This window comes from Gossypium arboreum, chromosome 10 (genome assembly GCF_025698485.1).
Source record: "Gossypium arboreum isolate Shixiya-1 chromosome 10, ASM2569848v2, whole genome shotgun sequence".
In the NCBI taxonomy this organism is placed as follows: Eukaryota; Viridiplantae; Streptophyta; class Magnoliopsida; order Malvales; family Malvaceae; genus Gossypium; species Gossypium arboreum.
In genome coordinates this window covers 17,627,664-17,699,752 of record NC_069079.1, presented here as the reverse complement: position 1 = coordinate 17,699,752, position 72,089 = coordinate 17,627,664, and the positions used below count along the sequence as shown (strand labels likewise).

The 72,089-nt window shown below is 36.0% G+C and overlaps 2 protein-coding genes across 2 annotated transcripts; one reads left to right on the top strand and one right to left on the bottom strand.

The window, feature by feature from the left end:
• Positions 1 to 37,808: 37,808 nt before the first annotated feature.
• On the top strand, positions 37,809 to 42,371 carry LOC108488304 (protein DETOXIFICATION 27-like). Its single transcript, XM_053020242.1, has 8 exons — positions 37,809 to 38,087; positions 38,258 to 38,799; positions 38,932 to 39,018; positions 39,116 to 39,172; positions 40,866 to 41,104; positions 41,197 to 41,315; positions 42,065 to 42,154; positions 42,233 to 42,371. The coding sequence occupies exons 1-8, from the start codon at positions 37,809 to 37,811 to the stop codon at positions 42,275 to 42,277; spliced, it is 1,458 nt and encodes a 485-aa protein (XP_052876202.1). The 3' UTR covers positions 42,278 to 42,371.
• Positions 42,372 to 47,737: 5,366 nt separating this feature from the next.
• On the bottom strand, positions 47,738 to 49,184 carry LOC108488380 (putative clathrin assembly protein At4g40080). The gene is made up of 2 exons (XM_017792661.2): positions 48,583 to 49,184; positions 47,738 to 48,489 (listed from the first exon to the last, which is right to left on the bottom strand). Exons 1-2 carry the CDS (start codon positions 49,014 to 49,016, stop codon positions 47,844 to 47,846), a joined length of 1,080 nt encoding a protein of 359 aa, XP_017648150.1. The 5' UTR covers positions 49,017 to 49,184; the 3' UTR covers positions 47,738 to 47,843.
• Positions 49,185 to 72,089: the final 22,905 nt, after the last annotated feature.

Sequence of the window (72,089 nt, the reverse complement as noted above, 5' to 3'; positions counted from 1 at the left end):
GATATCAATGAACTTCTATGAAATGGTTTCACGGGATTCACCAATTGTCTTGATCGTGGGATATCATTGAGAAATAGGAATCCATGTTATCAAAAGATTTCTGCGATTATTTCTAGTATGGAATGAGTCAATCATCCACTTTGGTATCTTATTGACCAAAATGGTGATATTGTTCCTCCATTGATCAAGAATTTCGGTTTTGAGAAGTATTATGAACGATTTGAAGACCTATTGATTCTAACAACCGATTGCAAAGTTGATCATTCGGACCTTTCAATTCATAGATGTGGATCTCGCACCTATGAATGGGGATATTCCCAAACTCACAAAGAAAAAAGGAAGTGAGTTAGACAAAAGAGAAGCAACTTGGACAAAAGAGAAGTAACTTGGACAAAAAGAAACGAAGTGACTTAGACAAATCTTTTTGTCGATAACCTCGCACCAATCAATCGAATATTGATTAATACGTAATCGATCGAACACTACTTGAAAACGGCTCTTTTCGCTCAGAACGAAATGTTCCAAATGCTCCGGAAATTCTTGCTCCCATTGGACCATTTGTATCTATATGCATTAGATCCCGATTCATGGATCTCTCGGTCCGAGAAATCAAAATAAGAGGATCGAACCATTTCTTCCGACTCTTTTTCAAATTCAATAAATGTTGGTTGATCGATATTTCATTATAGTTCTATGATTCGAGTATCATTTCCTATTTGATCCCTTTGAATTCCATATTTGAAGTTGCGATCGATCGATTCTTTTTAATGAATCGATTCAATACATTTCTTATGTACCCATAGGTGCTATATTGATTTGAATCGATTTCGGATCAATCTATCTTGATTGATCGCCTCCATTATGTTGTTGCTAGCAAATACCACTATTTTGGTTTTGGATCTTCCAAATCATTCCTGCAGGAGATCCGGACCCATTTTTTCGATCCTTCGATAAAAGATTCATTTTCTTCATAAAAATAGGAGGTAGAGCCGATAAAGATTTCTTTTCGATTCATCCTCAAGTTGAATACCTCATTCAAGAATTGTTTTGATCCAATCCGTAGGAATCAATAGAAAAGGCAAATCCTTATAATACACCGATCCGCTCGGTTATTGATAGAGTGAATAGATCGCCATTTCTTGAAATCTCTTCCGATTCAAAATCGTGGTGTAACGTGTATCCCTCCCTGCTCGGTCATGGAATAGATGAAATAAATCAAAAATGGATTTTGTTCAAGAATGAAATCTTATTGAATCGCCTATTCATCCCGGAACCATATCACATCCCGGATCCGATGAAATAGGATGAATTGAGACGGTATTTTGTAAATACGTAATTATCTTGAATATATTAACTATTTCTTTATTTTCCGATCGCTGGAAGGGACAAAAGAAACATCTTGTTCTTTCTTCAACAATTTCGATCTCTAGTGGACCTCTCAAGAGGGTTCGAACCTGCATGAAGTTCGACCATCTATCGAGAAAAAGAACGAATGGATCTTGTAGGATTCCCAAGAAATTCTTCGATTTCTTCCTAAAGCAGATGATTATTCATCCGCTTCTCACGTTCCGTGAATAGCCGGACATTGAGGAATATCCAAAAGGCACTTAAGGAATCGGTCCGATTCTATCTCCATTCGCTCCGTTTGAAAAAGGAAGGATCCCAAAGAATCGATCTTTCTTTAGTTGTTGAATCTCTCTTTGATTGATCAATGTGTGATATTCGAATCCTCATTACTAATGGAATTGAAACGATCTCCGGATTGATCGGAAGATCCTTTCAATTGGCGAGAACTGTTATTTGAACAAAACTAGATCTTGTGGAATCATATTGAATATTTGACGATACATTTCGTACCTTGCTAAAAAATCGATCCTGTTTACCAACCATACATTGTCTAACCAAATCCAATTCTCTCGATATGTTCCTCAAAAAATCCGATTCGTGTGGATTCTTCCCCCAACTAACGAAGAGATCTTGGTGGAATTGCCACATATGAAATTGAGCATAATTTTGCAAAGAAATAGCCCGCTTGCCTCTCGAGAAGAGATGGGAAACATGCTCAATATCATTTGATTGAATAGTTGACCCACTCCTTGTTGTTTGAAGAAACCCTCCACTTCAATTGGTATTTTTCACTAAAAGCAAACATGAGATAACAAATCCATTTTCACTAAGATTTGAATAGTCATCCCGAGTTCAAGTTGATTATGTTTAGCCTCTTACTGGAGAAAGACGATCAAACAATTCCCAATCATGGTCCTTGCGGATCGAATCATCCATATAATATACAAAAGAAACTCCAGATATTTGATATCTTTCTTTGAATGAGATCTCAATTCCAATGACGGTTTCATTAGATATCTTACAACTAGAATCCTCTTTTTCCGATCCAGTTCCTCCACCACCGCGAACCCGGTTAGATTCGGGCATGATACACTTTTTAGTTATTGGGAGAACCCAAGTACTCTCTTTCGGATCCAGAAACAGCTCTCAGAGATCTTTTTCCTTTTGGAAGATACAGAGCGAAACAATCAACCTATTGATAGTGGAATACCCAAAAGATTCTTCCAATGTATCATTTCGGGTCCAATGGAATTCATAGGTATAGGAAGAAGCCCCATCAAATAGAGATTTTTTCTTTCGACCATATTTCGATTGTTAATACGATATATAAGGACCGCTACTACAAATAGTACTACACCCTTGATCGTGAAATATCGATTGCTTGTTGAACCCTGTGAATTGCGTGAAAGTAGGATACTCCAAATTCGGGGGTCCAAGAGTTTTATAAAACGTTCTTGGTGGAAAAAAATGTGAATGAAAGATCCCACTGAATTGAATTGGGTCCATGAATCTAAGAATCTCTACAGCAGGTTCATCTTGAGGAAGTACGGTACGTCTAAGGTTAAGGTCTGAAGCCGATGTTCATTGGCCTTCCGCGCCTATGATTCCTTGAATTCCTCGCCAATTTGAGGTCAAGCGGCTTAACTCTTTTTCTCTTTCCTTTTGTGCCTTTAGCTGCGAACTACACTGTATGGTGGGTCTGTCCTTCCACCTGATACCATTCATTTCTGCTTGATTGCTAGCCTCTGGGGAACTCGGATCCATACTCAATGAGATGGATGTAGCTTCCAATTTCCTAGATCTAGATGTGGAAGTGAAGTACTACTTTCGGAGTTTCGATATCCTTTCTCCTCCTTCGAGACCATTCTCTTCAGTCAGGGCGGGATTCTTCATCTCTTTTTCAAATCCCTATCTTCGGCGATGCCTGCTTGATCCCTCCCTCTATTTCAATCTCGTATTTGGTCATTTCCTGCTTTCATGAGATCTCTCAAAGGATCTTCTTCTTTTTTAGACTTTATGTTAACCGGATTCTCTTCCCCTGGGGTGTACTTGACCTGCTTGCATTCATTCCTTCTCGTTCCGCTCCGTTGCCTATTGGGAAAGCGGTCATGAGGAAGAAGGGGAAGACAAGAATGGTTGTTCATTGTTCGACCGTCCAATCCGATACTCGTATTTACTGGCCAGTTCGAGCATTTCCTCTGACCGGACTGCATTGAATCTACTCGACGGTTCCGGAACGAGCAGTAAAGGCAGAATCCCGCGGAAGAGGAAAACTATCCATGGTGTGACCTCTCTGCGGCCGGCACTCGACTCTGGCTCCCACCGAGGGAGCTGCTGTCGGATATCCAGATCGTACGCTAAGGTTTGATCCATTCCGTGGTAGAAAGGTAAAGAGATAGGAGAGTGAGGCTAGCTTTGGGCATCCCCTAAGCCCTGATGTGCCTACAACGACACTTTTAGACCTTTGTTGATGTACATGAATTGTTTTTCCAGCTGGTGGAGCTAAGACAAGAGGCCTTTAGAAAGCAGAGCTATTACCGCTGCCCACCCAAAAGAGCACGAAAAGCTGTGCCTACTTCCTGCCTGAAACCCCCAAAAGAGCAAAGCTGACTAAGATCGGCGGGCTTGGTTTTCATCACAAACGAAGGTTGCATACAAGTAAAGTACAGAGAAAAGGAACGAGGGCAAGCTTTGCTGTACTGGGACTTAGGAGAAAGAGAGAGAAAGCAGCTCCTCTTCCTCTTTTCATCCATTCATCTCTTATCTTATTCCTTAATTCATTTTCTTCTTTACTAGAAAGTTTTTCTCCTTCATAGACTATCTCGCTGTACCGAGAGATGAGCAAACCATAGGGACTGAGCTTAAAAGAGTCAAGGCTTACCGGACATTGAAAAAAAGGACGACTGGTTCGCCTAGAACAGGAGTGGGTCGCCAAAAGGAGTAGACAAACTAAGTGAAAAGTCTGTTGAAGACCAGATGCCCTAACGCCATAACAATTATATGTAACAGCACGGCTAGAAAGAATAAATTAAATTGACCAAAAACAAGGACATGACGGAATCACCGACCCGAAAGAGATGTATCGAAGCTCTCAAGCGGCCCGGCCTATGCCGAGAGGGTTACAGCGGGCAATCATTAATACGCCTTGGGGAAAGTCATGCACCTGGCCGAGACGGATAAAAGAAAGATTCTCTCACCGAAAACAAGTAAACGAAATAATTACTAGTGCCCGATCGAAATGTCACGTAAGGTACTGCCGCTCCCGGAAGAGCTAATTCGGATAGTGAGGGAAGAAAGAGAAAGGAGTGGCTGTAATTCGAAAACGGCAAAGAGTGCTTACTCATTCAGCAGTCCTCGGCAAAAGAAGGAAGGGTCCCGGCTGGAAAGTCAAAAAGAGATCAAGATGGGAACATCTCACTAAGCAGTGAGGCATGATCTTACCAAGTCCGTAGCTTTCTCACTCATGCTTCACACAAAATCGAGATGAAAGAAGATCAGACGTTGCGCTGAATCTCCGTATCGTCTTGTCCTACTCTACTTTACTTTTACTAGGCATTGATTCCCATCTCGGTCAATCAATTGGCCCTCCTAGGCGAGGAGGAGCAGCTAACTACTTTCTACATAGCACACGTTCAGGATAGGGGACTTTAGCAAGTACTGCTGTGATCTTTGCCCTTAGCCTAGCAGTAGGAGGATTCTCTATTACCGCTTTCATGTGACCACGAATGACTCTTGTTCTCAGACCGGGAATCCTATCTTCCTATATGGCGATAATCCTTCTAACTCTTTTCAAGTCAATAATGTGTAAACCGATGCCATAGCCTTACCACATCGCAATAGGAGCTGCTATTGAATCTGGTGAAGTAAGGGCTAGGCTGCATCTCCTTGGGCCTCGGTAACAGTTATTCATTCTTCTTCTTTTTGCTCCTATTGTGAAGAGCTTTTTCAACCTCCCCGAGGGGAACCGAACTACTTTTAGAGTGGGGTTACGCCCTTTCCTACAGCCCTTGCTAAAACAAAACCACCAAGAGCTCCTATCCCGGCAGTTCTGACCTTCTTTACCTTATTACTTATCTTATTCCTTACCTTGGATAAGATGAGAAGATCGCAGTCTCTTCTTCCTTGCTTAGGTCTGCTCAGTACAGTATGAGCAAGAAAAAACTGTACTGATTAGCAAGCAGGAAAACTGTACCAAGAATCTTACTCGATCGAGTTCCCTTCTTTTCTCCCTGGGAGCCTACTCCAGTGCCCCAGTAGTTTCTTATAGAGTCCCTGTCCAATTTGTTTGAAAGAAGTATCTTTCTTTAAACTGTCCCTGCTCCTAATGATAAACTGTTTTCCACGAGAGATTCTTTCTTCTTCACTTCTGAACTGATTCTCTCTAAGCCAGCTCGTTTCAGGTGCTTTCATTCGCCCTTATCTTCCTGGTAAGTCTAGTCTACCTCTTCCCTATCTGACTAGAAAACCTTTGCAGTAGAGTAAAGCGCTCGGGCAAGGAAGTTTGAAAGCTGTCCCTTCCCTTAGGGAAGCTAGTTTCTTGCCATCCCATCCAATTTTCTTTCTAGGTCTTCTTCTTTCGAAGTTTCCGTGGATGCAGTTTCTTTCCCTGGGAATGTTAAGAAAGGGGAAGGATAAAAGGCCTTCTCGCTGCTTGTCAAAATGGAACGTTTTGCATTCTTTTGATCTGTCGGCGGAAATAGATAGATTTCTTTACCACTTGCCTAGTATTTTACTGCTTTCCTTTCAAAAGGACTATCCATCTTATGAAAGGGAATACCTCTATTTGAAGTTGTGTATGGGAATCGAAGGGATTAGAACAGAACTAAGCTAGCCACTCCTAGATAGGGAAAGGAAAGGTAGGAGCACGCCAAGAGGCAAGTAGACCGAGACGACAGAGCGGAAGACTTGTAGCGAGTAAGGAGAGAGAGAGGAAGAGAGGGTAGGACGTAGTTCCTGGGATTGCTTTTGTGTGGGATGGTCAGATTGCTCTGCAACTCGGTTCTACCCCTGTCTTTGCTTTGGAAAGGTTCTTGAATGTTAGATTCCCTTTTTCTTTTTGGAAGATATGGTTGCTTCCAAGCCCACCTTCCGCTTGTTAATAGTAGACTAATGGGAGAGAGCCGTAGATGAAAGCCTCTTCCTTAGCGGCCTCCTTCTGCTTCCGCTTCTTATTCTTAATCTGTATGGCTGCTTTGGAGTGACATTAGGCACGTAGGGATATGACTGCCAGTCCAGTTTTGGCCATTTCTATGTATCCAGCCCTGAAGAAAGTCGATATGTGGATGATTTTCAATCAAAGAGGGAAGAAATTTATCTTAGGCCACGGGAACGAGATAGAAGAAGAGCTGCTTTAACGGCCCGCTAAGGAAGAAGAAATTGGCTTCCTTCATTTTAAGATAAAGATTGCATTTCACTTTCACTTTCTATATCCATTTTGAATGGGTAAAAAAAAAAGCAAGAGCTTATCATCACCAGCAGAAAGAGACAGAGACCTTTTCTCTTTCGAAAAGGGACTGAGATGCACCCTTCGTGCCTCATACCCCTGAGGAAGGGAAGTTCGTTACTTGCTTGAAAGGAAGCAGTACTCTCGAGTGGGTACCTCTTGAAAAGGGCCGTCAAAAGGATAGACTGAATTCAAATAAGCCTTCACTTTCAATCCGTTGAAATGTATGGGTTAGGATGACCAGCTTTCGTACAAGAGTTTACCTAGAAAAAACCTGACTGTGAGACCGACTCGGCAAAGAGAGAGGAAAGTCAACCAAGTGTTCAATCTATTAAATAGACTATTTTTCTTTCATTAAAGTTTACAGATAAGTAAGATATTGAAAGGGGCAGAACGCTTTCTAAGCTAGACTTTCTCCTTACGTCCTTCGGGGTGTGGAGAGGATAAATCTCCACATCTTTTGCGATTGGAAAGTGTATTGGAATCAGATTGAAAATCTCAGTAGGGCGACTCCTAATACGATTCTACCGGGATCAGGAGAATCAAATCACACAAAAAGAAGATGAAATAGCTGCTTATTCTCTTCTCTTGCAGGGGCTGTCGTTTCGGGATTGATGGATACCTGCAAGAACCCCTATTCTCTATTTTATTAGTCTCTTTATTTCCAACTCTTTTCCACATCCTTAATAAGGCACCGAGCTACGAGGCTCAAACATTGAACACAACTAGACAGCACTAATGCCGGTGGTGGTGGGATAGATAGTGAACAAGTTCCTTTATTCCACTTAAAAAGAGGCTTTGGTAATAGGCAAAAAGGCTACTTTCAACTTCAAGTTAGATTTGAACAACATAGAAGGACTGCAGCCTCGCTTCCAACCGCATCTCATTTAACGCCATTGTCACTGAACACTACGCCAATATCGATGCAGCCTTCCTGAACCATCAAGAGCGGATAGACGTTTACCAACAAAGACCAACAGCTTCTTCTAGGGATGACTATTCCGCTGCGGTAATTGCAAACAGAACAGAAAGGGAGCACCGCTTACTCAAGCACTAGTACCGTCTAAGCATCCCACAGCTGATGAAATAGTACCGGCAACTGCTTGAGCTGATACGCAAACAAGACCTGAAAGAACGGTTACGCTTACACCAACAGCGGATAGGCAAACAACGGATATGACTAAAAGACTTGCAGCGGCAACAATCACTCTAACTCCAGATATGGAGACATTAGCCCCTAATGGAACACTTACAAAATTTGATGCACCGCTTCCTCCTATAAGACCGCTAATGCCGCATCTAAGATCACGAGATGGCATGAGCTTCTTCAGTCCCACAGCTCTCTTCTATATTTTCCTTTTTTTTATAAGGGAATTGGCTGCCATCATTCATTCCTATCCCATCCTTAGGTCAATCAACGTAATCCCGAACAGCTGATTCTCAAGCAGGAAGCAGTCCCGTCCTTAGGCTATTTGCCTTGTTAGGACAGCCAGAAAGAAATCCCCTCTTCCGCTTAAGGAACAGAGAACAGTTGAGAATGGTCTGTTCACATGAAAAAATCGTCTCTTTGACACTTGTACTATATCTAACGTATTCTAGCCTTCGTCGAAAACAAGCCCAAGGAATTATCCTCTCCGTTCTGATAAGCAAGCCTGGGGCAATAAAGGAAATGAATCTAAACGTAATAAGGCCTATCTTTGCCTTTAGAGAAGTGTTATACCGTTACTCTAGCATCCATCCCAGAAAGTGCCTAGAACACTTTTCTTTAGTTAACAATAGCTTCGAATATGATATTGATACTTGACTCTATACGCCTACGAACTTACTTTAAACTTTAGGCTAAATACTATACTTTACTATACGATCACCAAAAAGAAGCGTTTTATATAGTCGTGAAATCTTGCAAGTCACTTTTCGCCTGGGACCAAACGCCCAATTCCACTTTTTGCATCTCATATAGTGTCAAATCTTACTTTTCTGTTTTCCTTCCTAGCCGATGAATTGAATGAGATTTTTCATACTTATATAGACATAAAAGCTTACTTTGCTCCATCGGCACCAAGCAAGGGAATGGACCTAAAAGCGGTGTCCTCATTGAACTAATAAAAGGAATAAAACCACCATAGAGAGTTTGCTTAGCTTGTAATAAAGCAAACCTAGTTTCATTGATGAAAACAAGAGGAAAAGTTCGGTAATTAGTCTAAGCCGGGCTAGAATCCATATTCCATTATTTAATTAGCGAGTTCTTTTGTAGTAAAATCCTTCTATCCGCCTATCTCGCCATACTCGATAGAGCTCCTGTAGTTCACTCGCTTCCCTAGACAAAGGGAGTAGGTTGAGGTAGAGCAAGCACTAAGTTTAAGTAAGTTCTTTGATCATGAGTGCGGGTGTGGACCAGAAATAAGGATGATTTTTCAATCCAAGAAGGAAAGAAAGAAGGAAAAGCTTTCACATGTAGTCGAGCAAATTCTTTATTCTAGGGCTCGCGATGGTTTAAACCAAGGTGCTCCCAAGCAAAGATTCTCGGGCAAGGCTTTCAATCAAATTTCGCTCAAACGCAGGACGAAGTGGCTTAGTGAGAAGAAGGGACGGCTATTGAAATGGTGAGTTGCGCCACGCCTTCATTACCTACTTTTTCCAATCCTAGCTTACCATACGAGGTGCTTGGGAGACTTTACCTACAATGGCCAAGAACGCCAGCCCAGAGGCAAGATGAACCCTCTTTATGAGGGGGACAAGGAGGAGTCCATTGATTTAACCTTAACCATCGCCTAATGGCTCCACCTTGGCAAATTGGCAACTTTCTAACAGCTTATCCGTCAACTAGTGAGATTTCGAGATGCTAGCACAATTGACCTTGAGGGTAGACATCGAAAAGCCCCGGCTTTTAAGTACTCATCTTACCGAGCCCATAAAGACCCCAAGTGCTTGGGTAAGCAAGTAGTACGTCTTTCCACCAAGAAGATAGGAGAAAGGAAAAGCACAGTCCCTCTTTCGCCTTCCTCGTTCCTCGACCTTCCCGCAGAGTGCTTCCTCGTGGCTCGAACTCACGCAATGCACCAACTCCTCATTTTGGACCGAATGATACCTCTATAGAATCAATTTTGTGGACTAATATGAACTACTCCTCACTTCGCAGACTTTCACGCCACAAGGATTGGAACAAGTAGACATTGGGTAGACCGACGTTCTAGCTAACAACCGAACTAAGAGCCCTTATTACTATTATATTACACACAACTGTAAAGACGCGATAAAGTAAGCCACCCCGGATGGGAGGAAGGATAAGATAGCCAAGACGCCGATAAGATGATGAGGTATCCTTATACTTACGGGCTGGAATGTGCCGCTCCGCTTAGTCGACTGAAAGAGAATCGAAGCATCCTACTTCACTGTAAATGCCGCTACGAATTCCTTCCAACGAGCTAAAGGTCATACTGAGTTCCTTCTCTTTTCCCGCCTGAGACGGGTACTCCTGCCTCTGCCCCCAGTAGCTTCCTCTGTTGCATCCGTTGACGAATCCAAATCTGGATAGTCAGTAGCTCCTCCAGCCTTGTCAGCATATCCTGAGAGAGGTCTCTCGAGAGTGTAGAAGCAACAACTAAATCTAGTAATCCAGCATCAAATATGAAGAAGATTTAGAAACTCCCACCCACGGGGAATACCTGGAGGCTTCTGGGGAATAAAACCCCTAGCACAGCAAGCACTCCAAGAGGCTCGGCAGAGAGAGGGCCTGAAAATGAGGAAAGATTGATGAAAGCTAAATAACTTCATCAAATCTGATAATCCTTCTTTCTACACCTTCTACTTATACATTAACGCTGGAAACTGGATAGAAAGATAGCACAAAAGAACCAAGAACAAGAAGGGTTGGGGTAGGATATACCTTCTGATCCAGATACCTTAGATCTAGCTATGCTTGCTTGCTGACCTGTACTACCTATTCTATTCTTGACACATTAGGATAGGAATAATAGTAAGCTGAGCTCTCACTGTGAGCGCTACCTTAGCACTGTTTTTTTGGCACTCAGAGAAGAGTGGAAATAGTCCTAGATAGGAGAGGGCTTCTCACTAAGACTTTCGACTCACTGCCAAAAGCTCCTTCAGGCAGAGAAGCTAGAAGCCTTCCCGGTGTATGAGGGGAGACTGCGAGAGTTCCAAGCCAACAATCCCTACCTTGATTGTTTTACTTCTTATCTTGAAGGCATATTGGGGTATTCTTTCATGGCCAGGAAGGACAATTAAATTAAATATTTCCTTCGGTGTAGATGTATTCTAAAGTAGCACGAACTAGGAAGAGTCTTGACGTAAGGAATAGAAGGATATTTTTCTGTTCAAACGGAAATATAATATATCAATTCAGCACGCCAATGGGACCCTCCAATAAGTCTATTGGAATTGGCTCTGTATCAATGGAATCTCATCATCTATACATAACGAATTGGTGTGGTATATTCATATCATAACATATGAACAGTAAGAACTAGCATTCTTATTGAGACTCGAACTCATAGGAAAGAAAATAGATTTATGGATGGAATCAAATATGTAGTAGTTACAGACAAAAGTATTCGGTTATTGGTGAAAAATCAATATACTTCTAATGTCGAATCGGGATCAACTAGGATGTAAATAAAGCATTGGGTCGAACTCTTCTTTGGTGTCAAGGTAATAGCTATGAATAGTCATCGACTCCCGGAAAGGGTAGAAGAATGGGACCTACTATGGGACATACAATGCATTACAAAGCGTATGATCATTACGCTTCAACCGGGTTATTCTATTCCACCTCTTAGAACGAAAAGAACTTAAATCAAAATACTTAATAGCATGGCGATACATTTATACAAAACTTCTACCCGGGCACACGCAATGGAGCCGAGACAGTCAAGTGAAATCCAATCCACGAAATAATTTGATCTATGGACAGATCGTTGTGGTAAAGGTCGTAATGCCGGAGGAATCATTACCGCAAGGCATAGGGGGAGGTCATAAGCGTCTATACCGTAAAATTGATTTTCGACGAAATGAAAAAGACATATATGGTAGAATCGTAACCATAGAATACGACCTTAATCGAAATGCATACATTTGTTATGGTAGAATCGTAACCATAGAATACGACCTTAATCGAAATGCATACATTTGTCTCATACACTATGGGGATGGTGAGAAGAGATATATTTTACATCCCGTAGGGGCTATAATTGGATATACCATTGTTTCGCATGAAGTTCCTATAAAATGGGAAATGCCCTACCTTTGAGTGCGGTTTGAACTATTGATTTACGTAATTGAAGGAACCAATTAGGTTTACGAAAAAACCTAAAATCGATCATCGATCCAATTTGAGTACCTCTACAGGATAGACCTCAATGTAAAACCGAAGAGTAACGGCAGAAGTGATTGAGTTCAAGAGTTCCTCATATAAAATTATTGACTCTAGAGATATAGTAATATGGAGAAGACAAAATTGTTTCAAGCACCAACAGAACGTAAGCGCCCTTGTTTCAAAGAGAGGAGGACGGGTTATTCACATTTCATTTGATGGTCGAGGCGAATTGAAAGCTAAGCGTTGGTAATTCTAAAGATTCCCGGGGAAAATAGAGATGTCTCCTACGTTACCCATAATATGTGGAAGTATCGACGTAATTTCATAGAGTCATTCGATCCGAATGCTACATGAAGAACATAAGCCGATGATGAACGGAAGACCTAGGATGTGAAGATCATAACATGAGTGGTTCGACAGATTTGGATTCCTATATATCCACTCATGTGGTACTTCATTGTACAATATATATAAGAATTATACGATAAGAATTATACGAATCCATCTCAGACAGATATCATCATCTACATCCGTAAAGCCGTATGCTTTGGAAGAAGCTTGTACAGATTTGGGAAGGGTTTTGATTGATCGATCAAAAGAAGAATCTACTTCAACCGATATGCCCTTAGGCACGGCCATACATAACATAGAAATCACACTTGTGGACAATTAGCTAGAGCGTGGTGTTTATTCTAAACCGATTGCAAAGGAGGGAAATCGCCACATTAAAATTACCTTCCGGGAGGTCCGCTTGATATCCAAAACCGCCAAAGAACAATCGGACAGTGGGGAATGTTGGGGTGAACCAGAAAAGTTTGGGTAGAGCCGGATCTAAATGTTGGCTAGGTAAGCGTCTGTAGTAAGAGAAGTAGTTATGAACCTCAGAGACCATCCCCATGGGGGTGGTGAAGGAGGGCTCCAATTGGTAGAAAAAACCCGCAACCCTTGGGGTTATCCCGCACTTGGAAGAAGAAGTAGAAAAGGAATAAATATCGTGATAATTTGATTCTTCGTCGACGAGTAAATAGGAGAGATTATTTCTTTCTTCGTCTTTACAAAAACAAAAAAAATATATTTTAAAAGAAAATGGCGCGTTCACTAAAAAAAATCCTTTTGTAGCAAATCATTTATTAAAAAAATCGAAAGGCTTAATACAAAAGCGGAAAAAGAAATAATAATAACTTGGTCCAGAGCATCTACTATTATACCCATTAATGATCGACCATACTATCGCTATCCATAATGGAAAAGAACATTTGCCCATTTATATAACGGATCGTATGGTAGGACATAAATTGGGAGAATTAGACCTACTATAAATTTTCATGACACGAAAAAATGATAATAAATCTGTCGTTAATATTATTATAATAAATTATAATAAAAAATAGAGATTAATTAATGAATTCATTAGTGAGAGGTAAACTTTATGATAAAGATAAAGAAACACAAGAGGAACCCATATACAACTTCGCATTTAAGTATACGCTTTAGGTCAACATATATGTATGTCCGCTCACAAAGCACGAAGAATAATTGATCGATTCGTGGACGTTCCTACGAAGAAACACTTATGATACTAGAACTCATGCCTTATCGAGCATGTTATCCCATTTTAAAATTGGTTTATTCTGCAGCAAGCAAATGCTCGTCACAATAGGGGTTTCAATGAAGCGAGTTTAATCATTAGTCAAGTCGCGAGAAATGAGGGAACTACTCGAAAAGACTAAAACCTCGAGCTCGAGGACGGAGTTATCGATAAAAAGACCCACTTGTCATATAACTATTGCATTGAAAGATCTTGAATTTGAACCACTTGATGATATATGTGCGCCTAAAACCAAAAAACACCGGATGGCTAGGATGGCTAAAAAGGGATAAATAAGAACACAAATATGACATAATATATAGTAGTGGAGGATTATGGGACAAAAATAAATCCACTTGGTTTCAGACTTGGTACAACCCAAAGTCATCATTCTCTTTGGTTTGCACAACCGAAAAAGTATTCCGAGGGTCTACAAGAAGATAAAAAATAAGAGATCAGATCAAGAATTATGTACAAAAAATATGAGACTATCTTCTAGTGTCGAGGAATTGCACGATAGAGATTCAAAAAGATGGATCTAATTCGGGTGATAATCTATATGGGATTTCCTAAATTATTAATTGAAGATAAGCCACGAAAACTCAAGAACTACAGATGAATGTGCAAAAGAACTTAATTGTATGAACCGAAAACTCAACATTGCTATTACAAGAATTGGAAATCCTTATGGGCACCCTAATATTCTTGCCGAATTTATAGCCGGACAATTAAAGAATCGAGTTTCATTTCGAAGGCAATGAAAAGGCTATTGAATTAATCGAGCAAGTGGATACAAAAGGAATTTAAATACAAATTGCAGGTATGATCGACGAAAAAGAAATCGCACGTGTCGAATGGATCCGGAAGGTAGGGTTCCTCTACAAACCATTGGAGCGAAAATTGAGTATTGCTCTTATAATGTTCGAACTATCTATGGGGTATTAGGAATCAAAATTTGGATATTTATAGACGAAGAATAATAAGAATAAGACTCTACTTGTCTTTACGTTCTATTCTGCGATAGAACAAAAATGACAAATTCTTTGATTTTTGATTGAACATAAAAATCAAAAATGAGCGATTCTAAATTCTATAAGGTTAAATAAAATTTGATTGATCATTTGATATAATTGCTATGCTTAGTGTGCGACTCGTTGGGTTTTTAGGCTTAGGATTCAAAAAAATGGGCGGACCACAAGATAAGCTAATAACTATAGCACTAATAACCACTCATCGCTTCGGATTATCTCGATCCAAAGAATCACCAAGATATGATATATTGGTCATATCATTATAGCAACTGAATTTTTTGCATTAAGTAAAAGACAAAACCAATCGATTATGAATAGATCGAAATTGTGAAGCAAAATAAAAAGTATGTGGATAAATAGAAGGATGAGAGAAAGAGAGAAATGAAATAGCAATGAAATGATATAGGATTCCAATATGTAAGGTCTATGAAGCATCTCATAAAGAGCAATGTAATAGAGCATCAATAGAGATTTATCAATAATTAGATGAATATCTGTTCATTAAAGAAAAATCAAGAGCCTTAACTTAAGTCAATAAAGACCGAGAAGGTTGACTCAAGAAGAAATTTTATTTTATTTTATTAAATAAATATTAAATTAAAAATTAAATTAATAAATATTAATAAATTAAGGCTCCATTGGAGAATTCAGACCTAAGCATTAATCGAGAGCGATGGGGATTTACGGAACTCAGAAATGCAGAGGATTCTATTGAAAACGAATCCTAATGATTTATCGGGAGGATGGCGGAACAAACCGTAGAGACCACCGCATTTCTTTTTATTCGATTCTAAGAGGTCATGGGTTAACCCGACAACCGAACTAGAAAAGAGTAAATATTTTCCGCCGAAAATTTGAGTTTAATTTTATTTGATTGTTCAATTTTGTCGATCTGAATCGATATGAATATGATAAAAACAAAATAAAGATTCGTTATGACATTATAACAAAACCAAGATAAGACATTATCTAGAAATAGAATCATGTTTAATTCCTTATACTTATATAGATATCCAATAGATCCAAACAAGATATACAAATTTCTAATAGATCGATAAAATCGCAAAGCAAAGAATCCCAAGATTCAATTATTCATTAACTACCCGTATATCTTAAGATTAAGAATTAAATATTTTTTATTCATTTTTTTTCATGAGGAGTGGATGAGAAGAAACTCTCATGTCCAGCTGTAGTAGAGATGGAATTCATAAACAACAACCATCAACTATAACCCCAAAAGAACCCGATTTCAGTAAACAACATAGAGGAAGAATGAAGGGATATCTTATCGAGGTAATCGGATTTGTTTGGTAGATATGCTCTTCAAGCACTTGAACCCGCTTGGATTACATCTAGACAAATAGAAGCGGGCGCCAAGAATGACACGAAATGTACGCCGTGGTGGAAAAATATGGGTACGATATTTCAGACAAACCCGTTACGGTAAGACCTATGTAAACACGTATGGGTTCGAGGAAAGGATCTCCAGTATTGGGTAGTGTCGTTAAACCGGGCGTAATACTTTATGAAATGAGCGGAGTAGCAGAAAATATAGCCGAAAGGCTATTTCAATAGCGGCGTCAAAAATGCCTATAAAAACTCAATTCATTATTTCAGATAGGAATATAGAACCAAAGGAAAGAAGTCTTGTCTTGGGAATAAAAAACAATTGCGAGTTTTTTTTTGACAAACAATATTTCTTTTTTCTTCGTCCTTTGTTACATTGAAAAAGAGATTTCAAAATGATTCAACCTCGCACCCATTTGAATGTAGCGAGATAACAATGGGGCCCGAGAATTGATGTGTATTGGAGTCATAAGAGCTAGTAATCGCCGATATGCTCATATTGGTGACGTTATTGTTCTTTGTGATCAAGGAAGAAGACCAAATACACTTCTAGAAAGATCGAAGTGATCGAGTCAGAATTGTACGCATCAGTAAAGAACTCAAACGCGACAACGGGATGATAATACGATATGATGACAATCTGCCGTTGTCATTGATCAAGAAGGAAATCCAAAAGGAACTCGAATTTTTGTGCGATCGCCTCGAATTGAGATGCTTAAATTTCACTAAAATAGTTTCATTAGCTCCCGAGGTATTATAAGACGAGACCCAAGTATAGTTAGAGTATTTAGAGTATTTAAATGGCATAGATTAATTAGTAGATTGTGTCTCACGATATACCTTTACTAAGTAAAAAAAAAGACCACGTTGGTTATATCAAAATTCGGAGCAACAAATATTTTAGTTTACCATGGGTAAGGACACTATTGTCGACATAATAACCTCTATACTAAATGTCGATATGAATAGAAAAGGAACGATTCAAATAGGATCTACTAACATCATGAAAACATTGTTAAAATACTTTTACGAGAAGGTTTTATCGATAACGTAAGGAAACATCGAACGCAACAAATATTTTTGGTTTTAACCTACGACATAGACGGAATAGAAAAGGACCACATAGAACTATTTTAAATTTCTGACGGATCATCGACCAGGTCTACTGAATCTATTCTAACTATCAACAAATTCCTAGGATTTTAGGGGGATGGGGATTGTAATTCTTTCTACTTCTCGGGTATAATGACGAACGGGAGGCTCGACTAGAAGGAATCGGTGGAGAAATTTTGTGTTCTATATGGTAATCTGTCCAGATACTAATTGTATCCAAACTCTCCATTTGTGCAAAAAAAAAAAAAAGCACGGGTTGTCTAATAGAACTCCTCCCGCCCTACGGTAGTTGATACGTCAAGGAAGTTTTACGGAATAAAAGAACAAAAAATGGATTCATGAAGGTTTAATTTAATTAGTAAATCACTCCCACTGGATTCCTTTAGATAATGAAGATCGATTTTAGGTTATGTTTCGGAGAGTTTTACCAACGTGGGATAGAGTCAACAAAAGTGAAGTAAGTGCTTATGATTCAACCAGGGGCTAATAATTTATAGACTTCGCAACAAGGATTCGAACGATTAGGTAGTTTTTCAACTTCAAGATTTCTTTTGGGGATCCAATTCAAATTTCAAGAAACTTATTTTCTTCCAATAAGCTTAATTCGGAAAAATTTAAGGAATAACAACTATGAAAATAAGGGCTTCCGTTCAGTAAAATTTGTGAAAATGTCGCCTAATCCGTAGGAGGGACGAATTATCGTAATTTGTTTTAACCCGAGACATAAACAAAGACAAGGATAATCTTTCTATTTTAAAAAGAACTCCGAAAGAAAAGAAACTAATCTTAAAGAAAGCGATAAACAAATAAAAATAGAAGATCTGTTTTGACATGAAATGGATATATCCATATATCTCGACTTATCTTTATGAAATGATAAAATATGGCAAAACCTATACCAAAAGTTGGTTCACGAGGAATGGGCGCAGAGTGCACGGAAAAGTGCACGAGAATACCAAAAGGAGTTATTCATGTTCAAGCAAGTTTCAACAATACCATTGTTATCATTATGTATGTATGGGGTCGGGTAATCTCTTGGTCCTCCGCCGAACTTGTGGATTCAAGGGTACAAGAAGGGGACCTTTTTCTGCTCAAACCGCAAGCGGAAATGCTATTCGAGCAAGAGTAGACCAAGGTATGCAACGAGCGGAAGTTATGATAAAGGGTCCCGGTCTCTAAGAGATGCAAGATTACGAGCTATTCGTAGAAGTGGTATACTATTAAGTTTCAGACGGATGTAACCCTATGCCACATAATGGCTGTAAACCTCCTAAAAAAAGACGTGTAGAAATAAACACTAAAGAGATTTCAAGAGAAATAAATGATTCAATGATCGATCAAATAAAATAATATTACTATGGTTCGAGAGAAAGTAAAAGTCTCTACTTGACTCGGACACGACAAAGGAAGTGTGTTGAATCAAGAATGATAGTAAGCGCCTTTATTATGAACGCTTTATTCTGCTTTCCACTTATGAAAGGCCGCCGACATAATAGGCATTGCGATGCGAAGAGCTTTGCTTGGAGAACTAGAAGGAACATGCATTACACGCAAAATCGAGAAAATACCCACTAATATTCTACCATAGTAGGTATTCAAGAATCACCCATGAAATTTTAATGAATTTGAAAGAAATTGTATTGAGAGGAATTTGTATGGAACTCAGAACGCCTTTATTTGTGCCAAGGGTCCTGATATGTAATCGCTCAAGACATCATCTTACCACCTTCGTGGAAATTGTTGATAATACACAAGATGTAGCCATTTAACCAACCAATTGATTTGTGTATTGGATTACAAATCGAGAGAAATAGAGGATACGGTATAAAACGCCAAAGAACTTTCACGACGGAAGTTATCCTATAGATGTCAGATTCATACATTCGAAATGCGAATCATAGTATTCATTGTTATGGGAATGATAATGAAAACAGAGATACTTTTTCTAGAAATATGGACAAATGGAAGTTTAACTCTAAAGAAGCACTTCATGAAGCTTCTCGTAATTTGATTGATTTATTTATTCCTTTTCTACATATGGAAGAAGAAAACTTACATTTAGAAAACAATCAACACGATGTTACTTTACCTTTTTTCCGTTTCATGATAGATTAGTTAAACTAACAAAAAGAAAAAAGAAATAGCATTGAAATATATTTTATTGACCAATCGAATTGCCTCCCAGATCTATAATTGTCTCAAAAAGTCCAATATACATACATTATTGGACCTTTTGAATAACAAATGAGAAGACCTTATGAAAATTGAACACTTTCGCATAGAAGATGTAAAACAAATATTGGGCATTCTAGAAAAGAAGTAGAAAAGCATTTCAAATTGATTTATCAAAATTTTGAATCCAATGGATTTTGAACCTTCAAAGACAATCCATAGATTCGGACGAGAATTGAATAAATGTATCTAGGAGAATTCACTTTGCCTTTGAAGTGACTACTCCCTAGATACGCACATCATGATATTTTTTTAATTGATTCAATTTAAAAAGACCTAAAGTTAGGGGTTTATCAATCGGTAATGTTGCTCCAATACCCAACCAAAGGGCTACCGCAATACCAATCAAAAAATGGTTGTCGCCATCGACTATTTAAATGGATTTTGGAATTTATTAACATTTTCCAAAAACAGTCATTAATAATCCATGGTCATGAAACCATTAAAAGAACACCCAATAACTTGTTAGGTCTTGTACGAAGTATTTGAAATACAAGAAAGAAATACCATTCGTAATATTTCCAAAGGAGTTGCAAATGGATCCGCGGGTTCACCAATCATTGAAGGTTCTAGAACCGCTAAGCCCACGTTACAAGCAATAGTACCGAGAATTACTACTGGAAAAATATATAAAAGATCATTGCGCCATGCGGGTTCCCCATAATAATTATGACCCATACCTTTAGCTAATTTAGCTCTTAATACAGGATCGTTCAAGTCAGGTTTTTTTGTTATTAGGATAGGTGAATTTTTCTAGATCCATCCCCCAAAGGAACCGGACATGATAATTTTTCATCATCCGGCTCAAGCAAAAGTCAATCGAATCAAATGGATACAAACGGATACCTATAAAATAAATCTATATTCTATATGTTTAAAATAAATCTATATGTTATCCCCACATATATGAATGGTTCCATATGTAAGAAAAAGTTACCCGATTCCATTTTACTTGAGTTGCAATTATACATTCCAAGGAATTTCATTTTTACAGGTAAATGCTCAATACCCAAGTAGGCGTACAAAATTGATCGTGATCAAGTGCTTGAAGAGAGCTGCTTCTAGACCGAGGATACATGCTTCATACTCAGTGATGTTGTTTGTGACAGTTTAGTAAATGAAGATATTTTTACTTTTTTTTTTTATTTATTTTAAAAATTTTTAAAGATGATGATGTCGGAATTCCAATGCAGAAAATATGGAAAGGTTGTAAGCTGGGACAGAGAACATCATTTCACCGAAGGCGAAAGGAAGTACCTGAGCACCAGCACAAAGAGGGGGTTAAGGTAGTGTGAGGTGGGCCAAGAATCCAATAGCCGAGCAAGACTCAGAACAATGGCGACAGAGCAAAGCGCTTAGATAGGGAAGGGACTACCCGCCCCATCCTACTTCAGCTATTTGGAAGGGCTTCGTTGAGCTCAGCCTTCGGTCCAACGGTATTTAGACTCCGGCCGCGAAAACTCTTCTTTCTTACTTAAAGAATTTATGGAATTTCGGGGTTGTTGGAGTCGTCTTTGGGTCTCGGAATCTTCTTCCTTTTTACCATATTATCTACACAAGACTCGTTAGTGGAATCAGGGTAACCTTCGAGGGTCCTAACAGGTGTCACGATCAAGCAAGGGTCGGGCTTTTCAAAAGAAGTACTCCTGAATTACCTATTGCCGTCCGCGTATTTGAAGGTGAAGGGAATGAAACTTTATAAATATAACGACGCCCCGGTTGGCTTCAGGTCCGAGTTTTTTGGACAGCAGGAGCGCAGCGGGGGGCCGCAAGGTCGATTCGGTTTGGACGCTCATCTCGGACAGCTGGTAAGGCTGACGGAGACCGTTTCATAGTCATAAAATTTTTGAACCACGATCACGAGGTTGGGAGAATTCAAGGGATTCGGCTCTTAGGTCCATCAACCTTGCAACACTAATCCCTGGTGGGGTTAGTGTGTATCGTACTGATCCAGAGCGGAAGGAGGAGCATATACTGATCGATCCTACCAGGAAGGCCTGAAGCGAAGGAGAACATGGCGGGAAATGAAACCTACGGCACAGAGAGAGGCCTTTATGATTATCACTGTACTCGAGAAAAATGCAGCAATCAGCCTTTAATTAAGCTAAAATTTCTGAGAGGACCTGGTTAGAACTATTAACCCAGACCAAGGGAATCTTGTTAACTCCTCTAACTCTTACACCCGGAGTCCCCTGTCAGAACTCTTAACCGGACACCTGAGTTAACAACCTGGAGCAAGAACACTATGTAACCCAATGCCTCTAACTCCGAACTCCCTGACTTATGGCTTCGAAACTCCTAGCTTCAGATAACTTCTGGTTAGACACCCTAGGAAATGACCAAAGGAAAGCTCCTACAACCTCTAACTTTTGGACTCAACGAAACTCTAAGTCTCTGGTTAGACAACGTAACCTGGAACCGAAGGCTTGGTGTTAAGTCCTCTAACTATCAACTCATAGCTTCAGGAATAGTTTCAGGTTTATAAACCTTAGCTTAGGAAATGCCTTAGAGAAAAATCCAACAACCTATAATTCCTTAAGACAGGAGTCCCAGACAGATTAGTGATTAGTATTGGATGGATTATCGAGTTATTAATTCACCCGATGGAATCATACGAGCCAGGAAGGTTCACATTGCCGGAAACGAGGCTTTTCTTTACCCTGCTTTTCCCATGTCTCCCGAACACGAACCCAATCGAGATGAAAGTTTATAACCCGGGAAGATCAGAGGGCTTCGGATAGGAACTCATCAGTATGATTCTTTTTTTTTTTAATGACTAGTCTCTTCCCTTTCCTTCAAGTAAATCTAACCGAGCCCAAGCTAACGCCCTCGGTCCCTTAAGAACTTAAGATAAGTGAAAGGTTGCTTTTAGGAGTGATCCGTCACTCTGAAACAAGCCGGTGGTGATCTCATCGTACCCCTCTTTTTCTTTGCTTGACTCTCGAGTAACAGAACTTTTTACCTTTGGACCCTTACCTTCTCCCCGAAACAGCAACCTATCCAGTTATAAAGAATATCTCTTATTGCCCGAGTGAAACTCTCTTTGAGTTGAACAAAGCACGAGTGAATACAGCGGTTGTAGTTAAGAATTTTATACCTGCTTTGAATTTCCATATATACAATACCCTACCTTATATGATATGATAAAAAGAGGAGATTGTTTGCCCGACTATCGCACTTTCAGTGGTACTGAGACTCTACCACTACCCTTTATCAAGCTGGTTTACAATAGTGCGGGAATAGCGGCTAAAAGATTCCCAATTATCTTATAGCATCTTAGAGTAAAGGTAATAAGATCTTTTAGGTAGCTTTTTTTATTACCCAGTGAAGTGCTTCTCAGGCGAGGAACTTTATCTTCTCGCTACGAACTCCATTCCTGCGTTGATTGGTTTCTTTCATACATATTGGCTTCAGGCTCGGTCGGCTCAGAAGTGGAGACAGAATAAAGGATCTCAGGTTATCGCTAAACCCCGATCTGAGCTTCTACGGTTTTGGGGGAATCAGGTGAAAAATCATCAATTCAAACGGATTTCCATTGAAGCTACTATACTATTTTAAAAAGCGGAATCAAATTCAATTCCACCAGTGTGTATGTCAGACAACCTTAATTCTATATGTTCAACACTTTGGGCAAGCGAGCAAGACTTCTCGTGGGAATACCGGCTATCTCCTACTTTAAATAGATAAAATCCACGGAATTCTTTGATGCGGGATTATGTCTAAAAACTTCAGATTGCGATCTCCACGACGATCGTTCTTTTTTTTCATAAGATCTATTCTTGGGCTAGAGCGTTAATATAGCTTTTCTCTTTTTTATATGGGATAGGGCTTTGGAGAACTCCTAGAATGGAATTCCCTTATGTTATATCCTAACTAGTACCGGTCTAACTAAGAGTCATCTGCTAGGCCGACTTCCTCCGAGTAAGCCGGTGCTAAAGAAGAGGACTAAGAAAAGAAAAAATTTATTGGGATAGATGCAATACCAATTAATTTCCGCCAATTGTAGCGGTGAGTGCTAAGTACTTAGATTAATAGTTTGCAGGATTTCTAGAATAGGAATAGGCTTTTTCTTTAGAGTAAGACTCTTTGCTTTGCTTGCTTCTTTCGGCCCATTTCAATGGATGCATGGCCGTATTCGACACCTCTTTCTCTTACGGCTAGTGCGCTATTTCGAGATAGTTGAAAAGGGTGTAGCGATAGAAAGTTTTGAATCAATAATTCCTCAAAAGTCATTGCTAGTACGTTTAATACGATTCTATCGCTATACCTTAGGCCTCAATTAGCCGTCAGAAGGCCGACATATCTTCATCCCGAAAAAGTAGATGCGAATCTAAATCTGCTTGAAAGGTAACTCAATTAGCGATGGACTGTGAACCATTGTCACTCGTTAGGCCTCCCAATATAATTGATTTGAAGGAGCTCCACCACTCTACGTCCACCGTCGTGTAGCCTGCGGATAATTGAATCTGGAACATCCTTCCATCCTCATTCAATCTGATCTACCGGCTCTAAGACCGAAAAAATGGAAGGAATCAGATCAATCTTAGGGCTTTCAGCGCCTCAAGACTCAATAGCAATTCCATCTCGTCTTTCCGGATCAATAGCCCTCAATCCCCATCTTTTCAAAACATGTCTTTTACGGGTGGGTGAAACATCTCCATCCTTTTCGTTCGGTGTCATATCCTACGAATATGCGTCGAAGAACCTTCGTCCTCTTTGTTCCTTCGACATCTTGTACCCGAAGCATTGAAATAGCACATTGCGGACCACCCTGTGGAAATCCTTATACCACTATCAAGCCATGCCGCAATGAGGGTGATGCTACTACCGATACAGAGAAAGACAAGGACTTGATTTCTATCGATGTGAAATCCATTCTATTTTTCTGATGCGCATGTCGTCAATATAATATCCGAATAGCTTCCACTCTGGACTAGCCTCGTCGAGGCGAAAGGTTGTGCTCTTATCGGGAGCCCCCCGGTCACCCAAGGAATTGTCTATCCTTTCTTAGCCTTCTGGCGATGTGAATTCAGTTTGATCCTTACGCCCTTCTTGGCGTCTCCGGACTCTCTTCCAAGATCCCCTTGCCTTTCCTTTCTCATCTCGGCATCGTGGTTCACTCACGAAGGAATAATACCGCTTGGGTGAGGACAACTGGAATCATGCGCATTGCTCCATGTCGGCCTTACGAGTTCAAATGGTTCCCTTTTTCCTCTAAAGCCGAGGGCTAAGTGAAAGCTTTCTATCTCAGCATCTACGTGGACTGAGTGGTTAACTATTATAGTGCATCGAGAAAAATGTATTAATATAAAGAATAAGAAGGTATGAAATCACTTGCTCGCAGAGTAAGGAACTTCTGCCAAAAGCGAAAGAATTTGTGATCCACTTAAACAAATGAAGTAGATCGGCCAATAGCCGTTAGATCCGCTTCCTTTAATGCCCACTGATCCGCCTGAAGGAAGCCTTTTGAGGAAGTTGTTTAGCCTTATAGCTGCCTTAAGGCAGTCGGTTTAAGGCGGAGGTAGTGAGTTCATAAGTAAGCATGAAGCTTGCCTGACTTGACAGGCGAATGGAAAGAATAACATGCGCTTAAGTTAAGGAAAAGCCTTACTCTAACAAGCAAGAAAGAGCTTCACTCAGCAAGAAAAGGCGCCCTAGAAGCTGACGCGTCAGTCCGCTCTTATTGCCCTTATGTGACTTGAACAGGCGTTCGGAGGTTCAGTCAAGCATAGCATAGTGCGGCTTATGGTTCTAGTAGCATAAAAAAGATAAACTTTACTAGAAGACCTAGTCTGATTATAGTAAGTAGTATAGATTAGTTAGATTCGTCGAACAGAAGAAGAGCTTTTACTTATTAATTCTATTATATTAGTAAAGCGTTAGCACCTCTATAGAGCAAGGGTCTGCGTAGACGGCTATGGCCGGAAGAGAGAGGGAATCCCCAACTCGTTGGAAGGCTTAGTGGATCCCTTGTTACTATGTGGGGGAAGTCTTACAAGACAGCCTAGAGCGATCAGGATGTATAGTGGACTCGTTAGGGAAAGAGCATCTTCGAAGCAGCATCGAATTCCATTGATTATGGATCACCTTCTTAAACTGAAAGCTCTCAAGCGACGGGAAAGAGTGCCCTCCGGCTAAGGAGGAATGAACGAAAAAGATGCCCCACTACGAATGTCCACGGGACAAAAAGGGGAACGCAAGACGGAGTTCCTCCGACGCCAGAGCAACGGAATCGATTTCTTCCCTCTCTACTAAAGCCAAGTCTGACTTCCGTCCCGTACGTGTCTTCCCGTTCCTTCTTACTTTTGTCCTACTCGGGCTTCTCGCAATCGTCATAATAGGAATAGGAGCGGGTGTCAAAGGAGCAGGCAATTGCAGAGCCTTCTCTCTTCTCTTGTTAGAAATAAGAATCGGCATAAGGAAAGCTTTAGCATTTTTATAATGGTAGGGGCTGCTGGTACTCGTAAGTCAGCTGGCGAGCCCTCTTATTTAGGCACATCAAACCAATCCCCCTTCCCGAGATGACGCTAAGGTAGTTGGAAAGGAAGTTGGCAAGGATCGTTCGCTAGAATGAGCTTGAATAGGGCTTCTTACCGCCCTTCACTATCAATCAGCTAGAGATATGCTGCTCTAAAGACATTAGGGGAGTTTACTTTGTTCATTCGAAGGGGGATGAAGGTCGCAAGGTGGGATTGACCAACAGGAGAGATTATATGGGCTATTTGCCTTAACTGAATCAGTGGTATCAGCTACTCAATGAGAGGAGACATTCGGGCGTTCTAACTCCCGTTCTAACGCTTAATCCGTTACAGCAACTGAAAAGATAGAAGAATTAAATGCGCATACAAGCTCGCTTTAGGTGAGAACTCAAGCCATTCTACTTCGGGACAATGGGAAACTAGTCTCATGGCTGCATGCTCTTCTTCCCGATCCCGATTTCCGAGTTATATTGCCAGGATGGGAGCTGCAGTTCAAATACCTCTTATGAGTGGAGCTCCTTGTTCTATTTGAGTAGCTTGGTTTGGTAAGCTGTTACCCCCAGTCCTAGGGTAAGCAAGCTCAATTACAGTACTACTTCCAGCGATCCACTTTCCTTTCCTGGTGGGGTCAGAACCTTTGAGCGTGTGATATGATCACAAGATTCAATTGAGTCCTCCTTATGAAGCATGCTTATCAGAGGTAGCATCTTGTCTAGTAAGAGTAAGTGATTGCCCTGGTAAGTCACATACCCCAGCTTATGTTATCCATAAACCGAGTAGAAGTATAACTGGAAGTCCCCCCATTCTTTGCCTCAGCCTGGGAAGCGTGAAAAAAGATCATTCATCCCTAAATCTCGCACTCAATCGAAAGCAGGTTTCCATACAGGGGTTCCCTACGAGGGTTCTGAGAGCTTGGGTGGGGCACTAGTTAGTTAGTTAGGTTAGTTAGCCATTCGTCATAATTTGGCAAAGACCTATTATCCATGGGAAAGCACCCCCCTATGCTTATGCATAGGAAATTTATAGTTATACGTAGTATCCCCCTTCCCTTGGGTTGGGTAATCCCGGGTAATCCCAGGTAGCTCCATAGGTTATCCCACTCGCTGGAACTAGTGCTGCAACAGTTTAACGCTCCGATTTCTCCTCAAAGACTACCTAGGGCTTGGGGCTTCTCGGTATCCTTGCTTCTAGGGACCCATTTGTCTTTGTCCCTCCTGTTGAGGACCCTAAGGGAGATCCCTCATCCAGGTTGCCCTTGCCTTTGGGTGGACTACAGAGGCCAGTCTTCAAAGCCTGAAGGGGTAGGATTTCCTTTTCACATTTCATTTTCCCATGACTACCAACCTTGCAGACCCTGATGAAACCACGGTCTTACCTTTGTAACTGTTGGTCCTTTAAGGACCCAGATTCAAACCTTCTTTCTTGATGGAAAAAGCTTCCCAACGTGATACAGAAGGTCGCGGTCGCAGAGAATACTCGAAGAAGTTAAATGAAAGAAAGGACTCACTAAATCGGCGAAAGGGAGCCTCATTCAGAAGCCTGGCCTGGAGAGCATGATCGCGAGGACAAGCCAGTAGAATCTTAGAACGATTAATTCTCTCTGTCCTTTTATTAGGTATAGGGATCAGTCGTTATTCCATCTGTGCTGGTCTATGGGTTGGGCTAGTTATTCCAGAACCTAAAGTTGAAACAAGGAGGAATTTCCCTGGGTAATAAACCTTCAACGAAGAAGGACTGAGACCCCGAAGGTAGTAATGGAAAGAAGTTTTAACTCAGGAATCTCCCTTTTTCTTTTTAGCCGCTAAGGGGTTACGTTAGGTTAATAGAATAGGAATGAAAAATCGGTACAGTAAGAGCTCTATCCTATGCTAGACCAGATCAAATTGAGGAGCGAAGGGCCTTCTTCATGCAAGCTGTACCTTTGGCTATTGATTCGCTAATAAAGAGTACCTTTATCCCACTGAATATTGTTCATTCGCTACTTACAGAAATAGGGCTACTCTAGGTAAGCTAATGAGATAGTTCGAAAAGGCCATATCTTACTTAAAGGGTAATTGACGTTCTTTGGCCATATCTTATAGGGTAATTGAGTCTTTGAGGTTCAGTGCAGAAGTCTAGTTCTTTACCTTGCCTAGATAGGCTTCTCAACCAGATCTTTTCAACCAGAGTGGGAAAGTGCTTTCCTCTTCCAATTGGGCAAAGTACAGGTGGGGTCGGAAAATAAGATTTTTGCTATAAAACTTTGATGTCCAATGTACCCCTATCCAGAGAGCCAAACCCAACCCGAAGCGAGGGCTTTGGGCTCGGAAACAAGGGAAACAAGCAAATCAGGGTTGGCATCCTTTTAGTTATATGCTCAACTCAAATACCCAACTCTCTAAACAAAGATGCTCAAATTAGGCGTTTTGGCCTCAAGTTGAGTAAAACCACATGGGTCAGAAACAGGTATTTTAGCTATAGCAGATGTGGATTCAGCTCCTTCCGATAAAGCTAGCTGTTCCCGCTAAACCCGTATCTGCTGCTTGGTATCTTTCTGCTGTTGGTGAGAACTTCTCTTTTTTACACATAAAGCCCAAATCTGGTTGATCAATTGGTAAAGTGCTCCACGAGAGGATTACCTGAACGCCAGAACTCACTCCATTTGAGTATATAGCCTTTGGTTCGATGTAATTGATTAAAGGAGAGAGACTCTTAGAGGAGTATGGGAGTGGGAAGAAAGTCTCACTCTTGTTCCCTTCTTTCAGAACCTACAGCTACTACTCTTTTAGCTACTGCTACTGCTTAATTGCATCAAGCCTTTGTTCCCTTCTTTCAGAACCTATTACTCCGACTCCTACTGCTGAAGAGGCTACGCACCTTGCTTCCAGCCAAGCATTGGGGATTTTGACCGCTCTATAGCATGCTGACTACTCTATAGCATGTCTATAGCATGCTTCACCGACAGCTTCACTTGAGTTCGAGGTACCTGCTCTTACTCCTCAAAGGATGTATTTCCACTGCCTATTGTAATGATATAAAGCATTCATCCCTGAATGCCCAATGAGGAGTTCAATCTCCTATTTTCTCTTTTATTCCACCGCATTTTCTACCCTTTGAGTTTGGGCTTTGACCAGCGACTAATCGAGGTACCACACTATTATGCCTTGGTTCTTTCGAGGCTGCTTTCATTGAACCCGAGAGAGAAGTAGTCGAAACTTAGCTTTGTTCCAATAGAGTCTAAGGACCTCTTCATGCAACTTCTCCGATTCCCTACAAGGTGTCCTAAACTGGAATTTCTTCTTTCAGAGACCGCATTTTACACCTCCCTTCTCATATATATAATAAGCTATTCCGCTCCTAACAATGAGGGAGAGATTTTACTACACATAAAGCAAACCAAACCCTCGGCGAAGGTCAATAAAAGATTTATCTTTAAACTTTATTAGATGTTTATCAATTTAATCTAGCTTATGATGTTTATGAGATTTATGAGGAACCCCAAGGCGCTAGGTATGATATCAGTGGTCTCAAGCTTCTCATTAGTTTAGTGAAAGATTGAGAAATCTTGTTAAGTTAATGACTAGTTGATTGAATAGAACCCGAAATAGGAAATAGTTACGACCACTAAAGCGAGTTAGTCCTCCGCCCTTAGAATTGATTAAATCTATAAATTAGTTTTCCATCTTTATTTTTATAATCTAAATTATTTTTATAAAATATGTGTTTTCGTCACCTTAGGAATTATCGTAATATAATTTAATTAAATTCCTAATTAGATCTATTAACGCCAAAGTTAGAATTAATTTAGTTTCACCTCCCTTGGGTACGATCCTCGGAATACTTCTATATTTCGTTGTATAAACTATATTACAATCTGACTTTTATACTTGCGAAAATCGCCTAACGCTTATATTTGGTTGCAGGAATTACACTCTTGATGTTAGTACGTCTGGAGGCAATTAATGATAATAATAATTATTTTGAAACAAGATATAATTCATACTAGTCTAAAATGTCATAATTTTTAAAAATACCATCGAAGGAGGATGGGTTCTCTGGAGGTTCAAGAGAAGGTGGTAATGTCTCACTGTTATCTTCTAAAGTTGGGGCCATAGGAGGAGGAGATCCCTCAGTTGTGAATTGAAGCCCTTGCAGTGACCTTTTTATATGCATTTTCAACCCTGTAAAAAAAATTAATTAAGAAAAATATTGACTTGATTACAAAATTCCATGACATTCATATCAACTTTGCTTTTACAAAAATGTTTGGTAGTCCTTTTAGAGTAAGTTGTATATCTCCAAACCTGTATATACCCATAGTCTTTAAACTCTTTTAACCTAAAGGGTGATGAATCTAAAATTGAGGGGAAAGAGGGAGCAAGATTCAGGGAGAAAGAGAGAAGGAAGGAATGAATGACCTATCAATCTTTTTGTATTATTTTCCCGATGGACAAAAGAAGAAAGTTTACCTACTAGAATATGACTTGAGCATTAATGAATAGCTTATTCAACAACTTCAAGAGGCTATTTTCACACATGAATCACTAATAGAAGAGGATGGCTCACTTTGGAAAGAAGGTTGATCAACCTAATCACCTAATGAAGAAAATGAATTTCAGTTTCCAACAGTGAAATCGTCTTTGGCGCTCTCACACAAATATTTTGGCCTTTTTTTTCAAGTTCCATTTTTATATATATGTTTGAAGGTGATATTATCCAACTCCTTTTGGGCTGTTATATTTGGGCCAAAAATTTTGTTGAATTTGTCCCACAATGCTTGCAGTACAACAGGCAGGATTATTGCTTGTTTGATGTCTCATATATTTTTTAATATTTAAAGTAATATAAATTTAGACTTGGAGTCCAAAAGTTAAGAAATATATATACTATGTATATATTATATGTATAAGGAGTACTCTAAAGTCTATTAACAATAGTTCTTATTATAAAATGACTAATATACAAAAACATATATTTCAATTACAATATACCCTTTTACACATAATTAAAAGATGAACATAAAGCATGTCAGCTTCCATCATAGATCATATGTATAAGAACCATCATCCTCATTATTTGTAATTGTTGTTGACATTGATTCATATAGGTCTTTTGGCTTGGTCAATATTGCATAAAACCATCCATTGCTTTTCTTATCTTCAATACAAAAAACTTGTTGCTTGAAAAGGAAATATAAAATGCTGATCATTTAGCAACACTCCTATATGGATCAAATTGGAAAAGTTCAACAAAGTGAATCTATTCTCATCTTGTATGAGACCCTTTGAAGAATGTACATCAACCCAATCATATTCCATGTGAGTTACCTTAAAACTTCAATAGTAATTGAAATCAAACATGTGAGTTGCAACCCCATAGTAACTTCGGCCATTTGTTATAACCATGATGTCGCTATTTTGAGTAGTACAAAATTTGTCATGTTTATTCGTGTACAACTGGAACCCCATTAACAATGTATCCATCGAAATACTCAATTTTATCATTAAAGCCACATGCAAGAGCAACTACTTCTAAAAGTGCATTATCATTCACCAACTGTGGAACCTATAGAACATTAATGGCAAATAAAAGACATTTTTCTAAATTTTGATTTAATATGATTAATATATACTAAATGCATTATATTTTAATATAAGAACTTACCAAGTCTAATAACCAACATGTGCACTTGGATGCCTTTCCTAAGAAAACATAATACCATCAAGTTCTTGTAAAATATCAAAGCTATAAGGAGAGATAGGAGCATGACAGTGCTTTGCCATTCCATAAAACTCATTATTTTGATGCTTAACTGGATGATCTGAGGGAAGCCATCGACGATGACCCATGTAGCAGGAGTTCCTCTCATTATGTAGCCATCAAAAATCGATTGACTTTGCACATACCAGACATATGACACATCCATTAATAGTTCAGCCTAACAGGTTTGCATATGTTAGAAAATCATTAAGGGTCCACATGAGACACGCACATAAAATGAATATCTTATTATTAGATACATCAAATGCACTTACACCATCCCAAAGTTGTTTCAATTCGTTAATTAATGGTTGCAAGTAGATGTCAATGTCATTATTGGGACCTTTTTCACCTAGTATTATCATTGATAACATGAGAGATGAAGCTTTTATGCACATCCATAGTTTCATGTACTATGTGTGGTGCTCATTGTTCGAAAAGGATTGAAACCGTTACTTGCTAATCCTAGACAAACAGTGCGAGCGTCAAAGGCGAAATCTGAAAACCTCTCATCAAAAGCTTTCCAAACTTCAATATCAATGGGATGTCAGAGAAGTCTATCTTTGACATGAGAGTGATCATGCCAAGTCATAGAAGCCACAGTTTTGGATGACTTGAACAATCTTTTTAGTCTCGGGATCAAAGGAATGTACATGAGGACTTTTGTAGGCTTTTAACGTGAAGGGGTTGTTGTTGCTTCACTATCTAAATCTTTAATTCCTTTAACTGCACTTGTAACCCATCTCGGAAGCCCACATTTTTAACATGATGTAGCATTTGTATCCAGACCCCAATATAATGTACAGTCATTTGGATATACATGAATCTTAATATAACCAAGATCAAACTTCTTGAGAGGTTTCTTTAATTCATAATATGTTACAGGGAGTGAAATGTGAAAAACATCATTTAATAATCCAGTAATTTGGTAATTGATTTTGTTGACCACCCATTCAAGTCCTTTATATGAAAGAGCCGTAAGAGGAATGATATGCTAGAATATTTTTTACAACAGAGATAAAGAGGTACCTCACGATCATCCATAAGATTGTTAACTTCATCGGTGGTTCGTCCAACATCCTCAGAAGGAAGAGAAGTGGAATTAACATCACCCCCACCATTAACATGATCACCGTGACTATAGTCAGTTCTGTCATGTACTAGAACATTTAATCTAATAGCCTCCCTTATCAAGTTCCTATTTCATAAATCAACATCAATATCACTCAAAATTCTCGTATGACTTGCCATATTGGAGGAATTCAGTGACAAAATTGACGTGGAAGTTTTTTCATGAAAAATCTATCTCTTATACCCCTTCACAAAACCATATAGACGAAGATGATCATGTACAGCTTTGGGATGGAAGAGAACTTTATTAGAGCACTTCTTGCACGGATAATATATGTTCTAGTTGTTTATGCAATTCTTGGTGGCATATTCAATAAACTAAGTTATTCCATTCATGTAAACCATGTTGAATCTGGGAGCATGAATTTGTCCAATGTCTACATCAGAAACAATATAATGACTTAGCCATTTCAACAAATTTATAAGGTACATGTTTAATAACAAAATTATTTATTATTTGCTTATGTACAGATGATGTAACACCCCTATCCCGTAACCGTCGCCGAAATAGGTAAGGGGTGTCACCGGACAGACGGAGCATTTCCGAACAACACAGCTTCACAGATATCATATAACATTAATACATTTGCATTCATCAACAATTCATCCATTAAAATGGTCTACGAGACCTAAAACATACATTTAGGGAAGGTCGGGACTAAACCGAACCCATTCAGAATTTTCTGAACTTAATCAAACTTTTCAAAACTGACAAAGTCACACGCCCGTGTGACTAGGCCGTGTGACTCACACGGGCACAAGGCACGCCGATGTGCTCCAACCATGCCAAAAAGAGGTCCTATACTGGCTTTTTACACGACCAACAGACACGGCTGTGTGCCATGACCGTGTAAAATTTAGCTAGCTACTGACTTTTTTCACACGGCCATAAGGCACACCCGTGTTCCCTAGCCGTGTGGCACAATGCAGGCTTGGTTTAAGCTAATTTGCCACCCCATATGGTTCCAATCCTACAAGCATTAATATGCAACAATTATACCAACATTTCCAACCAATTCCATGCTCAAATATGACCAAAACACATTAGAACATGGAACATTACCATATACACCAAAACAATACACAAACATATCATTTGCTAGCCAATTGAAATGGCATAACTTTTATACAATTCAAAACTTAATACATAGACATTCTAGCCTATACATGCCATACTTAACAATATTTACACTTTCAAAAGTACCAAAAATGAGTTCGATAGTGTGGCAACTATCCTCGACTATCCTCGAACCTTCAGTAGCTACGATAACTGTAAAACAGACAGAAATCACATAGAGTAAGTTACAAGAGCTTAGTAAGCCAAATTCATTGGATCTAATCACTAAAGCATATATATAGTACAAATCAACAATAAGAATTCATAGCCATTTCTCAGAGTAGTTCATAAGCTTAACCATGCTCGTTTATTTGTATTCATATTATATTCATTTCCATGATTTTGAACCTACTTCGCATTTGCTATTTCGCAGAAACAGAGTCTTTCATATTTAGAAATTAAATACGATACAAACGTACCTGTATAGATTATACATTTCATATATTCCTTACCATATCTCGTACTTTGTCATCAAACGGTTTAGAAACGATACAGATACTCATAAACGGGTATAATGCCAACGTCCCGGACGTGGTCTTACATGTAATTCAGTATCGATGCCTCTGTCCCAGACAGAGTCTTATACAAAATTAGATACGATGCCGATGTCCCGGACATGGTCTTACACGTAAATTTCAATTCGTTGCCTGTGTCCCAGACACGGTCTTACACGATAATTCAGATCAATACCAACGTTCTTTTAAAGGCATACAGAACTTTTCAAATACTAGCATATTATCAAGTTTACTCAAAATCTATTCATCAGGCTCTCAAGGCCATCCAATACAGATTACAATTTATATACGCAAAATTTATTCAACTAACATGTAATTGAAATTTGACTTACCTCGTACAGATTTCGGATGAACCGAGTCAACTATTCAACTACTTTGGACTTCCCTCGATCTAAGTCCGATTTTCTTTGTTCTTGATCTAATACAATACAAATTCAACCATTCAATCATTCATTTCATTCAATTTAATCCAACTACACATATTTAGGGCATTTTGCATTTTAGCCCTTATATTATCACACTTTGACAATTTAGTCCCTTTTCTCACAAAATAACAATTATGCAAAATTCACCAAGACTATATCTTGGCCAAATATACATGGCTTCCATACAAGCCCAAATAACACATTTAATTCACAATTTAGTCCTCCAAAACCTCATTTTCACAAATTAGCCCAAATAGCTCATTTCATCAAATATTCAAAAACAAAACATGATAATCCAACATATATCTTTCATAATCCATATAAGAGTACTACATAGCTCATATAATCATCAATGGCACATTTTATAATCTCCAACAAAAATAGAAATTTACACACAGGTTTTGAAGGACACAAAGCAACGATCACAGAAACGTAAAAATTATCAAAAACCGAACAAAATGGACTAACCTATTCACCCATGCAATGGCCGAATACCTTAAAGCTTCAATGGCTTTCCCTTCCTCAACTTTCGGCTGAACATGCATGAAAAAATGGCTTCATTTTCATGATTTCTTTTATTATAATTAACATATATTACCTAATTACCTAACCATCCTTTAAAAATTTATCTATTTACTATATTTCCAAACCATGTCTCCCACTATCATGTAATGGTCCTATTGACATGAAAGGGCTTCAACTTTAACAAACCATAGCACTTAGGTACTTTAGCAACTAATAGGCAACTTTTACAACTTACGCGATTTGATCTTTTTTGCAAATCGAGCACAGAAACAGACGAATTAAATTACAGAAATTTCACAGATATAAATTTACATATCACAGACACAGAAAAAATATTAAAAAAAATTTTAGACTCGGATTTGTGGTCCCGAAACCACCATTCCGACTAGGGTCGAAACCAGACTGTTACAGATGAAATATTTATATCACAAATTCATTCATGCAATGGATATTTGGGATAATATACATAAAAGTAAACAAAAAAAAACACTATTAAACTTGATATAAGTGAATTTGAAATCATATGGATGGATAAATTTTCAAGATAGTGAAGATGCACATACCATTGTCTCTACTCCGAGATCGTGAATTCGTAAGGAAGCGAAAATTAGAGAGAATGAGAGATTGGCGTTGGAAGAAAGAAAGCAAAATTCAAGAGACCTATGAAGAAAGCAAGAATAGAACACTTCAGTGTTTAAGTTGTGCAAAACAATTTAGAGACCTACGGAGATGATGATTGACGTTTTTACAATCAACAGCTTAAGAGACGCGAGATGGCGTCTCCATAGGTAATCCAAAGAGATGTAGCCTAGTGTCTCCATTGGTTAGGTCCAAGAAGACGCGACAAAAGCGTCTCCTTAAGTTAGGCCTAAGGAGACGTGCTGCGGTGATATCTCTTCAGTGCCTACCTAAAGAGATGCTACTTATGTGCATCTTTACATATTGATGCGAGTAAATTTAAGAAGACGCAATCCCGGCGCATCTCAAGTCATCTGTCACCTTTAACATGTTCTATTGTAATGATTATACTATAATGCAAATATTAAAATATATATAAAGTTGTGTACGTTCAAATATAATAAAATTTATATAATCTTAGTAAAATATATATAATCACTAAATATTAAATAAAATTTTATATTTTAAAAATAAAATAAATAAAATTGGTAAACCTAAATAAGCTTGGATTAGTCATTTGTGAATATATGGGAGCTTACACATAATTCAAAGGACATTTTTTTAATCTATAGACATGGTTTTTGGAATTGAGCTAATGGTCAAATTGATCAACCCAACAGTTTTCAGTCCAATCATTTGATTGTCGGTCTAGTTTTCAATTAAAGAAATTATTAAAATTTCATAAAAATTAAATAAAAATATTATAAAATTATAAAATTTGGTTCAATCAGTTCAATTACTAGCTTAACCAAAATGAGTTCAAAACGGGTTCGTGACCCAACTGGTTCAAACATTTTGTCTGGACATTATACATGTCGGTTTAGTACAGATTCAACAAATATGCTGATAAAATGACTGTATTTATTTAAATTTTCTTTAAACAAATTGTTTTATGACAATTTTTTTAGGGTAAACTACATTTAAGGTCATTAAATTATTAATAAGTTTATGTTTTGGTCACTGAACTTTAAAAAGTTACAAAATGGTCATCAACTATTCGAAAGTTTTTATTTAAGTCGCTGGGCTATTAGAATTGTTGATGTATGACCTTCTCTGTTCACACCATCTGCGCTAATCAAAAACTCTAATTCCCCTTCTTTTTTACAGTTCAGTTTTTCTCATGAAACAACTTTAAACGTTACAAATCTGCAAATTAAAATCTAAATAGTTTTTTCTTCGATCTCTAACACCGACTATCAAATTGACTTAGATCTAAAGTATGTATGTCAATAACAAATTAATATGACTAAATTTTGAAAGTTGAAGACTGAAGTAGTAAAATAAAATATTAATGTTAAAATAATGAAGTTTTTCTTAATGCAGTTGATATCATAACTGTTGTAATCATAAAAGGACACATATTTAAATATTTTTAAATATATCTTTCTTTCAAAATAAATTATGAGTAAAAAATCAGAATGGTATAATAAAAAGAGACATATCTATATCTCAAATTATAGTAATTTTATTTCATTTTGGTTTTTAGCTCTATCAGTCCGGTGTGAATAATAAAGCTGACAAAATATCATGCGGTGAGCAATGACATAGATACCAACTTTTGAGTTATATATACGTTTATATGTTAAACATGGATATGTGTATATGATTCAAAGACAACACGTGGTTTCACAATCTTAGTTCAAAATTTGTGTTACAATTTATGAGTCACAGCTCAAGCTGCCACTATAGTCTATAGATAGATGTATGCATAATTGCATATATATAAATGATTGAGTGGATAAAACAAAGTGGTATTAGCAGATAAAATGTCGGGCAACGGTGGTGCATTGGAGGAAGCAAGGGTTCCATTGATTGATGATTTAGCATCAACAGAAAAATATTATGAGAATGGACCCCTTAGGGAAAGGGTATGGATTGAACCAAAGAAACTATGGAGGATAGTCGGCCCTGCAATCTTCAACCGTCTCGCCTCTTATTCCATACCGGTTATCACTCAAGCCTTCACCGGCCACCTTGGTGACCTTGAGCTTGCTGCCATTTCCATCGCAAATAATGTCATCGTCGGCTTCAACTTTGGCCTTTTGGTACATACATATATGTATTTACTTCCATTTCAATTTATTATGGATCTCAAGTCACGTACATCACTATAATACAAATCCATTTAGGTCTATCAAGTGAAACTTGAGGCTTGGATTCAACTTAAAAATGTTTAATTCTCCGATATGATTTTTTATTTCTTTTTTAATTTTAGTTGGGGATGGCGAGTGCACTTGAGACCCTATGTGGGCAAGCCTTTGGAGCAAAGAAATACTACATGTTGGGAATCTACATGCAACGTTCATGGATCATTCTCTCCATATGTTGTGTTTTGCTATTGCCTTTATATCTCTTTGCTTCACCCGTATTGAAACTATTGGGACAGCCTAAAGATGTTGCTGAGCTATCGGGGATGGTTGCTATTTGGATGATTCCACTTCATTTCAGCTTTGCATTACAGTTCCCACTGCAAAGATTCTTGCAGTGTCAGCTAAAAAACATGGTGACGGCTTGGGTCTCATTGGTGGCTCTTGCGGTCCATGGGATCGTGAGCTGGGTGTTAGTGTATAGGTTTCGAGTGGGTGTGGTTGGGACGGTGGTTAGCATGAATTTTTCGTGGTGGGTTTTGGTTTTCGGCCACTTGGGTTACACTGTTTGTGGCGGCTGTCCTTCAACTTGGACCGGTTTCTCCATGGAAGCTTTCTCTGGTCTTTGGGAATTCATCAAACTCTCTGCAGCTGCTGGGGTCATGCTTTGGTACTTCATTCTTCTATGTTTTGCAAATAAGTAAAATTAATAAGCAAACGGCACAAAGCCAATTGAATTCAATAGTTTCCTTTGGAGTAAATTGGTTGTTTATCATAACATCACTTTTAATGAAATCTACAGCTTGGAAAACTGGTACTATAGAATACTAATATTGATGACTGGAAATCTGGAAAACGCCAAGATTGCCGTCGATGCTTTGTCCATATGGTAACTTTTTTCATGTCATTAGGTATACTTACAGAACACCTTATTAACATACGTAGCTTCAATTAATTAAAGTGTTTATTGGTTTATTTTGGCATAGCATGACAATTAATGGATGGGAGATGATGATTCCTCTCGCGTTCTTTGCTGGTACCGGGTATCTTCTTTTATACAAACCCAATCATACATTTACTTTTCTTTTTTTGACTTTTATATATTTTTATCTTCTCTGATTTTTAAATTTTTTACTTTTTACACCAAAAATGCTGTTTTCGTTCACAACAATCTTCCAAAAATAGATTATTTTATGGTATTTGAATGATGCTGTGTAAATTATTTTTCTTTTTTAAAATTATTTTTAAAAGTTTTTATGTTTAGCAAGTTGATGTATAAATTTTAAAAAATTTAGACCCAAGCCCCTCAACCCATCCAAATAACTCATATTATTACTTAAAAATTAATAAAATATAAAGAAATATATTATTTTATAATCACATTCAAAATAAAAATATTTAATTTAAATTTGGTTCGGATCGCCCAAAAGCTTTTTACACAATCCCGTCAAGTCGAAATGGGCTGGTCATTTGATCCGTGGATAAATTTAAATATAAATATATTTACTACAAAATATTATAAATTTATAATAACATTTTCTTTGGACAGATAAAATTTATTATCCAATCTCGTCAAGTCGAAATGGGTTGGTTACTTAATCCATGGATAAGTCTAAATATAAATATATTTGCTACAAAACATTATAAATTTATAATAGCATTTTCTCTAGACAGACGAAATTTATTTTATAATAAGATAATATTTTATAATAATATCATCATGTTTTAACTTAATAATAAATAAATAATAAATAATGTTTAATTAAAAATTAATTTAAATCTTTTAAGTAACTTAATTTAAATTATATGTTTTAGATATATGAGAGTGTATAGTAACACATTAGAGTTGGAGTAGGAAAATGAAGTTAAGCATTATTAAATGCTTAAACAAACACATATATTTAAATAATTGAAATATTCATATTTTATGATATAAAATATTTTTATTAAATATTTATAAATTTTAATATATATTTATTATTAGAATATTAATATAAATATTTCAATAATATATTAATAATATTACTCAAAATTTAAAATTATTATTGTTATAATTTATTATTAAAATAAATTTGTAATATCAAATAATTCATTAAAATTAACAATAATTTATATTAATAATTTATCATATTTTTAAATAGAAATAATTAATATTGAACGTTGTATAAAAATAATATTGAGCGTTATATAAAATATTTTAAAATTTACAATGAAAAATATTATTATAATAATATTATGTTTGATTCAATTTAATTTTATATAAAAGTAAAATTGTTCACAAAAGGTTGTTTTTTTTGGAATATAACTTGCTTCTTTGAAAATGATAAAATCAATTTACAAGATTTTTCGTTAATTTATAAGTCATCTTCTGTTGATCAAATTATCTTTAGTAAAACAAACACACAAAAAATTAAAAGAAAGAATTTCCTAAATCATTCATGAAAGAAACAGTAAAATTTACCCCAATTGAATTTGTATACTTTAAGAAAAAGAAAAAAGCATTGAACAGATTTTGAGATTGAATTTCAGTATATGAAATTTGTTGTATTTGATACAAAAAGGACAATAGTGGTGTTATAATCTGGTAATGACAACAGCGGTTCATTGAATTTGAAAATGATAAACAAGAAAAGGACAAAGATTTGCCTTTCTGAAGGGTTAAAGTTTTGATAAACTACAAAACTGGTTGATTTAGATTTTAGAATGATGAACAACATTAGATTTGGATGGATGCACTGTGAGGGTGGCAAATGAGCTTGGAGCAGGGAATGGGAAAGGAGCCAAGTTTGCAACAACAGTTTCAGTTGTGACATCAATTCTAATAGGAATCTTCTTCTGGTTGTTAATTATGATATTGCATGATAAATTTGCTCTCATATTTTCTGCAAGTGACCCTGTTTTGAAAGCAGTCACCAACCTCTCTTTTCTCTTAGCCTTCACTGTTCTGCTCAACAGTGTTCAGCCTATTCTATCTGGTATTCGTTTCTTATTCATCATATGTTCTACGATCACCTTGGATGGGCTGTCAAAACCTTATTTTCTAGTTTTGGTAATTTTGGTGGTGTAGGGGTGGCTGTTGGATGTGGATGGCAATCCTACGTGGCTTACATAAATTTGGGTTGCTATTATCTCATTGGGGTTCCACTTGGATTTTTTATGGGGTGGGGTTTCCACCTAGGAGTCATGGTAAGTTAAAATATGTTAACTGTCCATTATTAAAAATCATTTGTCTTGCAAAAATTATTTCACTATATATTTTATTTTTATAGAGATTTGAATCTTTGATTTTTTTATTAAAGTTAATATTATTTTAATATAATTAAATAATAATATTTGATATACTGATCGGTGCATTGTATTAATATCATAATATATCATCATTCTAATTAAATAGAAAATATAGAAAGTTTGTAAATAAATACTAATAATTTTATTTAGATATAATTAAACATTAATTGTAATTATTGTGAATAAATATCTATGGTCTTGGGCTTAGAGATTTAGTATTTATTTTATAATAAAAAATTTAATATATATTTATAAGTCTTCTATTATTTTTGGTTTTATTTAATAATAAGATGTCATGTTATTATTTATAGATGGTGCATGAAATTTATATGTATGAACAATACATAAAATATTTTTATTAATAGGTCAAACTACTTTTTTTTAATTTTCTACTATATTTAATATTTCTTTTAACATTAAATATTATATTTCTAAACTGCAAAAGTTTTTATTTTATATATTTTAAAATTACTTTATGAAAATTTAAATCCGAGTAAATGTTATGAATAAACAAGATTGAATTATGAGGGTGTTGGAGTATAACTGGTGTGTAAGTATAGTTAAATAAACCTTATTTCTCATTAACTTGATTGAAATAATCTCACCTTTGTTTATTATTATATTTAGGTATTTATTTTGATGGACAGGGAATTTGGGGTGGAATGATATTTGGAGGAACAGCAATTCAAACTCTGATATTGGCGCTTATTACCTTACGATGTGATTGGCAGAAGGAGGTAATTAAGACCTTTCTCCTATCTTATTGCTGTTCATCTCTCTCCAAATGCCAATCTTTAGTTTATTGGGGATTTCAGGCTGAGAAAGCAAACCTGCTCCTCCAGAAGTGGTCTGAAGTTTGATATCTCTGATTTTACAAGCATTTGAAATAGTTAAATAAAACGATGGGAAGACAAAATTAAAAAGCTCATATTAATCGGGACTCATTTCAAATGATATTATCATATTAATGAACTATAAATATTAAATATGAATTGTAAAATAAATATGGTAAATACTTTTTTTTAAATATCCTATTAATTCTTCTATAATTATATCATTCTTCATCCTTTTCTTTTGTTTTTCACTTTCTTTTCTAGATTTATTGTATTGCATATTTTTAATTCCGGTAAAAATTCAAACTTCAAATTTTGATGTTCATAAATGAGTAGGCTTGATTTTTTAAAAAAAATCTATATGTATTTCATTTTAATAATTATATAGGGAAAGATGCTTTTGAAATATAGTATAAGATTTACTCATTCTTATGGTTGTGAAAATGCCCACTTACTTTTCTCTCATGTTTGAATAAAATTATGTGAAATTTATTTACTAAGTAAATTTTAAATAAAAAATTATTGTTTATTTGTATGTTTTCTATTTTGTTTATTCATTTTCTGCTTTTCTTTTTCTTTCTTTAAAAAGAGTAGTATTGACTATTACATAGTAATTAGTTTAAGAGTAGATAAACTGTTAAGGTCTTCATGTAGTGCATTTAGAGTAAAATTAAGCGGTTGGGACTAACAATGAACACACATGCTAATTCTTTTTGTAGCTTTTGCTAAGTAATTAGTCTACTCATTACATTCTCAATACACATGTTTTAAGATGGCATTCCAGTCATGACTCAACAAATCTAGAGTCGCATTAACAACATGCACTTCTACCTCATTAAGTTTCCCTTAATATGGTGCAGCGCTTCCAAACAATTCGTTTCTAACAAAATATCTCGACATCTAAACTTCCAAGTTTGGTCAACACCATTCAAAATGCCCTAGGGTTCTACCTCGTATGCACTACACAGCCCGATGTTTCTGTCAAATCCTAAACTAGCTGCATCTCGGATCATACCCCCTGTCATACCTATTCTGTAATCCAAGTTTTGGCCATCATCAACATTTATTTTTCATTTTACTACTAGTGGCGGAGACCAAGAAAGTTGCAACCATCTTCTCCAATTCTTTATGGAACCTTACCTCTGATTCAGTTGACTGGCATATACAATCTCATATTTATATCTCATGCAACAATAAATGAGTCTTTCATTATCCACATAATTAGATTTAAAAGTACAATCATTTCTTTTCTTCCACAAAGACTAACAAGTAATATAAAAGAAAATGTCCAAATCTTTCATATTACTCGAGAAGAATCAAAGTTTGGTCAGGTTAAGAGTAAGCCAATCCTCAATGTTTAAATTATAAAATTCTGCTAACCTATCTTTGTTAACTAGATTGCTCCAGTAGTGGACCGCGAGCGAGCATTTCCTCGATATATGGTTGATGTCTTTAACACTAGCACCGCATATATGACAATTCTGATCCAGAGTTAAGCGTCTCTTAACGCTTTCATCATTAGTTAGTAATTTTTCCTTACCGATCGGCCATAAGAACATCTAAACTCATTGTGGGACCCGGGATTTCTATAGAATTCCATCGTGGACTTAAACAATATTCCATTTGATTCATTGCTACATATGCTAATTTTTTAAGTAAACCAACGTCTTTTGTCCCATTTCCAACCGAGCCAATCCATAATCTCTTCACCACAATGAGGACAAATAGTAGCAAGCTTAATCAAGCACTAGGACAAAAGTAAAGAAGCAAACCAATTTCATGCCCACAGTCCACTCTCAGTCACCATATCTCGAACTGAACTTGAGAACTGTTGGAAAATTGCAGGGAACTTTGAGGCATATTCTCAATAGGTAAAGGTGGAAAGTTGAATTATAAAATTATAGTTTCATATTCTACTCCATGAGACCTTTACAACGATATATCATATGCTCAAAATGGTTGAGTGATGAATGAGAAATTGTTACTCAAAGTAAGCTATTTTGAAATATTTGTTGAGGAAAAGTAAAGGCTTAGATCTCAAATTGGTTAAATACCAAGTGTGAGATGTGTTTATATATGGGAACCCTCTTAAAAGATAATTGGATGGCTAAGCTTGGAACATTGTCTCGCGCACAGGGGGATGTAGGTCTAAACCCAATAGAGTTGGGGCGCACTCTCATGACGTGGGTGACGCGTAATGTCCAAATTAATTGAGCCCAAAGTGGGCACGAAATTATTTTTTCTCAGCAGACAGAATTTGTTTATATAAGGACATTTATCTTATTTATTTGATTTCAGTCAATTTGATTTAATTTTTTAATCAAATTGATTTATTGGCTCCTTAATGGCAAATTTTGTGGAAATTTTGAAAATTTCAACATTCTCAATTCTCAATGCCTATAAAAGGCTATGAATTCTGTATAATTTTACACACTCTCATATTCTCTCATACCAAATTTCTGTTGCTCTCAAAACTCCTCTCAAAACTCTTCTTTTCCTCTCTGTATTTTTCAAATGTTCCGGTGATAGAAAAATGCATCGTTTGTTCGTTGATCGCTGTAGAGGTGTTGTTACTTTGATCATGTGTTGTTGTAACCTGGGAGACATTCGACCAACGGTTCTCCAAGTATCGTAGGAGCAGCTGAATCTGTCTTAAGGAGACTGTGTTAAACAGGCCTCAACGTTTAGTAAATCTCTATTCTTATTTTCGATTGAAATTTTGTTATGGTTTTTTTATTAATTTACGTATTTGACAACTTAAATATAAATTATTCTATTTATATTTTACATTATATATAAATATGTGTTTATTTATATTTAATTATTTTGTACGCTAACCTGTTTTGTCCAACAATCTTTAAGACAAAACAATTTTCCCCATGTAAACACAACTAAGATCCAACAGATCCCCTCAAAAAATAAAATCTTAGAAATATGGAATTTTAATTTTACTAATTTAAATTTTTTAAATTTTTAAAAAGACTAAATAAATAATTATATATTTTAGAGCCTGCAACCCCTAGATACGCCGGCACTGCTCAACTTTCTCGTTGCATGCATGGGGTTTTTGAAGAAGAAGCGAACGAATGGCTTTCATGATTGGGTTGACCCAGTACCAACAAATTGCTTTCATGATTAGGCTGGCCCACTAGCACTTTATTATCCTCAATAATTGTCACTTTATGATTTGATTCTGGCAAGTAGTAATAGGTTTAAATGCAGGTGGGACCGGCGGACCAATTTCCTTATTTTCTCCTTCACCCACCTGCATACGTCGGCCTTCCTTGCTTAAAAATTCTGGTTTCATGGATGGCCCACCAATTGCATATGTCTCTGCTTTTTAATTACAACATAATCTTCTTCTTTTTTATAATTTTAAATTTATTTATTAATTACACATTGAAGTATTATAAAATTAATATTTGATTTCTTTGATTAAAAAAATAATAATAACATTTTTACTACTATTATAATTAAAATATTTAACTCAATTATTTTATGTAATCATAATTTGAATGCTTGTAATAAAAAGAAATTGATTAAAATATAAAAAGTAAATGTTAAGGTTGTTATCAGAATGAAAGGGAATAGGAATTACAACTTAAGGCGTGTGAACATTTTATTTAAGAATAATTAGTTTAAAGCAATTTTTCAGAAAGGAACAGGGAACACAATGCTCAACTATAGCAGAGAATCAATGACAATAATTTTGGTTATATCTCGAAAGCTTGGCTTATAAGTATCATTGTACATCTATGGGAGAGAAAATAGGAAGTGACCACTACTTGAGTGAAGCAAGGAAAGGCTGGTAGTTTGTTGAGAAATTTTGATTTTTCAAAAAACATCATCTCAAGTGCCTCTTAAGTCTATTTGTTCAAAAGTAATGTGGGATTCTTTCAAAATACGCTTAAATTCCAACAAAAAGTTAATTAAATATTTAAAATGTATGAACATAAAAGAAATCACAAACAATGTAATTTATCATTTATATTTACTTTTTTTAAAGTAAGCTTTTTATCAATGAAGGTTAAAACTTTATTAACTTTAAAATTTTATGTTCAAAGTTAATTATCTTGGATTCTCCATCACATGTGGATTTAAAAATAATAAAAAGTAAATAGAATAATTAATTAATTAAGGTCAAGTTATCTCTTTTTTATAAATTAATTAATTAATTAATTCTTCATCAAAATTTATGCAGTTAAGTACGTATTTTTTAAATTTTAAAGAAGGATAATGTTTAAAAAGAAAATGGAAAAGATTAAAAATATTACGTTAGGTGATAAATAGCTTATTATCTACCTACTATACGTGTTTTTTTTCTTTTAGCAATATCTACTATAAATGTTAGATGTAATATTAAGGTATATTGTATTTAATTAATCTTAAATTTTATTAATTTTGATTTAATCTTATTTTTAAAATATATTTTTAAATTTAAAATGAATAAAAGATTATAATCAAAAGTAGATATTATTGGGAAAAAAAAAAAGGGAGAGTAGGTTTGATAAGGATAAGAGGGTGGGTCGTCGACAATTTACAGTGTTAATTGAATGACTTGGTCATGATAAATGATAATGGAAATAAACCTAACTCATCATGTGCTTCCTTTTTATGCCTTCAATTTTGGGCATAATTAACTGCAAGAAAGGAACATCACTTATTCATTACAATTTCCTACATTTTCATTAACAACAATTTACTATCTTATGCTTTACATGAGGGAAAATATTATTATGTACCCTTATCATTCACTTTCACTTCCACTTTCACTAATTAATTTTATAATTATTTGTTTTATTTCTTTATTATAATTCAACTCAACCCATTGAGTTGAAATACTTTTTTCTAACCAAAAACGTTAAATTTTTAAACATGACAGCTCACTTGACGATTTACACGTACATTATGCTAATTTTTTTGAATTTATATGAATTTTTTTTATTTTTTTATTTGTTAACATGACATATAAGATGAATAGTGTCATATCAGTATGAAGTATATGTTGATTGCCACATCAACGCCATTAAAAAACAATGTTTTATGAAGAAATTATGTTAAAAAAGTGGTGTGACTTTTTTTTGTAAAATATTAATGACTAAATTTAACTCTAAAAAAATTTGAAGGTCAAAATAATAAAAATATAAAGTTGAGAACTAAATTTGATATTATGCTATAAGAATATCTATATGAACACACGAATCTAATTTCATTGAACAAGGAAATATATGTATCTTTTATATTGATAACGGGATAAAAGTCAAATTAATCCAAAAAATTAAGTAAATCTAATTTTCATTGAACAAGAAAATATATCCATCTTTTATATTGGTTTTCTTTTCAAAGAATGGGATAAAATGAGATTAATGTTAATAAATTTAGGTAAATTTAATTTTATTGAAAAAATATGTCTATTTAGTATTATTATAAAGAAGTGAAAACAAGAAAGGGTAAATAAAATGGACATAAAGCTTGAAGACTTATACATTAGCATTGCAATTGCAAATAGGGCATTCAAAATCAAAATTATTACATTAATTCAAACCTTAAATAGTTTTTTACAAGCTATAATTTACAACCCCAATCACCCACATCACTCCATCGACGCATAAGCTGGAAAAGTCAAGTCATTGAAACTCAGAAACCTTCCTGAAGAGAACTTCACTGAATTACCGCTATGCTTCATCACAACTCGCTCCCCAAACCGAGCCGACTCACTCACCTTGTTCCTCCTTCCCATCATCAACAATCTCCCTTCATCTTCTTTATACGCTTTACTGTTCCCAATTTGATCCTTTACCTCATTTATTGAACCCCAAACCGACTCAATCATCACTTTCTTCCTCTGGGAAAGTGTTGACAGTCTCTCCTTACATTCCTCCAGTCTTCTCAAAGCACACACCAACTCAACCGAGTCAACAAAGCCCAAACAATCGAGTCTCTCCTTGAACTCACTGACCCGAATTGAAATCTCGTTGATTGATGATAAGTAGTCCTCTCCCACCAACCCCAGGACCGCATCTACCAATACGTTGCCATTAGAATTCGAAGAATCTGGCTTTTTGGCAATCTGTTCGATCAAATTCCCCAAAGAGTTTATTTCTTTAAGCAATTCGGTGTTTATAAGGGACGATACTCTGTCTTCTTCTCTATCTTTATCTACACTGCTTGAAGTTGAACATAGAAAGAACCCCAAAATCCTTGAAGTTGACAACAGGTTTTCAAGGTATAAAGCATACCTGCAAATTTCGTTTAAAATTGTTATAATTTTGATATTAAAATTACATATTTTTACACAATAAAACCAAAAAAAAAAAAAAGTAGAAACATACCATCTAACCCAAGAAGAAAGTTCCCATGTTAACGGCGTCGTATCGTCTCTGAAATTCGATAGTTTAAGGTAGTTACGGCCACCGGTGGAAGGGTAAACAGAAAGCTGATCTTGAAGAATAAAGCTCCCACGTTTAATGATGTGATGAACAGTGATGAGACATTTGATGGCAACGGAGGCATCGCGGGTGGTTTGAAGGCGGTCCATGATGGCGTCGACGGCGGTGGAGGCGGTGGCACGTGAGCAGTGACCGAAGGAAAGAAGAGTGGCCAAGTGTGTGGGGTCGGGTGGGGAGAAGGGGTCATGGGTGGTGGCTCTGAGTAAGGCCAGGTGGAGAGATAAGGTTCTGGGATTGGAAATCAAAGCAGCTTTGCTTTGAGAAGCTTTGTCCTTGATGATTCCGATCAAATCTCTGAAAACTTTTACGCGCCCCATTGAAGAACAGAGGAGCAAGAAAGAAACCCAAAAGAGGAAATAGAAAACGTCAACGTAAATTTCTTACTATGAAATTTATTACTTTTTCATTTTTGGTGGCAGTCGGATATTTAAAAAGGAAAAGCCCGTAAGGGGATATTTTTAGTGTTAAATTATTTGCTTTACTTGTCCAACTTTTCTTATATGGGAGGTTGTCCAAGTTGAATTCTGATCATTGTTTTACATTGGAGTGTGGCATTTTTTATTCAAATTAGGTCTACGGTAGTAATTTTTCTACTATCCACATCTAAGTTATTTTATTTAAATTAATTCTTTAAAACCTCTAAAATTTATATTCAAATAAAATAATTATTAAATTTAGGACTAGACCTAAAAACAAAATTTAGGTCTTAAGTAAAAAAGGTTGTCAAGATTAGGTCTCGAATAATTACTTCTTCTTTTTTAATATAATACATAGAATGTTTTTAAACTTTTGTTTTAATTTATTTATAAAAGAAGTAGAACTTTCTGACTTTTGCAAACATGTTGGGCCAAAACCTATATTATAGATTAATGTTTAATTAAAACTGACGTTTTTGAAGAATCTATTGAATAATTTATTCAAGTTTAGACTTTATTAAAATATATAAGTCTATATTCTGTATGCGTTGTTATTTATCTATACATTAAAGTGTTAGTTTATGATTAACGTCATTAATTTGCTATTAATTTCTAGTTCAAATTTTATTTTTAGTAACTTGTTAAATTTCTTTAAAATAAAGTATTAATTTTATGGTAAGGTTGAAATATTAAAATTTTTAATTTTATTTTATATAAATCACGTAGATTCTCGGTTAATTTTAAATTCTTTGTGTGGACCTTGTTTAGATATATTCTTGTTGTTAGTGATCATGTTTTTTAATAGTTAATTCTAGTGATAATTATTTCAATATGTATTTTTTGAAAATTAATCTCATTATATGTTTTTATTATATCTACTCTTTTGATATAATGTCTAGAATTACCTATAGCCCCTTCCCAACTCTTAAATAGGAAAATAATGCGCTTCAGCGCACTCAACCCAACGTCCTCTTGCACTGACAACAATGTCGATGCCAATCGAGCTAAGACTCAATCGACTAATATGTATTATTTGTACTTTATAAATATGATTGCACTTGTAACTTAAAAAAAAATCCCAAAACACAATATATAATTAAATGGGGAAATTGTGTGTGCGTAATGGGACATGGGAACTTGTTCCCCCTGATTCAACGTAAAATCTTCTAGGGTGTAAATGAATTTTCAGAATTAAACGTTTACCTAATGGCTCAATTGATAGGTACAAAGTGCGACTAGTTGCTATGGGGTTCCATCAACGTCCTAGTGTTGATTATCATGACACATTCACTCTAGTTGTCAAAACTACCACTGTTCGCTTAGTTCTCAATCTTGTTGTTAGTCGAGGATGGTCTCTCCATCAACTTGATATCAACAATGCCTTTCGACAAGGTCATCTCTCTGAAGATGTCGTCATGGCACAACCACCAAGTTTTCTAGACCGTGATAATCCTACACATGTCTGCAAGTTACGCAAGACTATATATGGTCTCAAACAAGCACCACGGGCCTGGTACCATGAGCTAAGACAATTTCTTGTAACCTCTGGGTTTACAGACTCTCATGTGGGTACTCTTTGCCTTCAACACTAATGGTAATCTAATTTATCTCATTGTATATGCTGATGACATAATTATTGCTGGCTGCAATGCCACTGTAGTTCAACAGTTTATTACTCTTCTTGGCAAAAGATTTTTCATGAAGGATCTTGGTTATTTAACTTACTTTCTTGGTGTTGAAGTTACCACTACTTCCACTGGTTTACATCTCTCTCAGCGAAAATATATCACTGTCTTCTCGCTCGTACAAATATGACAAAGGCCAAACCTGTCACACTCCACTTGCCACCAAGCCGACACTTACAGCCTTTTCTGGCACTACTTTGGCAGATCCTTCTGAATACAGAACAGTTGTTGGAAGTCTTCAATACTTGTGTCTCACTCGCCTTTATATTACATATAATGTTAATAAGTTGTCTTAATTCATGCATCAATCTACCGCTGATCATTAGAATGCTTTCAAGCGCTTGCTTGGCTATCTTTTTGGTACAGTTGATCATGATATTGCCTTACACTGTCACACATCTTTATCTTTTCATTCCTTCTTCGACGCTGACTGGGCCAGTAATAAGGATGGCTACACCTCCACCAATGCTTATATTGTTTACCTTGGTGGCAATCCGATATTCTGGTCATCTAAGAAACAACGCACGGTTGCACGCTCCTCCACTGAAGTTGAATATCGTGTTATTGCCTCTACAACTGCTGAGTTACGTTGGATTTGTTCTCTTCTAATTGAGCTTGGCATTTGTGTTCTTGCTGCTCCGGTAATCTATTGTGACAATGTTGGTGCAGCTCATCTTTGTTCCAATCCTGTCTTCCATTCACGAATGAAGCATGTTTGCATTGATTATCATTTTATTCAAGATCAAGTACAAAGTGGAGCTTTACGTGTCACTCATGTGTCCTCAGAAGATCAACTAGTCGATGTCATGACCAAGCCTCTTCCGTGCACTTACTTTCAACTTTTGAAGATCAAGAATTAGACTCTCTTCCCGAGCTCCATCTTGAAGGGGCATATTAGAGGAATTAATTTATTATTTAATTGTGTATTTATGTAATTATCCGGTTAGGTGCGATAAATATTTTGAATTGATAACAAATCCCATAAATTAGGTAATTAGCTAAATGTAGAATATTTGATTCGCTATTAATTAAGATTTGGTCAAACAACTCAATCTCATATTGTATGTATATATATACCTTACCTTTAATCAATAAAATCAAGATATTATTCTCAACATCTTTAGTAGGAAGAAGGAGAAATATATGAAAATACAAACGTTATTGACAATCTCTGTAATGACCCAATTTTCAGTGGTGTTAAAAAAAATTCAGTTCTGAAATATCATTTTTGTAAAATGAATTAGTAGATATTAATATTTAATATGTATGAGATTAGTATAAAACCATATTAAGTTAGTCTAGTATTTTTTTCTTAATTAATAGTAAATTAAGGTACACGTATAATGATACCAAAGCCAGTGGGAGTTGAAAATTACAATTCCGAGATCTCGTTTCCATAATTTTACGAGTTAAATTAAATAATATTTACGAGTTAATTATAATTTTATATTAAATTTTAGTCGGATATGTCGAAACCATTCTTTTGAAAACGGGGATCGACTTTGTTTGAAAGTGAACATTTAAACGGGAGTCGCCACCAATCTTTTATCAGGTGTGATCGGATCACCTTTGTTTTAATAAATCAATTTTAGTTTACTAAAACAGGGCCTTTGGTCTACGAAACTTGAGAGAATGAGTTCGGGAGTCGATTACGTGCGAGGAAGGATTAGCACCCTCGACACGCCCAAAAAATTGGTACCGAATTGATTAGTTATTGTCTTAATGTCGAAAATTAAAAATCGGAAGGACTTGAAATACGATCTTTTCTATTAATCTGATTTTAAAATTCTTGAATTAGCTTAAATCGATTTGTTTAATGATTTCCTTATCTCGAGATGTCGGAGTATCACATCCCGTAAGTTAGGACACAATACCATGAATTCCCGAGCACAAGGTCGTCTTTTAATTTAAATTGGAAATCCGTGTATTTCAAAACTCAAAAGGATATTTAGCTGTTTAAAACCAACGAGAGAACCGAAACCCCGTAAGTTAGGGCACAATTTTTCGATGTTCCAAAATGCGAAACATTACCTTATTTATTGAAATTAATTAAAACCTGAGAAAAAATATTCCTAAAGTGAGAAATTAAAAATAGATAAATGACGCAAAAAATGATATCATTAATGAAAAATATTAACATGGAATACTAGAATATTAGAATAACAATAACAATGATATTTACAAAAAAAAAAAAATAAAACAAATCATGTACTAATAATAAAATAGAAAAATGATATATTTGGTAATAATAATATAAAATAATAATATGTACATAAAATACATATATATATATGTGCATATAATAAAAGTATGTAATAATAATAATAATAATATCTACAATAAAAGAAATTATTAGGAAACGCATACATAAAAAATATATACATAAAAAAATTTACAACAATAATATAAAATAATGATATGTACAAATATATATATATATATGTACATAAAATATACACTAATGTAATAATAATTATAATAATACTAGCAATAGTAATAATTAGTAATAATAATATATACACAATATGGTATTTTAAAATATATATATATTTATATATAATAATATTTAAGAACATATACATAAGATGATATAAAATACATACATGGAATAGTATAAGAAATATATAACTAATTGCATTAAAAATATATATACATAATATATATAAAATACATATAATATATATATACGTATTAGAAATGATAAAATTATTAACACACTACATAAGTAAATAAAATATAATAATAATACTAAAATAATTAATTTAAATAGTAAAATAACTAAAAATGATTAAATTGAACTAAAAACAAAATATTTGGGGCAAAATTGAAATAAAAATAAAAGGAAAGGACTATATTAAACACGCGCGGAAACAGTGGGGGGCCAAAACAGAAAATATTCCTTCCCTCAAAACATAACATAGCAAGAAGGACTAAATCGCAAAGCGCTACATACTTTAAGGCCAATTTTTGACAAAAAAAAGTCATTTTGAAGAGAGAAAGAAAAAAAAAAAGGAAGGGAGAAAGAAGAGAGAAGGGAGGGGGGAAAAGGAAATCCGGTCAATGGGGGCCGGTCACCGATCGATCGTCGGCCGCTTGTCATGCCATACCACCGCCCACGATGGCGCTTAAAAGGTAAATAAATTTTTTAACAATATATGTATATATAAAGAAAAAAAACAACACAAAAAAAAGAAAGAAAAAAGATTCGAAAGAAGAGGAAAAAAGAAAAAAATGCAACCTTTTTATTGATGTTTCTTTTGTGTTCAAAATTTGAAGGGATTTTTGTGTTTGTCTCCTTCTTCAATCTTTGTAAAATCCCCCCTCCTCCCTTACATGATTTTTGAATGGCTTTTATTAGCCATCTTTTACATGATTTTCTATTATTTCTTTTTCTATTTTGTAGGTGGTGGTGGTAGACAATGGATATCAAAAATGGGAGGAAAAATGGGGCAAGTGGGAAAGTGGCTAGGTGGCTAGGGTTTCTTAGTTTTTTTTTTTGGGGGTTAGGTTTTTCTTTTTTCTTCTTTTTTTTTTTTGGTTAGGTTTTTTTTGGGGGGGCTTAATGGGCTTTTGAATTGGGTTTAATATTTGGGTTTTGTAATGGGTTTGGGTAGATGTAAATGGGTCATGGGTTAAGGGTTTTAGTGGGTTTAGAGGTTTGATTGGGTTTTGATGAAATCGGTCCGGCAATTTGGGCTTCTACAATTGCCCTCTTTGCTCATTGTCGTGCAACAGAATAGAGCAAAGACTTTCAAGGAAGACCAAATTTGCCCGGTCTTGCTAGGTCTTGACTTGCTTTAGAACTCTTCTTGTTTAGTTAGTCACTTTTCAGTCCACCGCATCTTGTAGCTTTGGTTCACTCCACTGCATCTTATGATATACACCTTGTAGCTTCAATCTATTCCAATGTAACTCCAAGGATATGAAATTTATGGCTTCGATCTACTTCACTGTAACTTCAGAAAGGTGAGATCTACAACTTCAATCTTCTCTTCTATCGCTTCAGTGAGATAAGGTTTGTGGTCTTTTCTTCTGCGACTTCAGAAAGGCAAGATCTGATGCCCTCGATCAACTCTACTGCAACTTTAAGGAGACAGAATCTGACGTCTTCAATCAGCTTCAATCTTTATTCGCTACTAGGCATGTGATCCTCTCGCAATATGAGTTGATTTTTGAAACTTATCTTGAAAAGCAGATTTTGAAAATACCTCGACATGTGACTCGAGGCTCAACTCACCTCTCGCAGAAATTAAAAAGCTCAACTCACCTTTCGCAATATAAATTGAAAAAAATACCACAATGTGTGATCTGAAGCTCAACTCACCTCTCGCAATATGAGTTGATTTTTTTTTTTGAAAGACAGAAATTGAAAATACCTCAGCATGTGAACGGAGGCTCAATTCACCTCTCGCAATATAAGTTGATTTTTTTGAAAACAGAAATTGAAAATACCTCAACGTGTCTTGAGGCTCAACTCATTTCTCGCAATATGAGTTGAATTTTGAAAACAGAAATTGAAATTACCTCAGCGTCTTGAGGCTCAACTCATTTCTAGCAATATGAGTTGATTTTTTTTTTACAACAGAAATTGAAATTACCTCAGCATGTCCTGAGGTTCCACTCACCTCTCGTAATATGAGTTGATTTTTTTTGAAAGGCAGAAATTGAAAAACGGAAATTGAAAATACCTCGGCGTGTGACCTAAGGCTCAACTCGCCTCTCGCAATACGAGTTGATTTTTTTGACAACAGAAATTGAAATTACCTCAGCGTGTCCTGAGGCTCAACTCACCTCTCGCAATATGAGTTGATTTTTTTTAAAAGATACCTCAGCGCGTCCTGAGGCTCAACTCACCTCTCGCAATATTAGTTGAACATACAAAAAATTGACAATACCTCAGCGTGTCCCGAGGCTCAACTCACCTCTCGCAATATGAATTGAATTTTTTTGAAAACAGAAATTGAAAATACCTCAACGTGTCTTGAGGCTCAACTCATTTCTCGCAATATGAGTTGAATTTTGAAAACAGAAATTGAAATTACCTCAGCGTCTTGAGGCTCAACTCATTTCTCGCAATATGAGTTGATTTTTTTTTTGACAACAGAAATTGAAATTACCTCAGCATGTCCTGAGGCTCCACTCACCTCTCGCAATATGAGTTAATTTTTTTGAAAGGCAGAAATTGAAAAACGGAAATTGAAAATACCTCGGCGTGTGACCTAAGGCTCAACTCGCCTCTCACAATACGAGTTGATTTTTTTGACAACAGAAATTGAAATTACCTCGGCGTGTCACGAGGCTCAACTCACCTCTCGCAATATGAGTTGATTTTTTAAAAGATACCTCGGTAGCGTCCGAGGCTCAACTCACCTCTCGCATAATATGAATTGAATTTTTTGAAAGCAGAAATTGAAAATACCTCAACGTGTCTTGAGGCTCAACTCATTTCTCGCAATATGAGTTGAATTTTGAAAAGAAATTGAAATTACCTCGGCGTCTTGAGGCTCAACTCATTTCTCTAATATGAGTTGATTTTTTTGACAATGAAATTGAAATTACCTCAGCATGTCCTGAGGCTCCACTCACCTCTCGCAATATGAGTTAATTTTTTTGAAAGGCAGAAATTGAAAAACGGAAATTGCAAATACCTCGGCGTGTGACCTAAGGCTCAACTCGCCTCTCACAATACGAGTTGATTTTTTTGACAACAGAAATTGAAATTACCTCAGCGTGTCCTAAAGCTCAACTCACCTCTCGCAATATGAGTTGATTTTTTTAAAAATACCTCAGCGCGTCCTGAGGCTCAACTCACCTCTCGCAATATGAGTTGAACATACAAAAAATTGACAATACCTCAGCGTGTCCTGAGGCTCAACTCACCTCTCGCAATATGAATTGAATTTTGAAATAAAACATCAGAATACCAGAACATGTCATTTGGTGGAACTCATGTGTCTTTTCAGCTATCATCACATCTTCTTGCTCTACTTGAGTACCTGTATATGTCATGCATGATGTTATCATGATATGCACATATTTTTCGTAAATGATTTTATGCCTACATGATTATGCTATGTGTCTTAGGCATGTTTGTCGTATGCCCTTTTCATCACAATTTTCGTGATGATCTGTATTCATTACTTCGGCTCCTGACTTTCTCTTTAGGCCCTGTACCCGTCCTCAAGTTTCATGAGTAATCAATGTTTCTCAAATATCACTCTTTTGCCCTTGGTTGAGCTTTGTCCTTGCGTTGAGGCTCTTGTACTTATCAAATTCTTACCCGGGTAATGCTTAACATTTCTTTCGTTTAGAGTATGTCATTTCACTATTTATCATGTAAATGAATCACATAATGAGATGCGTGAAAATGGTCAGGTAGGGATAAAAGGATACCTCACATTTATTCATTTCAAATGTAGCAAACAAAGAAAGTTAACCAATGATAGTAAAAGAGTGTCATAAAGAGAAAAGGGATTGCATTCAACGAATACAAATGCTCTAGATATTCAATGCATGAACTCTTCCACATTCCTCAATCAAGAATCTTTTGAGCATGGCTTGCGTAAAAGATTTGAGCTTTAAATGCTTCAAATACGGTAGTCTCACTATTTGACCCACCGTTCAAAACGCCTTGTTCTTTAAGCCCGGGTTTACTTTATTAGAATGCCCTTTCGGGTTTTCATCCTAATCTTTTGTGTTTAATCAAGACGCCCTTTTCGGGTTTTCACCTTGATCACCCTTTTTTCTTTCTTTTTTTTTATATGCTCTTTTTGGGTTTTCATCTTGGTTTCCTTTTTCAAGCATAATATTTCTTTACAGCATCTGAATTCACTGGACTCGATAACTCTTTCCCATCCATCTCGGTGAGGATCAAAGCTATGCCCGAAAATACCTTCTTTACGACGTAAGGACCTTCCCAATTTGGCGCCCATTTTCCTCGAAAATCTTTTTGTATTAGGAGAATCTTCCTCAGCACGAGTTCTCCTTCATGGAATTCTCTTGGTCGTACCTTCTTGTCATGGGCTGCGATCATTCTCTTCTGGTACATCTGTCCATGACAGACTGCCTGCAGACGTTTTTCTTCAATAAGGTTTAACTGGTCATATCGAGCTCGAACCCATTCTGCTTCTTCTAGTTTTGATTCCATTAAGACTCGTAGAGAGGGGATCTCAACTTCGATGGGTAGCACAGCTTCCATTCCATAGACCAGAGAGAAAGGAGTTGCTCTCGTAGATGTCCGCACAGATGTACGATATGCATACAAAGCAAATGGTAGCTTCTCGTGCCAGTCTTTATATGTCTCGGTCATTTTTCCAATAATCTTTTTAATATTCTTATTGGCTGCTTCAACAGCTCCGTTCATCTTTGAGCGATAGGGTGAGGAGTTATGATGTTTTATTTGGAATTGCTCACACACTTCTTTCATCATCTTGTTGTTCAGATTCAAGGCGTTATCTGAAATGATTCTCTCAGGCAAACCATATCGACAAATGATTTCCTTTTTCAAAAATCTGCAAACTGTAGTCTTTGTCACATTGGCAAACGAAGCAGCTTCTATCCATTTTGTGAAATAATCAATAACCACAAAAATGAACCGGTGTCTATTAGAAGCTTTTGGGGAAATTGGCCCTATAACATCCATGCCCCACATAGAAAAAGGCCACGGAGAAGTCATGACGTGAAGAGGCAAAGGGGCTACATGAATTTTATCACCATAAATTTGACATTTGTGGCATTTTCATGTGAAATTAATACAGTCGCTTTCCATCGTCAGCCAGTAATATCCGAGTCTCATAATCTTCCTGGCCATAGTGAAACCATTGGCATGTGTCCCGCAAATTCCCTCATGGACGTCTTCAAGTGTTTTTCTAGCCTCAACAGCATCTACGCATCTCAAGAGCACCTGATCTTTTCCTCTTTTGTACAGGATGTCCCCATCAAGAACAAATCCCGCTGCCTTTCTTCTGATTGTTCTTTTGTCGTTCTCGTTTGCTTGTTCAGGATACTTTTGATTCTTGATATATTCTAAGATATCATGGAACCATGGCCGTCCGTCTGGTTCCTTTTCAATGCTGAAACAATGGGCAGGGACTTCATATATGCTCATTTGAAGAGGCATTATTTCAGTTTCTCTGCTCGCTTTGAACACTGAAGCCAACGTGGCCAGGGCATCAACTAACTGGTTTTCTTCTCGTGGGAAGTAATTAAAAGTTATTTCTTCGAATTCTTTAATCAATTTTGCCACTAGGTCACTGTATTTAACTAGTTTCGAGTCTCTCACTTCCCAATCTCCATGGATTTGGTAAATCACCAAGGCTGAGTCTCTATATACCTCTAAAGTTTTGACGTTTCGTTCAATAGCTGCACGAAGTCCCATGATACATGCCTCATATTTCGCTATGTTATTAGTACAGAAGAAGTTCAACCTGGCAGTGAGTGGGTAATGGTTCCCTTCTGGTGATACTAAAACTGCTCCAACCCCGTGCCCTAATGCGTTTTATGCACCATCAAAGCTCATCTTCCATGACTTCTCTTTTGGTGACTCGCATTCTTTTTCTGTAATGCACATCAAATCTTCATCCGGGAATTCAAATCTCAATGGCTCATATTCATCCATTGTTCGGGTCGCCAAAAAGTCAGGTATTGCGCTTCCTTTTATTGACTTTTGACTCACATAGACAATGTCGTACTCTGATAGTAAGATCTGCCACCGTGCCATTCTTCCTGAGAGTGCAGGTGATTCCATCATGTACTTTATTGGATCTAGCTTTGAAATTAACCATGTCGTATGATACAACATGTATTGCCTGAGTCTCTGAGCTACCCAAACCAGAGCGCAACAATATTTTTCAATGGATGAATACTTTGCCTCATATTCAAGTGAACTTTTACCGAGGTAGTAGATCGCCTTTTCTTTCTTTCTCGACTCGTCATGTTGCCCCAGTACGCAACCCATTGAATTTTCGAACACATCGGATACAAAATTAATGGTCTTCCCGGAGTTGGCAGTACTAGTACTGGAGGACTAGACAAATACTATTTTATCTTGTTAAAAGCCACTTGCCACTCCTCGTTCCATTCTCCGGGATTATGTTTTTGAAGGAGTCGAAAGATTGGGTCGTATTGGTCGGTAAGTTGAGCGATAAATCGGGCAATGTAGTTTAATCTCCCTAAAAATCCTCTGACTTCTTTTTGCGTGCGCGGAGGTGGTAACTCTTGAATGGCTTTTATTTTATCTGGATCAACTTCAATACCTCTCTCCTTGACAATGAAACTAAGCAATTTTCCTGAGGTAGCCCCAAACGTACATTTGGCCGGATTGAACTTTAGCTGGAACTTTCTCAGTCTGTCGAACAACTTCTTCAGGTTCACTACATGCTCTTCTTCCCCTCGGGATTTAGCAATCATATCGTCGACATAGACCTCTATTTCTTTATGCATCATATCATGGAATAGCGTCACCATAGCCCTCTGATATGTTGCCCCTGCATTATTTAACCCAAAAGGCATCACCTTGTAGCAGAATGTTCCCCACATCGTTATGAAGGTAGTTTTCTCCATATCTTCCGGGGCCATTTTGATCTGATTGTACCCCAAGAATCCATCCATAAAGGAAAACAATGAATGTTTTGCCGTGTTATCCACCAACGTATCAATGTGTGGTAAGGGAAAATTATCTTTAGGACTTGCTCGATTCAGGTCACGATAATCCACGCACATTCGTACTTTGCCGTCTTTCTTTGGTACCGGGACTATGTTAGCCACCCATTCTGGATATTTGGAGGCTTGTAGGAAGCCAGCATCAAATTGCTTCTTGACTTCCTCTTTTATCTTCAACAACATCTCATGCCTCATTCGTCTTAGCTTTTGTTGAATAAGCTTGCATTCTGGCTTTAATGGGAGCTTATGGACCGCTACATCTTCATCCAATCCTAACATGTCCTGATACGACCATGCGAATACATCTCTGTATTCGCGAAGCAAAGTAATCAAATTATGCCTGGTGCCCCCTGAAATAGAAGTCCCAATCTTCACTTCTTGCCTCCTTTCTTCAGTTCCCAGATTTATTGTTTCAACAGATTCTTGATGAGGCAAAATCTATTTATCCTCTTGTTCCACCATTCTTAGCAAATCAGGAGACGAGACATAGTCTTCAGCGTTTTCTTCGGCTTCGAATTCTTCTAAACAAATAGCCTTCTCAAAATCGATTTCAGGACTCGTAACGGGTTTGTTCATCTTTGTTGACATCCGAGCACCGAAAGTTGAATGGAAAAGGAACTATAGAGGGGCATCCAAGTATTGAAACCAACAAACGAAATGTTATGGCATAGGATGAGGCAAATGTAAGGATTGGCTATGACATGAGAAAATGATTATGAAATTAGTGATAATGTGAAAGATTATGATGAAATACATCTTCATTGATATTCATTTGAATGATAAAGAGCGAATGCAGGCTCTTACAAAAGAATTCTATTATATCTAAGGACATAACAGAATGTTAACGTTTGAGCATTACTCTGAAGACTTATAAACTACAAGAAGATCCTCGGCAATCCAATTGTTCAAATTCAAACCCAGGGGACAAGGGCGTATCCTTGAGACGTCTTTACTTGCGTTAGCTTCTTTGTCAATGACATTTATACTGACATTCTGAAGACCCCCTTCAATTAATAACAGCGTGCTTTGTATATTATCTTGTCTGGGGTATATCATTCCTGCAGATATAAATGTTTTTGACAAAGGAGGGTACGTTATGGGCTCCCATTCTATTTCTCGGCCCAAAGTTCTCGCAATCCTTCTCTCCTGATTCTTCTTCCACTATTTTCTTTTTTGACGCATGTCCGGCTGGAACCCCAAACCGTATCGGGCCTTGTGGTGCACTGGCTTTAGGGCCCTGACTATTCCTTACAGGTACCTTCCCAAACCTTTCCTTGCTCGGGCTCCCTTTCCTACAGTCAACTTGACACCCATCTTGGTATTTCTCGACATTTTTGGCTCGGGAATTCTGTTTCCCTTAGCGACAAATGTGGCATTGACAAATTCAAGAGATCGGAAGGAACATTCCATAGCATTTTTACTCACTTCTATATATGGTACGTCGGTAGAAATAGATGCTACAATGTCTTCTTCTCCCTCGACAGTGACCAAACAGCCATCCATGATGAATTTCACCTTTTGATGAAGGGATGATGGGACCGCTCCAGCAGAATGAATCCAAGGTCTTCCCAAGAAACAATTGTATGATGGTGTAATGTCCATGACTTGAAACTCAACATCGTATATGTAGGGACCCACTTCTAAAGGGATCTCAATTTTTTCCATAACTTCTCGTCTTGTTCAATCGAATGCCCTTACTGTAGAATGGCAGGGCCTTAGATAGGACAAATCCATCGGAATCCTGGAAAGTGTGGCTAAAGGCATGACATTGAGTGCCGATCCATTGTCGATGAGCACATTCGGTATTATATAGCCCTTACAACGGGTTGTGATATGCAATGCTTTCACTAAGCCTCTACCATTGGGTGGTATTTCATCATCATTAAAAGAAATGAAATTATCCGCATTCAAGTTGTTCACCCACCTATCCAGTTTTTCAACGGATCGTTGTTTGCCACGTAAGCTTGATTCAACACCTTCAAAGAAAGCGTTACGGTGTGGCTCGAATTTAACAAAGAGAGATAAACCGAGATTCGTTTGGTAACTTATTCAATTGTTCCACCACATTGTATTCACTGTGTTTGATAAATTTCAAGAACTCTGTGCTTCCTCCTCATCCGTGCTTTTTAGTTTCTTGCACGGTGGAATTTCTTGCTCGACTTCACCTCATGCATCATCGCTTTCCTATTTGCTTCCATCCAACGTTCTTTTCACCGGTTCGACCTCTTTCGAATAACATCTTCCACTACGAGTGAAATGACCTACCTCCCCAACACTTTCAGTCATGGCTTTGGTTTTTTCATCTTCAGGTGTGACGATATTGAAGTCGTATTTCCATGGTATGGCTTTGTCGTCCTTGTACGAGAAAGGAGACGGTACTTCGATTATCATTTTTGGTTTCACCGGCTCCTTCGTAGCGTCATAATAAATTACCAACGGTCGATCTGCGCTATAAGGGGGACCTGATGACTGGCTATCAGAGGCGCATATTTCTCTTTCGTTGGCCTCTTCTCTCTTATTAAGGACCTTAATCTCCTTATTATCCATCTGGTCTTGAAGTAACCTTTTAAATTCCTCACACGATTGAATGTCGTGCCCTACAATTCCATGGAAATCACAAAAAACCTGACCTTCTTCTCTGAGATTATCGTCGGGGCGTCAGAACAATCCCTTTTTAACCAGTGCTTCCCAGATTTTCTGCAGAGGCGTCCTTATTTTCGAAACACATCTTCTGACTTGCCATTCCCCTTCTTTCCCTGCTGCGCCCACATTTCCTTCGGTATGGTTAGGGAACGGGTTCCCAGTTACGTTACTGGCACTATCGAATCGTAGGATACCCGCATCAATGAGTCCTTGAACTCTCCTCTTAAAGGCTAGGTAGTTTTCCGTGGAATGTCCCTGGTTTCCCGCATGGTATGCACAACTAGCGTTTGGATCGTACCATTTCAGGTACGGGAGTTTCAGGGGTTTCATGTAAAAAGGGGATACGACATGTGCGTCGAACAAAATATGGTACAACTCCCTGTACGTGATTGGGGTGGACGCGAACTGGGGTTTTCTCGAGTTCAGTCTCGGATTGGGTCGTTGCCTTTGGAAAACTTGATAGCTGGTAGTTGCCTTCGAACGACCCTTGTTATACCTACTCGCATCATTCGATTCATTTTTCTTCTTCTCCGGGGCCTTTAAAGTCCACTCTCCCAAAACAACTAGTTTGGCTCGATCATTTTCTGGGTTAAAACCTAAACCTATCGAGAAGTTCGACAGTACCGAGGCATCAGTCCGATATTGGGGTCCGATAATGACGGGTGCCCTTTGCATGTTTGGTTTGATCAGGACGCTTACTGGGGCAAGACTTGGGGAATAGACGATGTCTTCATCATCCTCACTATTAACCACTGGGCTACTCTTTTTTCAAATTCTTTAGCCAGTAAATAGGTTAACTGGCCCATCATATTTTTTGGAGTTCCAGCATTTGTTCTCGCATATCTTGTTAAATTTGGATCAATTGCTCTTGCATCCGTATTTGCCTTTGCTCTATTCTTTCCAACCTTTGGTCCATATCCTTTGTCAGTTCTGAAATAATTTTACCTAATTAGGGTCTTTTAATGAAAGTTTAATACCAATGATGCAATGCAATGCAATGCAAATGTATGGAATGAATGCAAAAGAAAGGAAGGTGTTGATTCTGAATTCAATTCCATTAGAACAACTTTTCTAGAAAACAAATTCCCTTACATGAAAATAGATTACATATGCGGTCTTGCCCTTCATAGTCCAAGTAAACGCTGATCTTTTCTTCATGGTCGAATCTTGTAAATTCTCCAAAATATGCCTTTGCTAGCTCATTGCTGCTTAATCTGAGCCTCGATCTCTTGCTCACTTATCTCCATGATACTCATAAAAAAGTACCAGCTCTCGGATAATCTTCGTCGGTAATTAAATCCAGTCATGTATTCCTTCGTGGACTTCTATCTTTCTCTCGTCATGCACTTGGATAACCTTTGTTGGCTTGAATCTCCGGCAATTACATCATGTATTCCTCCGTGGATATCAGCTTTCTCTCATCGTGTTTATTTGGATTATATTTAGACGACCGCACTATAATTCACTTTATCAAAAAATTCGTTTCCTTATGACAAACTATTCTATTTAGGAATCGAATTTCGAATCAACACATTCTTTTCTTTGATGTAATGTAATGCAAATGCATGAATGCAAAAAAAAAAAAAAGGAAGGCATTGATTCTAAATTTAATTTCATTAGAACAACTTTTCTAGAAAGCAAATTCCTTTACATAAAACAGACTACATATCGGCTTTTCTCTCATATTCCAAGTGAAGACACCTATCTTCCTCTTCATATCCGGATCTTATGGTCGAGTCCGATTTAATTCTCCAAGAAATGTCTATATTAACTCCTTTTTTGCTCGATCCAGGCTGCGACTCGTTGCTCACTTATTACTGTGATACTTGTCAGCTCCTTTAAGATGGTCAAGACGTGACGGCTCTCGAATAGTCTTTGTCAGTTTCTGTCTTCAAGCAATGAAGCAAAGTCTTGTATTTCTTCACGGGCTATCAGTCTTCTTTCATGTGTTCACTTGGACCATATTTAGACAACCGTATTATAATTTACTTTATCAAGAAATTCGTTTTCTTATGACAAACTGCTCTATTACCTCCTTTCTATAATGATGTAATGCAATGCATTTATATAAAAAAAAAAAAACGTTAGCACAGGAGAAATAAATCAAATAAAGCACCTAGTCGGGTAACTGCTAGGAGTTCGGAGTGGCTTTACCTAGGGTGAGCTCCTAGGTCTCTCTATATGCTGCTTAGTTCTAAAGTAGGGGTACCCAAACCGGCAGATTCCTCGATCCTCACCCATTATAGGTTCATACAGACCGAGTTTGATTCAGGGGAATACATTTCCCTACGGCTATACGGAGGTGAAAACCTCACGAAGACGCAGGTACGGATGTATCCCGAAAGCGATCCACTATCCTATACGGAGGTGAAGACCTCACGAAGGAGTAGTTTTTCACTTCCACTTAAGAGGGTGAAATTGACCAATAATGCGATGCGATATGCAAAGATACCTCAAAGAGTTAAACCACTTAAAGCAAGCATATTATGAAGAGAGTCGTGAAAATAACAGACAACGTGCAATGCAGTAAATTTAAAATTGATTTTCGATTTTTGACAAAAGACAAAAAATAATCAATTTAAGGCTCGACTCTAGAGGTCCCCAGCGGAGTCGCCAAGCTGTCGAAACCATTCTTTTGAAAACGGGGATCGACTTTGTTTGAAAGTGAACATTTAAACGGGAGTCGCCACCAATCTTTTATCAGGTGTGATCGGATCACCTTTGTTTTAATAAATCAATTTTAGTTTACTAAAACAGGCCTTTGGTCTACAAAACTTGAGAGAATGAGTTCGAGTCGGTTACGTGCGAGGAAGGATTAGCACCTCGACACGCCCAAAAAATTGGTACCGAATTGATTAGTTATTGTCTTAATGTCGAAAATTAAAAAATCGGGAAGGACTTGAAATACGATCTTTTCTATTAATACTGATTTTAAAATTCTTGAATTAGCTTAAATCGATTTGTTTAATGATTTCCTTATCTCGAGATGTCGAGTATCACATCCCGTAAGTTAGGACACAATACCATGAATTCGAGCACAAGGTCGTCTTTTAATTTAAATTGAAATCCGTGTATTTCAAAACTCAAAAGGATATTTAGCTATTTAAAACCAACGAGAGAACCGAAACCCGTAAGTTAGGGCACAATTCTTCGATGTTCCAAAATGCGAAACATTGCCTTATTTATTGAAATTAATTAAAACACGAGAAAAATATTCCTAAAGTGAGAAATTAAAATAGATAAATGACGCAAAAAATGATATCATTAATGAAAAATATTAACATGGAATACTAGAATATTAGAATAACAATAACAATGATATTTACAAAAAAGAAAATAAAAACAAATCATGTACTAATAATAAAATAGGAAAAATGATATATTTGGTAATAATAATATAAAATAATAATATGTACATAAAAATACATATATATATATATGTGCATATAATAAAAGTATGTAATAATAATAATAATAATATCTACAATAAAAGAAATTATTAGGAAACGTACATAAAAATATATACATAAAAAAATTTACAACAATAATATAAAATAATGATATGTACAAAAAAATATATATATATATATATATATATGTACATAAAATATACACTAATGTAATAATAATTATAATAATACTAGCAATAGTAATAATTAGTAATAATAATATATACACAATATGGTATTTTAAAATATATATATATTTATATATAATAATATTTAAGAACATATACATAAGATGATATAAAATACATACATGGAATAGTATAAGAAATATATAACTAATTGCATTAAAAAAATATATACATAATATATATAAAACACATATAATATATATATACGTATTAGAAATGATAAAATTATTAACACACTACATAAGTAAATAAAATATAATAATAATACTAAAATAATTAATTTAAATAGTAAAATAACTAAAAATGATTAAATTGAACTAAAAACAAAATATTTGGGGCAAAATTGAAATAAAAATAAAAGGAAAGGACTATATTAAACACGCGCGGAAACAGTGGGGGGCCAAAACAGAAAATATTCCTTCCCTCAAAACATAACATAGCAAGAGGGACTAAATCGCAAAGCGCTACATACTTTAAGGCCAATTTTTGACAAAAAAAAATCATTTTGAAGAGAGAAAGAAAAAAAAAGGAAGGGAGAAAGAAGAGAGAAGGGAGGGGGGAAAAGGAAATCCGGTCAATGGGGGTAGGTCACCGACCGATCGTCGGCCGCCGCCCGTCGCCGGCCACCGTGGGGTGGCCGGAAAAGGTAAATAATTTTTTTTTAACAATATACGTATATATAAAGAAAGAAAAAAAACAACACAAAAAAAAGAAAGAAAAAAGATTCGAAAGAAGAGGAAAAAAGAAAAAAATGCAACCTTTTTATTGATGTTTCTTTTGTGTTCAAAATTTGAAGGGATTTTTGTGTTTGTCTCTTTCTTCAATCTTTGTAAAATTCCCCCTCCTCCCTTACATGATTTTTGAATGGCTTTTATTAGCCATCTTTTACATGATTTTCTATTATTTCTTTTTCTATTTTGTAGGTGGTGGTGGTAGACAATAGATATCAAAAATGGGAGAAAAAATGGGGCAAGTGGGAAAATGGCTAGGTGGCTAGGGCTTCTTAGTTTTTTTTTTGGGGGTTAGGTTTTTCTTTTTTTTTTTTTTTTTTGGTTAGGTTTTTTTTTGGGGGGGCTTAATGGGCTTTTGAATGGGGTTTAATATTTGGGTTTTGTAATGGGTTTGGGTAGATGTAAATGGGTCATGGGTTAAAGGTTTTAGTGGGTTTAGAGGTTTGGTTGGGTTTTGATGAAATCGGGCCCTAGCAATTTGGGCTTCTACAAGATAAATTTGCTATTTGGACAATTAGTAAAAGTACAGGTGCATTAGTTCTAAAGTTAGTGGTTTTGGAAATTGAGGTATCGGGACCTCGTTTCTATAAATTGGACCAGTAAATATTTTTATTAAATATTTTCAGAGTTATATCATAAGTGAATTGAATTTTGGTTAAGTAATTTCATTGAATTAGTGCTTAATTTAAGTACAGTGGCTAAATTGTATAGGTGGTAAAAGTATAATTTATAAAAAGGATTATGGTTGGGATTAAATAAAAGGGCTAAAGTGGCAATTAACCACTAAATCCCATTGAATGGCCGATTAACATGTGCATATATATATATAAATTATATATATATAATTTATATATATGCATGGAATAAAAATAAAGAAAAAGAAAAGAAACCGTATAAAATAAAATAATAAAAGATAAAAGATTAGGAATGTAAGGTGGGAGTGGGTGAAATGAAACAGTTTTGTTTCTTCATCCTCAGATCATTGACGCAGGGGGGAGAAAAGTTTGGAGAAAACGTTATGGCTTTTAAAGTTCAAGCTTCAATTGGTATGTTTTAATTAGTCTGTTTCTTGTAATTTTTACATTTTTAGAATTCCGGTACTATAAGTTAGCTTACTCATATTGTAATTTTTGTTATTGTTAAAAATTGAAGATATTACTTCAGTTGAATGTTTGAAGTTCTGGTGTTAAATGATTAACTTCTAAGCTTACATATGAAAAATGATTAATTCGAAAAGTGAAAATTATTAATTTTGAACATAAGGACTAAATCGTGAGTATATCAAAATTGATATGAAATTTCTATAATTATTTATAATAGAGGGTTGTTGAAGGATGAAACTAAAATGGGTTTAAAAATTGGAGCTCAAATATGAAAGTTAAGATTATTTCATTTTAAGAACTAAATTGAATAAAATGTAAAACTTTAGAGAAATTGTAAAAAAATGTTAATAGGGTGAATATGCATTATATTGAATGTTATAAAACACTTGGGATTCATAATTGAAATAAATTATTATATAGATCGAGATTTAAGCTAATTAGCAGATTAGTTCTCGGCGTTTGTATGTCGCTATTTTTGTTAGGTTTGTTCATATGGAACTTACTAAGTTAATTCATGTTATGTTTGTATTTTTATAAATTGAATCGTTATATTCGTTATATATTTATTTTATTTTGCAAAGTATGACATCGAGGTAAATTGAAAATGATCATTTGAATTTAAAATGCTATGTTTGAGATTAATTATCGAACTAGAGGACTAATAAGAATAGAAATAAGAATTTGTGTAACTTAATGGTTATATGTTTTGGCATTGAATTTGGTTGGAATGTAGTATGTTATATAATGAAATCAGAAAAACTTAATCAAATAATGAAAGAGCAAAATGTTTCACGAAACACTTTATGGATAGTAGTGGTAGTACGACTCTAAAAATTCACCAAAAATGGTAGGAATTCAATTAGAGGTTGAATAAAATATGAAACTAAATATTATTAAGTTTAGCTTTGCATAAAAGAAATGGTGAAAGCAATGAAATTTTAGATTATGAGATATAATACTTTTTATGAGACAATATCTGAATGATTTGGGTTCTATTGTTCTAACTTTAAAAATCATTATAAATTGTAAAATAAAAATATATTTAGGAGATAATATTTATATTCCTAAAATCTTAATGAGTTTATTTTAAAGGAAACAGACGACAACATAATATGAGACTTGTACTAAAAAATATTTAATTTTTAGTGAAAAAGAGTTGAAACTGCCTAACAGCATAACATGAGAGGTTTAAAACAAACTAGTATTAATCTACTTTGAAATAAATTCTGAAATTTTTATGGTAAAAAGTTCATTAAGTCTAGTTTCAAAAACAAAAGGCGGATCTTAATTTCGAATTTCGTTGGTCCGGATATAAATAATTTAGTAAATACTACTAAGGAAGACAACTTTATTAAAAGTATATGTATAAACAGTGAAGGATAATTCATGTTACATAAAAGCATGTCATACTAAGACTAATGATTCTTGTACAAATACTCGTAAATAAAGGAAGTGAAATGGAGAGGAGGAGGAGGAAAAATAATAGAAGAACTATAAATGAATTAATAGTTGATTATGATTGATCGAATCATATTGATGTGAATTTAATTAATTATTGAGATGGATGATTAACTTGAATAAAAGTGAAAAATTAAAACTAAATGAAATGGTGAAACTGGTTAGGAATTGAGACGGTATGTTATGTTATGTATGAAATGATATCATGAGTAATGAATAGATGATATTGAGATCGATAAAATGAGAATTGAACTTATAAAGGAATTTAATAAATGATTACCCTATTAACTGCTCTGGTGGAGTTATTTCAAATATATGTCGATGAGCGCTGGGCACATTATCCTTTGGATATTTCGATGAATGCTGGACACAACATTTACTTCAGTTATGCCGATGAGCACTGGGTACAAACTAATTACTTTCGAACGTTCCGATGAGGCACTAGGTGCCAAATGGTTACTTTGACTACGTATCGATGAGTGATGGGTACAATTTTTGTTTCGGTCATACCGATGAGCACTGGTCGCAATCTATTTTCTTCGAAAATTGTCCGGTGAGGCACCGGGTGCCAAATTGGGATATTGATTGGATTTGTGTATCCATTCGTGCCTGAATCAAGTTAATAGAGACTTAATTTGTAAAAATTTATAATGACAATGAAAATAATTGTTAATGTGAAAAAAAATTGTAAATTGGATTTATAAGTTCGGAAGGTTGGTACGAAATTGTAATGAACTCAACGATTCAGTTTGGGTAATGGCATGTTAATATGATAAATTCCTATCTAGTTATTTGTTCTTATTTAAGATGATTCATAAGACACGTTTATCATGAGATATTGTGTGTTTATGATGAATTGAATTGTGATTTTGAAATTGAATGTGAATATATATTAGATTGAATTGTAACGAAATCATTATCATATGATAAGAATAGTGTAGAAGATACGAGTATGCAAATACGACCAAATTCAAGGTATCTTATGTAATTGAAAATAATTACAGGATATGATATGCGAAAAATAAATGGTTCCGTCAGGTGTGATATTATAATTGGAAGTGAAAACTTGAAAATGAAATGAAATAGATTAACAATAAAATAATGTAACAAAATGAGTTATGTGAAATTGGTATGAGTTTGCGACTTGATTAAAGATAATGAAATGAAATAGTATATTGTTATGGCATCAATTGTGCATATATATATGTGGATCATGATAAAGGAAATACGTGAACTTCTGTGTGAATAAATTGGAAATGAGCTCTGGGGGAGGCAAAAATGAATATGAACGAGTCAATTGACTTCAGAAAGAGACTTTAGTAGTTTATTTATTGGAATGAACATGGAATTGATTGTTATAATGTTAATGATATATGTAACGACCCAAAAATTTACAGGCATCAGAAAAATATATTTTCGGGTATCCGTTTTAGTAAAACGGATAATAAATATTTAGGAAGTTAGTTGTGTGATAAATTAGGTTTTGGTTAGGAGAATTTGTTTAAATTAAGGTTAATTAAGAATAAGGATTAAATTGAATAAATTGTAAAAGTTTAATTATAGATTAAAGAAAAACTAAATGAGCTAAATAGGAAATTGTGCCTATTTCTAAAGTTGAGGCAGTTTACACTTTACATGTGAAATATCAAAGATATTTTTAGTTAAAATATATATTATATTATATTAACTTAATAAATAAGTATGTTATTATTTTATATTATTATTATTAATAAATAAACCAAATAATGAAATTTGTATGGTAATGGAACCATGTGTTATAATATATATACACTTGTAATACATTTATATATTTACTTATTATTTAAGTAAAAGATATTTAATATTATTATACTATTATATAAAATAAACAAATAAAAGAAATGAAACATAATAGAAATTGAAACAGAGAAGAAAAGAAGGAAAGAAAGGGAAAGAAAGAAAAGAGAAAATTAGGGTTCTAAGGATTCAAATTCAAATTGGTATGTCTATTTAATTCCTTTTCTTGTAATTTTGAGTTTTATGATCCTAGGACAAAATACTATTAGGTATATATTGAA

Bases quoted from the DNA above. Each gene is read 5' to 3' on its own strand.
- LOC108488304 (XM_053020242.1), top strand. From the start codon at position 37,809: ATGTCGGGCAACGGTGGTGCATTGGAGGAAGCAAGGGTTCCATTGATT. The intron at 39,173-40,865 runs GTATCTTCTTTT...GGATGGATGCAC, and splicing joins GCGTTCTTTGCTGGTACCGG to TGTGAGGGTGGCAAATGAGC. The intron at 41,105-41,196 runs GTATTCGTTTCT...TTGGTGGTGTAG, and splicing joins TGTTCAGCCTATTCTATCTG to GGGTGGCTGTTGGATGTGGA.
- LOC108488380 (XM_017792661.2), bottom strand. From the start codon at position 49,016: ATGGGGCGCGTAAAAGTTTTCAGAGATTTGATCGGAATCATCAAGGAC. The intron at 48,490-48,582 runs GTATGTTTCTAC...CGAAATTTGCAG, and splicing joins CTTTCTTCTTGGGTTAGATG to GTATGCTTTATACCTTGAAA.